Below are 71,507 nucleotides of genomic sequence, written 5' to 3' on the forward strand. Positions count from 1 at the left end.
AGGCAGCGCCGGCCGAGCGCCGAGCCACCGAGCGCCCCGCCCGCGCCGGCAGGGGGCGCTGCGGGCCGGCGCGAGCCGCGTGTGAGGGGAGGGAGGCTCGTCCCGGCCGAGCGGGTCGGGATTGTCCCCGTGTCCCCGCTGTGTCCCCCCCGTGTGTGTCCCCTGTGTCCCCCCTGTGTCCTTCCCGAGTCCCCGTCCTGAGCACTGGGAGCGTCCTCAAGCATGTTATTGTAATTATGGCCAGTTTATGTTGGTATATAGCCCATACAGAGCTAGGCTACGTTGGTACACAGTATAAAGAATACTATGTACCATAGTACCATATGCACATAGTAAAGAAAAAGCATGCGGACTTTGCCCTGAACAACGTAAATTTACGGCGTAAATACATCAAGGAAAGGATGAATAAATGTAAATAGAAGTACAGTTACAGAGGAATCTGTGCATAGAAGTGCCCAACGGGAAGAGACAGATGCCATGCTAAAGCCACAACTTCGCTCAGAAGCATCGCTGCTTTGTGAAAAACGCCAATCACTTGGTTTTAAACTTTAAAAATTTATTAGTAATAAAATGGTTATAAAATAGTAATATAATTAGAGTAATAACAATTTGGACAATTATGATTTAGGACAATACGAGACAATAAAAACAAAGAGTTACGGACAGTCCGGGTACCTCTTTCTGGGCAAAATAAGGCGGAAAAAGGAAACACGTTAACAGAGGATTAACCCTTAAAAGCAATAGCCTGTAGCATATTCATACACCTCATACATGATGCATAAATTCCATTCGAACAGTGGATTCTGTCTGGTCAGTGTCAACTTCTTCCTCTGGATCCTAACAGCGTCTTCAGGGCTGATCGAGGCAGGAAGAAGTTAGTCTCTTCTGATAAGAGAGCAATAAATTATTGTTCTCTGAAAGATTTAGGTGTCCTGTGGCTGCTATCTCAGTGCGAGTCATCTCTTTAAAAAAGGTATCTTATATAGCATAGTTTCTATTTTAACATTGTGTTATAACTTAAAACTGTACTTAACACACTACTTAGGAAAACAAATACAGCATAACTTTCTAGCATAACATTCATTTTTCAATTCATAACATAATATTCATTTTAATATTTGCAAAAAGCCAATCATAAAATACACATTTTTCACAGCTTGAATGAGGCACTAGAAGATGCCAACATTGCAACATCTGAAGATCTAAAGCGTGAGGGGAAACACACAGAAAACTTCACAAAGTGGGATGATGGTGGCTTACACACCGCAGTGACAGGAAACAACCTCCACCACTGAGAGGGAAAGCAGCTGCAGGGTAGCGAGGGGCAGACTGAGAGATGGCATCATTAGATAAAGTAATGATAACGGGTTTAGCTTTGGGGAAAGCTTTTTTATTTTCTGAGCTTTCATTGCAGTAACTTCTGCAATATGGACAAGAGTTGCATTTGAGCAAATAGATACAAAAGATATCTATGACTTACACGTTATCCAGACATGAGCACTCAAAGTGGAACCATGCTGAATTGGCAAGCTGTGTAATTTTGGAGTATATATGATCATTGTTATATATAATAGAGGAGAAAGAGGAGTCTGCACTACTGTATTCACCAAGGTGCTCAGCATGTGCAAACCACACAGCAGCATTTGCAGTGACACATCTGTTGCTTGTGCTCAGAAAACATGCAAGTTTGCAAATATTGTATCAAATCATAGAACCATAGAACATTAAGGGCTGGAAGAGACCATCTAGCCCTAACTCTCCTGCCATGTGCAGCTCCCACTAAAACAGGTTGCTCGAGGTCTTATCCAGCCTGGCCTTGAGCACTGCCAGGAATGGGGCATCTGCAACTTCTCTGGGCAATATGTCCCAGTGCCTCACCAACAACAGAGTAAAGAATTCCTTCTTAATATCTAACCTAGTCCCAAGTGGACTGCTGCCAGCACCATTGCATCTCTAGAAGTACCAATGAATTGCAGGATGAACCATATAAAATGTATTTGCTTTTTTTAAGCTCATGCTGGTTCTGAAGATGAAAACAAATTTTAGGGAATAAGCACATGGGTGCTTTCTCCAAGGCACTCTCCTTGGTTACAGCTCATCTCCTTTAAAATGCTGCAACTCTGATGTTGATTTCAGTGGGAGCTTTATTACATTTGTTTCTCTTGTGGAGAGCATATGCAGATAGTTTTTATTGCACTGAAGCTGTAATTCCACCTCAAAAGAGAGAGCAGATCACTTCAACCCAGACCAGGACCCTGATCCTGCCTACACAAACTGCTCTGCCAGCACCAGAGAGGGGGAGCACAGGGACCCTCCATTCAGTGGAGGGGATACCAAGAAAATGGTGGGGGCACCAGCACCCCTCACACACAGCCCTGGGGCTGGAGGGCACCCCGGGGTGAGCTTGTTTCCTTTCTCCACTTTGCATAAATAATTGATTGGAACACAGATTGACAGAAAGATACCACTTTACAGCTCAGTGCTTAGACCAGTCACCTGGAATGCAAAGAGATATGTCAGAGCAGGAAGGAATTGTACTTCCATCAATCTGTGCTTTCAGAAGAGCTTGATAAAAGCAAACTTCACTACTGCCAGTAGGTATCACATTTCCTCTGGGACCTGCTATTGTAGGCTTGACAAGGAGCTGACAGAGTGTTGTTACAAACCCGTTCACTTGCCCTTTACCCTTTTTTGTGGTTTCACCACAGCCCTATGCAGCCACTCACTCACTGCCCCACCAGCAGGATTGGGGACAGAATCAGGAAGGTAAAAGGTAGAGAGCTCATGGTTTAGACAAAGACAGTTTAGTAGGGAAAGCAAAAACTGATTAAGCAAACAAAAAATTAATTCACTATTTCCCATGGGCAGGTAGATGTTCAGCCATCTCTAGAGAAGCAGGGCCCCATCACGTTTATTGGTTACTTGGGAAGCCAAACACCATCATCCAAACATCCCCCACTTTCTCCTTCTTCCCCCCACTTTATATACTGAGCATGATATTGTTGGGACTATCCCTTTGATCAGCTGGGGTCAGCTGTCCTGGTTATGTCTCCTCCCAGCTTCCCATGTACTCCCAACTCTCCTTGCCAGCATGGCAGTACAAAAAACAGAGAAGGCATTGGCTATGTGTAAGCCCTGTTCAGCAATAACAAAACCATCTCAATGTTATCAACTCTGTGTTCAGCACAAATCCAAAATACAGCCCCACACTAACTACTGTGAAGAAAACTACCCCAGTGTACCACTCAAATTTTCTCCACTGCAACTGAAGGTAGGTAGTAACAAAATGGGCAACTAATGGGGGATTCTCTTACTGTTAAGCCCATCCATGGTGGAAACAAAAGCTACAGACACCTTCACATACACCTACAGAAAACATTCTGGCTTCGTAAATCAGTGTGTTCAGAATTGGAGCTGAGAAAAGGCTGTAAGTGCTTTGGAGATAGTCGAGTAGCACAGAGCATTTGTCTGACCTTCATCCTGATTTTCATTCTTCACAGCTGTACCAACTGTCTTTTTTGCACAACAGCACCCAACAGAAAATCAAAGTATTTGCTGGATCAAAATCCAAACTAATTTTATTGTTTAAATTAGTTCAGCCACACAAGAGAATTAATTATTTCAGGACTATCAGTTTTTATGTTAGCTTTGACTTTGAGTCTGGTACTGCACTGGAGTACCTATAGAATTCTGTTACATTCTTTGCCTTTTTTTTTAATGGAACAGAAATGTATCACTTAGCCAAAAATTGGCAGTTTCTCTATCATTCATTTGAACAGTATCTCCTAATCTCGACAGAGAAGTTTCCCATGGTTACTATGTAGCATATCTACAGCAAATACTGCCTTCAAAAACTTAGCAATGTAATTCATGTATGACTGCTTCTTTTTAAAGAATCACTTATTCTTAGGTTTTTAGCGTCCTTTTCCTTTAGCTTAGGGGTTAGTCCCACTCTATCTTTAATTGTCTTTATCTACAGTGGTATCAGAGTTCTGTGGTCATTACTTTTAATTCTTTCATCCCTTATCAGTGCTACCTTTGCTTTGCATGTCCTTACATTTCACCACTCAAACAAGGTTTTGTCTCTACTTATTCCACTCAAAGATTAGCTTCTCAAATACAATCCTTTTAGAAGCTTACCTGCAGCATAATATCTGTCTAATACATGCTGGCTTATGGATAAATGAGAAGAAATGCTTAAAGAACATTTAAAAAAAAAAAAAATCAGTAAATGTAGCTATCATTAGCTACTTATAGTCCTCACCAGAAATACTGTCTAAAAGAAGGGTTGAAAGTAAAAGCGAGTATCTCTTGCTTTTAAGGGTAAACACATGAATAATTTAGTTATCTCAAAACTATGCTTGCAGGTCCCCTAGAAAATTCTGATCAATTCCAGTTACCCTTGAAATGCCTCTCAAAATCCCCTAGAGCAACCGTAGCTCTGTTCTGTAAGGAAGCTGTGCAGTAATTATGGAATTGAACCTAAGAAAGGTTAGTAGTTTTGGCCTTCAATTAGATTAAGTCAATTTATAGCAAACTGTAGCATACTACACCCTGATAACATCAACAAAGTAATTGAAGAACATTTAAAGAACAGCAGTAGTCTGGGTCAGCTGGTCCAGCAGTAAGAATGCCTTCTACAAGGAGTATTTCTAACAATCATATAGTTGAAGCAAGTTATATGTCAAGAAGAATTTGGATTTGCTGCCTTTAATGTCAGAGATTTCACTGAAAGCTGTGTGATCTGCTCCATTGACCTTATCTATGGAATGATAGAGCTGGTGAAGCTAATCACCAGTTAATTCCTCCACATATAATTTATGTACATAATTTCAGTTATTTTAGACAACGTAGAGAGAACATGAGATCTCCTTATTACACTGCTATTAAGTACATTTAAGTACAAACAGTCCTTCATAAATTAAAATCTGCATACTTTAACTGATTACTGGAGTACCTAATTAATCATCTGAAAACTTCCTTTGAGCTTTAAGAGTAAATGACCTTAAGCATGAGAGGACATACTTTCAGACAAAAAAAATTCCAAAGTAATACCTGAATCAAAATTTTAAAATAAATTACTTGCATCGATATCTCCAGTGCTGTAGATTTGGTATCTAGTGTCCGTGCCTAGACTGGGAAAGTGTTTTGTGAGATACAATGCAAACCTTTGGTTAGCCCCAGCCTCTGCACAAAGAATTTACAATATAAACATGTGTGTTTGCACATGAGGGTCAGTTCACCCTCTGTAATTGCAGCTGCCCAGCTGTGCGTGCCAGGCTGCAGCGCCTGCACATGTCAAGGCCACATTCTGTGTGGTTTGTGCTGAAGCGTCTTGCGTGGTTGCATTGCGTGGGTGGTTGTGCAGTCACAAGTGGGGGCACCAAAGGGGAAATGGAGAGAAAACAGGTAATATCTAACAGTATCAAAGTATGAGAGAAAATCAGAGATGGTAAAGCAAGATTTTCATGTTCTAAAAGAAGGAATTAGAGAAGATGATTAGGATGTGCCTGTCTAAAGCACAATCCTTTCTGAAAAGAGAGGAGGGAGTTGTCCATTTGTACTGATACTAGAATGGCCATACATTTTCAGTTGGCATTACAGAAAATTTCTGCTAACAAACCCCAGACATTCTGCTTTTACCCGTTTTAGGTGATTCCTGCCTTGCAGGCCTAGCTAGTTCATAGTTGACTGCATTTTACAGTCCATAGGTGCAACAGTTTACAGACGACTATTCTGAGTACTCACTCCCTACTGGTCTCACGAGCCACTTTTCAGACCAGCTTTTCTTTTTTAGAGTGCTATTGTGATCTTAGTCTAATGTTTCTTTCTAAGTATACACTTATGCTTAGCTATTTTCTTTCTGAATTTTTGTTTTGTTTTAACAAATGAATGAAAGACATGCCAAAAATGTTCAGCTTTATAGCATGCAAGAATGAAACTCTCTTTCTATGCACACAGTGTATATAATTTAAAAACTGCTGTTTCAGAGTCCTGTGCCTTGCAGTTTGAACAGCAGACAATTTTTACAGTTCAAGCTCCATTCTAATTCTGTTGGATGCTCAGTTATGAGCAGGCTGCTTTAAAAGCTAGATATTCACAGGAAAAGGAAGGGCCAGAACTAACTTACTCCCTACAGGACTAGCAAAGTTCCATTGATTTTTCCGTTCCCTTATTGACTGGATAATCCTTCCCTGCCTCTTTACTTTTAGGTTGTACTGCACAAGACATGGTCTCACATACATTAATTACAGATCTTATATAACTGTTCACATACAAAAGACCTCTGTGTTTAATTCTAGGCTGAGAACAGACTCAGCCATCAGATCTAACCTCTTTACTTCCCCCATCTTTATTCCTTTTTGGAAATTACTTGTAATGTCATTAATAGGAAACTGACATTATACCATACCCTAATCTCTTGTTTTATAGGCAGAACTCTCTGTGGCTCAATTAATGAAAAACATGCCTCCATCAAGTGGATGCCATTGCCTACAATACTTTGAAGGCCAGTTACAGCATCATTAGTGGCATATGTATGTGAAATTATGTAAATTGACCTCCTCCAGGTGGGTTGTTTTTTGTGGGGTGCCTGCCCCAGATTCATCTGATCTGGGCTAGAATCCCTTATCACTCATAAAACTGGCAATGAGTAAAACTCCTCAGTATGTGAATTTCCATTTAACAAAATTTCATTCCTTTCAATCTGTTTCACCGTGCTGGTTCCTCTGGAATGCAAATGTGCCCTGGACAAGCGAAATGCGAGAAATTCCTGAGGGGTTATCACTTGCATCTCTTCTATATTGCCAGCATGGAGGAAGAAAAGGAAACCTACCTTTTTGTGTGGAAGAAAAATCTGCTTTAACTCACCCAGCAGCTGTTTCCAGTGTATGAAGATGACCTTGCCTGGAGTTAGAACACACCTTCTCCACGTACTATGAAAATGGATAAAAATAGTCCCACAAAATTCTTGGCTTAATAAAATTGAGATACTTCTATTTTTCCAGACATGTCTCTGATTGTTTTTGTGAAACTCTACTTTGTAGGATTAAAACACAAAATAATTTTTTTATAAATTTGTAACCTGTATATTAATTCGTTCTTCATAATTGGCCTAAAATCCATTTGCTGACATTCTTGATTCCATGGGACCCTCTGAGGCTCTTTGTTTAGGAAACATTTCTGTAAAGCATTTCAGGACATTTCAACAGATGATTAAGAGATGCACAACATTTTGAAAAACAATGTTATGATTGTTTCCCTTAGAAGCCTCCACTCGAAAGCAAAGTGCTTGATTGGAGGTAACCTTTGCAGCAGACAAATGCCATTTGCTGTCCCTATGAAAAACTGGTCCAAATCCAAATCAAAAAACTCCAGCAAAAAATAATTATAAATTCACATGTACTCAGTGGCAGGCACTTGATAGCATATGGCACTTAAATATGCCAAGGATTCTTTAGAGCATACGCCATCACTTAGCAGTTCCTACTTGCCAAACTCCTTCTGCTTGTGACATCCCTCAGGGATCAAGCTCTTATCCATGCCCTGTGCAAGCCCTGAGCTGGACTTTCGCTGCAATTTTTACTTTCCATAGGCAAGGGACACCCCAACTGCAAGAGCTCAGGTTCTCCATGTCTTTTGTGATAAGACAGCATCTTCCTTTGCATGGTCTGTGCCATCAGGTACATTACAAGGGATACACCGAGAGGTTTATATGCTTTCTTCAGACATTTCCAAACACGCTATAACAAGAGTTTTGCAGGTTCATTCTTCCCATTTTAATGTCGTCTTACTTTTACGTCATTTTCTAAATCTTAGGTTATAAAATTATGTCTTGACCTAAATATGTGTGCTTGTCAAACCTGCGACTTTAGTGAAGAAAGAAAAGGCCCATACACTAGTACTGCTGAAATATTTTGTGAGGCAAGGCTTGTACAAAAATAGCTTATTTTTCTTTGGCTAACTGGTATATTTGGAAAAACCCACCAAACTTTACAATCCTTTATGAGCCATACTTCACATTTGAAATAAAAGCAGCAATCCTGAAAGACATAATTTACAGCAAATTAAGCTTGTGCTTTTTCCAAATTTGCCCAATATATTTAATCAATGTCCTTCTTAGCTACCAAGAAGACAATGTCGGACACAGACTTGGGATTTTGCAGGTTTTGATCTGAAGTGTTTACCTTTGGTTAAAGCACATGCAGTGTAGGATGTCCCTGGGACTTCTCACATGGGCAGATTTGAGTGCTATTGCTCATTCTTTCTGACACAGAAGTGATGGAGTGCTACATCATGCCTTTAGTCCTGCACAGGAATCCCCACCAAAAGCTGGGGACAGTTTGCATAAATACTGCTGGCAGGAAATGGCAACAGTGATTCATCTTCCTAATAGTGTGCTGTGAGGTTGTGCAACTCATGGGCCAGGAGTTGCTATGTCCATTACAGAGATTTTGGAATGTTTATAAATTTTTTTTTTGGGGGGGGTGGGGTGGGGGGGTTCATATTGGTTTTGGGTTTTTTGTTTTGTTTGGGTTTTTTTCTTGTTTTGTTTATTTGGTTTGGTTTGGTTTGGTTTTCATTTTTGGTTTTTTGTTTTTTAATTATTGCATAGCCCACAACTTCCTCCTAAGCTTATGCTCATACAGTCCTGGGACTCTTTGTCTGTTGTGTTGCCATCAGGTCTCCTAAAGTCAATAAATGCCCTCAGGTCATAATTCTATGGAAAAGCAAAGTCATCAGCTCTGGTGTGAAAATTTGTACAGAATTTTTATAGCTATTGCTTTAAATTACCTAGCTGCCAAAAGCAGATATATATGAGAAATTAATGGATATATAACATCATTCTTGATCAAAACATTGTTGCAAATATAATGGAAATGAACTATTAAACCAATAACATTTCCTTTCATTAGTTTGAAAAGACCAAGGATAGAGACATTACACAAAAATGATAAGAGCCAAGAATATTGCACCTTACTATGGTGCCATTACCTTGTAGCTACAGCTGGGAATTCTGTCATCAGCTGACTGACCTAAAATTTACAAAATAAGGAAGGATGCAATCTATGATTCTTACAGGGATTTGCAGACTGACTGCAGTACTCTAGAGGTCTCAAACCAAACCATAGGGTTGGATCTTCTTTTTTTCAGACCTTCCAGAGCAGAAGCAGTTGGTTTTGATGACATTTCAAAGTAAGACAAATTCCTACATAGGATGCTGAGCATTACTGTCTTAGTTGCATGAGAACGATGACCCAAGTCAGTGAAAAGATGGAGTCAAAGAAATATACTACAATTAGTGGTCAGTATGCAGAAAGGATTTACACTTTTGTCTGAATACTTTGATTCTTGTAGGGGAAAAAAGGAAGTCAAAGCCACAAACCCTAGACTGAGATACATTAAAAAACTTCTTTTAATGCACAGTTGCTAAAGCTGCCCACTCACTCATTTTTGCTCAAGTGATCACTATGGCAGAAGTCAGGCAGTATTTTTCTGCACAGCTTGTTAAACATGCCAATTTCACAGGCTGGTTTTGGAAAGGTTTCTGATCTTGTTGCTTGGTTTAGCAGATGCTGGCTTGCAGTTCTGCAGTCACAGTATAGAGGATTAAGGAGACAGAAGGCTCTTCAGGAAGGAATATGGCAATTGTCCAGTGTAAGCCCAGCTGCATTCAAAAGGCATTCCCATCAAGGACTGTTATCCATTTGTCAAATCAACTTGACATTATCTTCTGATTGGAAAAATAACTAGCATAGTCTGCACTTAAGGAATAGGATTACCTGCTTCTCAAAATATTATGGAGAGGATGGAGGCAAGCAGGTAACAGTGCAGTGCAGATCAGTGTGATAAGATAGAAATGTTTCAGGAGCACACTGGTTTTGTATGTTATAAACTACTTGAGTGCAAAGGAAAATTATTGCAACCAAAACCTTATGCCCTTCAAAACTTTACATCTCCAGCTGGCACAGCTAGCAGATATGTCAGAGAAGCACTAATAAGCACAGAGAAAACTCTAGGGGAAATCATTCTGTTCTCCATCTGTCATGGAGTAAATAGGTCTTATTGATTATCTACCACTTGATTTATATTAAATGATTTCAAGCATTTCCCATTTATAATTTTCAAATACAAGAATAAATAAATTTTGATTTATGGGAATTACACAAGAAGAGGTGAATTTTTGTCCAGTCAGCAGCACTCAGCTGTACCACAGATATTAAGAAAACTAATATAATGTTTTTGCTTTAAAATAGTAGCAGCCTAAGTTTTCAGGTTTTGTGTGGTGGTCTGAATAACACAAGAGGAAGAGCAAAAAAGCTTCAGTGTTGGCTGTAGTTGTGTTTTTACTGTTTCTAACACTGGGTCACAGAAGATACAAAGGTTTTACAGCCCCACTATAAAACAGCTCTTTATCTTTTCTCCACTAATTCCGTGGTGTCACATTTAACAAAACTAGGAAACTGAAGATAATATGGATGTTTGCAGATTAGCTGTCAGGTAATAAATAACACTAATTTCACATACCTACAAATGTAAAGGCACCTTATCACTGTTTAAGTTTCTCACTCTTTGTAATGCCTGCCAACATTTTAACCCAGGCAAATTACAGTATTGTTTTTGCTGTTTTTTCACTGGGATAAAATACACAGTCATAATATCCTTTTATCAGATTTCATGGTATAAAAGGGCTTTGGTGCTTAATTCAAGCTGTATGTTGCTGAGGCAATTCCAGAGTTCCTGTTTTGGAAGATGTATTTGTCTTACCTTTTAGTTGCCTTGTCTTTTCAGAGTGCTCTAAGTACCACTTGCCCGAGAAGATGCAGTTGTGACCCTGCCCAGTCAGTGCAATGCTACAGGGCTACAGAGATCCCCAGAGAAATTCCTTTTACCACCAGGAGACTCTACATCAGCCACAGCAAAATTAAGCAACTCCAGGTAAGAAAACCCAGAAAAAGTACTTTTCGTAGTGTACCATAAATGAAAGTTGGACTTCCCAGATGGTGGTGGCATCTAGTGAGGAGAGAATCTTATTCCATGTTCTTATTCAGTTCTAAAAACTGATGAAGTGCTGCCAGATTTGGTTTTATTTTTACTTACTCTTTAAGGATATGTAAATATATTCCTGTAGTGTTTTCATGTTCCTGCAGTCTCCAAGCACTAGTTCATGCTGTCAAAATTATATTCTGTACGAAACTCAAAAAAATAGTATTTTACAACTAGCAGCCAAAGGTTGACTTGTTTTATATGTGGTCAAATAACCATTGACTTTTAGAGTAATTTTTTAACCTGTTAAAAGCATTTTCTATTTTTGATGCAATATAATACTTTTTCACAGGAAAATGAAAGGGCTTATGTCATTAGAATAATTTCCCTAATGAATGAAATTGAAGCTCTTTTTCCCCTCTTGAGCTGCAAGTGTCAGGTACAACTGCTGTTAGAAATGGCAGAGGAAGTAAGTTTGAGTCTAAGGCACAGCATGAGATGTTTCTAAAGGCAAGGCCAGTCCTATCTAATAACCCACATAAATGAGACCACATTCTAACCAAAGCTGCCAGCTATTTGTGCTATTGAAAAATTTTACTCTGGGTTTCTTGAGGCACCAGTGGTTCGCTTTGTTAATGGCATCAGCTTATGCTCATCTTGCACTGCACTCTGGAATGGTGCTTCTTTGTTTTCTACCCTAGAATAATCTTTATTTATAAATCTTTATTTAATAAATTCACCTTGTACAGATAGACACAAGGGAAATATAACCACCTGTATTACACATGATCGCTGTGCATCAATTTGCTACAAATAATAAGAAATATGCAATTCAAATTAGTTACATTTTCTCTTACAAAGAATTTAACTGCTCTGAAATGCATCTTTGATTTCGCCCAGGACTTAGTGAAATAGGCTGGAAGGCAGCTTAGAGCAGCATCTAGAATGCCTGTTTCCCACTGAGAAATAGTGATTGTACAGTTTTCCTCTGAGAAAGTTTACTCTTTTAGCTGCTACTAATATCTCTGGTTTTCTTGTTTTATCTCACACACCCACAAGAGTCAAACATTGGTGTGATTTAGCTATACTTGGGGTAAACAAAAGGTTTGTCAAATGAATTCTGTATTAGGAAATACATTTTCTGTGCAAACTCCTCTGTCCTCCTCCCCATTATTTTCTTTCCAAGATAAGTAAGATGAGCCATTTTCTGTTTCTTAGGCTGGTTGTCCATACCTGTCAGCATCTCCTCTGTTACAGTTCTAGGTTCTGACTAGAGCAAAATACAGGTGTCATAAAGCATTTAAATGTTGGATATAATGAATGAAGTGGTGGAATAAATGTTTTATGACCGATCAAAACAAATGGTGTGTGAAAACATCTGAGAAGAGAGTTTTTTCACATTATAAACGAATTCCACTGGCTATAGGTCTGCCTTACTGCTACTACTGACTTTGCACTGAAAGAAGTCCTTCCACACTATGTCCTCGTAGTTAAGCTGTTTCCAGAGATTATACAGGGTCTTTGGATATATTTTTTTCTTTTTTTCCCCATGCAACAAATTATACTTCTGAGGTCTTGACATCATAAATACCTATGCTTAATTTTACACAGCTGAGCAATTCCACTGGCACATATTATAGTGCTTAGGGAATGTAAAGTACATGTCTGCAAGCACTGAAATAACTCTACAGGATTTTAGGGGTTTGGTGTAGGATTTTTGTTCATTTGGCAGGTTTGATTTGAGTGTTTTTATTTGTTTGGTTTTTAAAATTCCTTTATTTACCTACTCACAGAGAAAATAACATACTTTCCTGAATAAGTTGAATGGAAGCCCAGAATTCCCACAGCTGACCTCCAAGAGACTTTTATATGCAAGCATTCACAAATATTACAGTTCAGCAATTAGGTGCCTCAGAAGAATTTAAAAATATTGTTTCAATTATTCTGCACCTTAATTGCATTGATTATTATTAAAATTGTGAAGAAATAATATTTTAAAAAGAAGATATGTTTATATGCTAAATCCAGTATGTTAAAAAAACCCCAAGAAAAATAGTAAATATTTTTTTTTCACCTGATCAATTTTGTATTTATTCTGACAGGGCTGATCAGCATTAAAAACAGTGTCTGGCATTTTCACTTTTGGTAATTTTACAACCTTGGGTTTGTTATAAAAAGGCTTTATAATAGCAAAACTAGATTAATTTTAGCATCTTTTTTCAATATTTTCTGCTTCCTCCTTGACTTGAAGATCAACTACAACCTTTTTACTCTTAATTAAAAATTTAATATATATCTAACTATATTAATAAGTGCTAAATATCTGCTAAAAGAAAATCATCTACCTTGCTTCCAGCATAGGGAACTGTTTCAAAAATCTGCTTATAACATATTCCAGGTCACAGCAACTCGAAAAGCCAAAAAAAAAATAATTAAACAAGCAAATGCCTTAAAACACTTGTATTAAATAACAGCATATTAGATCAACTTTCAAGAGATCAGTGTTTTAAAATATAAAGCTATAATAGTATCATTTTACAGACAATCCAGTTAGAAAATAAAACACTGCTTCCTAGCAAAAAAAAGATTTGGTCAGCTTTCAAATATGTTTTGATTTGTATTAGAAAGACTGGGTGGTTTATAAAAGCATGGATAAATATTTAAGTCTCAAAACAGTATGGTTACAAAGCTTAGCAATGCATACCAAATAGGTGGAAAATAGAAATTATAATAATCCACATTAAGAAGCCTAACATCATTACAGAATAAATGTCTGTACATTGACCTTCACGTAGCTCTCTGTCTCTCAGTAAGATGAAAATTAAGCCTCTCAGAGACATACAGAAATCAACTGATGTAAAGCAGAAAACATTGCTTTTGTGTTTTCTAGGAGAAAATGTGTTGAATTGTGAAGGTTCATAATTGTTTCAATTTCCATAAGATGGTTTTATAATTACATGTGATTATGTTTTTGTGCTCTTGACCAATGCAGCTCATTCCTATGTATAAGATTACATTCCTAATCATGACCAAAACTGGGCATCAGCAGTTCTGATGTTGCTATATACCTATATATACACACAACACTGCATTATGGAAAAATAAAGTAATATAATTTGGACAACTTTGTTGGTTACTGTTGAAAATATAAGGTTTTTAATGGAGGTATATTCCCTCATTGAATTAATATATAGTTGGTGGAGAAACCTGCTTCAATAGAGGTTCCATATCTATACTTTCTCAGTAATTGCATCAAAATTTGCAATTCAGAAATTGCTTTGCAAGACAGAATCAAGTTAATCAGAAAGATAAACTAAGGATACCGCAGCAAAATGAAATCTGACTCGTCTTTCACAGCTGTGCAGGCTTTAATTTTAAAATTTTAACAGAAGTTAAAATGCAGAGCTGAGATAAAGAGATACAGCCCAAAAATATGCAAGAGTTGGATAAATGAAAGTGTAAGACCTCTTTTAACAGTCACCTTTATGAGCTGATTTCACTTAACAGAAGTATGATAGTCAAATGTATCCAACCAGGACTATGGATCAAAATTACTACCCAGCACCTGTACTGCAAAAGGACTTGGACTGTCCTCCATGCAGATTCCTGACTGGGATGAGGGGTTATGCTGTAGAACAGGCTCTATAGCTTCCTGAGAGCTAAATGTGCTGGGAGCCACCAAGCCCTGGGGGAAATAGCAGGAAGAATCTACTGTCACTTTAGCTTCTCTAAAACTGGTGTGGTATGCCTGAGACCTGTAGGGAGATGGCTTTGGACATGGGAAGGAAAAACAGATGAGGACACTCCTTCCCACCACTCCTGTGCAGAACACTTGCTCATGTTGCCTTTTCGGGGGGATTCCCATATGAATGATTTTTTAAGAGTCAGTCACTGAGGTCAAAGGGAAGCATATCTGCTAATTTCAGAAAACCAATATTTTAGTACCTGGTGTGCTTGGAGAACTCCCTGTCTCACCCTCCTTGCACACTTCTCCTATCTCAGCTTAGAGGGCTCTGCCAGATTCACTCAGGTTTGCTGCTTAACTTGAAACACAAGATGGCAAGCTTTGTAAACAAGAACCTTCCAAAAGAGCAGAAACAAAATGAAACAATTGTGTGCCTCTCGATATTATAGTTATAGTCAACATCTAAATATCATTTACCACTGCAAAGTATCTGTTTATTACTAACTAATAGAAACTAAGTTTCTGTGAAAACACTCTGTTCCACAGAGCTGGTTTTTCAAGCCAGGTTGATCTGACACTTTTGGTTTGGTTGTATTAATATGTGACATTTTTATTTTTAAAGAAAAAGGTAGTGGGGGAGAGAAAATGTTGAATTTTAGTTTTCTGCCAAACAGTACCAAGAGGTAAAGATATCCATGGGTACTCCCTCTGGGGAATACATGCTGCAGTGACAGTACTGTTGATATATGGAAATGGCTGTATCATGAACTCAAAAGTGCTCTAGCAAGCACCATTGAGCATAGCATAGACTTATACCACAAAATTCTGCAAATGTAAAAAAAACTGGCAAACCACAGATACCTATAGTAATACTTCTACTGTTACCATTTATTTTAGTTTCACATTCTAAATATATTGTTTTTCAGCATATACTAGCAATTGTCCAAGCATCCAGAAGGAGTAACCAGTGAGGATATCTATTAATGTACTATCACATTAATTTTTTTTTTCTCTTTAAGTTTACTGACTTCAGGAGAATGTCAGTCCTTGAAGAGCTGGTCCTCTCGTGCAGTGGCACAGAATCAATAGAAAACAACACATTCAAAGCTCTGAGCACCTTGAAGTCCCTGGAACTCTGCAAAAATCAGCTAAAGCAAATACCCACCTTTCTCCCATCTGGCCTTGAAGTTTTAAGACTCGCTGACAACTCCATCAATGCTCTGCATGCATCTGATTTTGCAGGTTTGATGAAACTAAGGGTGCTTGATCTTCGGAACAACTTGATTGCAACTCTGCCTCCGAGTGCATTTTCTTCCCTTTACAATTTACAGAGTCTGATCCTGGATGGCAACAACATGGAATTTGTGTCTGCACCACTTAGGCTTCCTAGGCTGAAATATCTGAGCATGGCTGATAATAAACTTTATTCATTCCCAACCAACTTCTTTGCATCTTTCCAAAGTCTACATTTTCTCAGCTTAAGTGGTAATTTTCTGACAAAAGTGCCTCTAGACCTACCTAAATCCCTGCTGTCACTAAAATTAGAGAAAAACCAACTTAAAATGGTGAGACTTCGAGATGTGAAACAACTAGAAAATCTGTCTGAGTTCCTGCTGTCAGAAAATCAGCTGACATCAATAGATGGTGCCCAGCTTCTTCCTAACTTAACAACACTGGAGCTCTCTAAGAACCAGCTCCACACTGTGCCCCTCAGGCTGCCCGGCAGGCTGCAGAAACTCGACTGCAGCAATAACCTGATCCAAAGGGTGACAGCACAGGACTTTCAAGGACTCCAAGACCTGAAGCACTTGTTTCTCGACAACAATGCTGTCAGCACGTTTGAGGCGGGAGCTCTCCAGCCGTGTGTGCAGCTTTCCAATCTGGCGCTGGAACAGAATCTCCTCAGTTCTATTCCGCTGAGGCAAGTGAATCTCAGGACAGCTGGTTCCAAGGTGTCATCTCTCCTTCCTTGCATTATGAGAACGAGAGCCAAAAATTGGTATTCAAACCCAGTCATGGTAGAAGTCTGTCCATACCATAAACGCACTGCCGTAACCAGCACTAATTAGCACTCCTGTTAGCAGTCTCAGGGTAGAGCTGCTTTCATTACATCTGTGGCCCCCAATGAATCTGCTCATTTTGCATCTCTCCCTGCCAGTGAGACCACTTTATTTAATTAGCACACCAATAAGAAGAATCTGCTAGGAGAATGCAACAGACTTACTACCAAGGTTATACTGCTACTTAGATTTACCTTCCCCCACAAAAGAAAAGTAATTGAGCATTTGATATAAAAGATAGATAGAAATTTTAAAGCTGATATTTCTACCAAGCCACACCAAGTTTATCATTATTAAAATATTAAGATTTTGGGAGCTGAATCTGATCAAAAAGACTGTGCTTTTTCAGTGATATTGGCATTCCCAGATTCATTATATTCACACATTTGAAAGTATTTGGAATGCATATAAAGTCTTCAGCTTCAGGCTATAAGAAAAATTCCAGTCAACAGAGCACAGAAGAAACATCCCTTGGGCACACTGTGTTCATTAATGCTCTGCTTAGAGGATCTCTTACATTCATCTGAGTGTTGGAACTGGCCATTATCAGAGATGGCATATTAAGTCAAATGGAGGCTGCTGTGATATAAAGTGGCAATTTTATTATTAGAAAAGGCTGTGCAAGAAGATGTCATAAAAATAGTGAAGTAATTCCATTACCATCAACTTCATTAACAAAACTGGACTGTTAAACTTTATTTTTATGGCTTGTAGACAGGTTTAACTAGCCTAAATAAATAACACAGTAAAATTTCAATTAATTTAGTATCATGTCCTTTAGCATTTGAATCTATTTGGCAACAGCTTTATAATCAGAAACTGATTTAGTGGTGTATAAATATTTGATTTCAGTCTAGCTCGACAGGAATGTTTAATGCTTTGTAATTACTTTAGTATTGTCTAATCCATCCTATTTTACAACCTTCGTAGTCAAGAGAATTGACAGGAAGGAGTTCTCTACTAGCCTTTAAACAGTACAACTTTTAAGGAGATATTGGGGACCCTTCATTCCAACAGTAAATACAGATTTCCAGGGAGGGCTGTAAACATAAAAGAGGTGAAAAAAATGAGAAGAAATAAAACTTATGCACTTAATTTAATTGTCTGGTGATGACCAGGTACTCATGGATATACAGAAAAATAAATTATTACTTTTGACTTCTCTCTGAGAACTCTGTCAGATGTAAAAGGTTAAAAGATATGACTGATGTGTTAAAGTGAATAGGTCTTAGCAGGTTTTTGGCAGAAATGAGATGAAAGAAAGCTGCTTTCCCTTCTTTTCTGAAAAGAAAATAATCCACAAGTCCAAGTATTTTCAGGACTTTTAGAGAAGACTTGTACTTCATAAGATCCTTCAGGGTGTGGTGAAAATGCAAGGAAGAATCTGATGATGTTCCTTAGAGTGGCAGTAGCACAGAGTGGCTGCCACAGTCAGCTCCCAGGTGAGCACAGCTCCTCTTCCAGCTGCAGGGCACTCGATCATGTACTCAGTGGTATTATTTTCTTTAGATCAACACAGCCTGAAGTCAAACAATATAGCCATAAAGTTTAAGTCTAACATTAGTACAATAAGACTCTTCACAGGTTTAAGGACTTGTTGGTCAGGCTTTAGACTGTAATCAGTCTGGATAAGCGTCTTGGGTGATTTCCCACTGCCTTTGACATCAGTGGCACTAGGGTTTTACTCCAGACTACCCTTCTGACATTACAGTGTCATATTGGGCAGTTGTCTGCAGTTAAGTTTCAAAACTGATTTACTGCAGTCACAAGCATTTAGTAAGGTCAGATTTTGTGAAGTGAATCACCATACCAATATGTGAAATTCTCGTCTCCCCAGGAAAAACAGCACAATACAAAACTGCCCTACTTTTGAAATAGTAACATTGAACTTGTCAGGTTTTCACAAATCTGGAAACCATCTTTCAGCTTAAGAGGTTCAAACTCAGCTTCATAAAAAACAGTGAGCGAGGGTCACCCATAAGTTTACCAACTGTAGTATACCGCTGTTCTATTCTAAATAGATCTTGGTAATATAATTATCATTTCCCTGGGAGGTTCAGTCAAGTTTCCTTAAACTCTGTAACCTTGACTCTTAATTTCATCACCTTGCATACTACCATAGTAAGGTGATTTTTAAGTTCCTTTCAAATTAATTTTATTAAAGATATTCCATGCCTATGCTTTTCTGTTAAGCACTTGTCACTAACTATATCAGAGGGAAATTAAAAGATAATAAATGAGCAAGACTTTTGAAATTAAGGCCTTTTCATATAAATTTGTAATGTATATGAAAATAAGAATTATGCTTACCTGTCCAGTATCAGAGATTATCAGCTTTTTCTCTTCTTCTAAATGTAACCAGTTCTAATTCTCAAAGGTACTATTTTAAAAGCATTTATATTTTCCCTGTTGCTGATTTCTTAAGTTTATCATCAGATGGATTACTGCTGTGATGATTAATGTTAGAGTCTTATGGGAGCAGGAGAACAAAATGGAAAAAAAATATAATTCTTTACAAACTAAGAAATGTTTTTAAACAAATCATATATAAAAGTAATTGAGGGAGCAGTGTCGCCACAATTGTCTAAGCTTTTGATCTTTCGTGGTGCTGTAGTTTGCTCATTGGCATTGAAGAGTACAAAAAGCATTTTTAAACTTGACAATTTAAATTAAACAGCTGATTTTCTTTATAATACAGCACAAGACTGCTGTTCAGTTTAGCTGCATGAACAGTCAGTACAGGTCAGAACTGCAGTAATTTGGGAAAACATTTCAATGCTGTACACAGAGTACACCTGTAACATAAAAACAAAGAACAAACAAACAACCCCAAACCCAATATAAACATCTGTTTTTGCAGAAGATTGCATTGTTTTTAGTGATAGCTTTATTTTAGTACATTAAATGTGTCTGGACAAATACCCACCACCAAATACCACTTACCAGAAACCACTCACCAGTATGATGAATATAACACCTTTCTATTGTTTTATTTTTGCTCAGACTTCCAGAAACCCTTGCTAGGTTGGATCTAAAAGGAAACGACATAGAGGACGTTGGAGAGCAAGAGCTAAAGGACTTGAAACAGCTTCAGGTTTTAAATTTACGGAATAACAAGATATCTCTGTTGGATCGCAAAATCTTGGAGTATTTACCTCGTCTTCGCCATCTGTATTTAGATGGGAACCCTTGGAACTGCACCTGTGACCTTCTCAGAACCAGAAGAGCACTGGTGGCCAAAGGGACGGATGTCCGGGGAGGGCAGTGTGCAGCGCCGGCACAAAGCCGAGGAGAAAGCTGGATGTCTTCCAAGAAGATTCTGCAGCAGTGCGAAGACAATCTGTCTTCCATGGAAAGAGGCAGAGAGGACAGAAAGAAAATGAAACCCGATGAGGCCTCCAGTGTTGGAGTGAACACAGATGATGATTACTACGATTATGAATTAGATTAAAGTCACAGTTTATCTTTAGTGAACCTTAAAGTTGTCTAGAGCTGCCCAGTGCCACCAGTGTCTCTACTGACAAGCAGTCTTCTCGTCTGTCATTAGCTTTTCCTGCTCTAGTTGTACTAAGGCTGTCATTGTGAACTGAATATTGTAAAAAGAAACCAAAATTTGTTTTTCTATACCATTAGTACTATGTAGTTTGAGGGAAGCAAGACATTACTATGTCTTAGAAAAGCAGTCGGTAACTCTGTATACCTTTTTATAGTAGAACATTTCTTACAGTTGCATAAAACCCCCCCAAATAAAATTCTGTAATACCACAAGACACTATTACTAGGAGTCTGGCATTAACACATTTAAACTCATGGGTCTGCAGGCTGACAAGGAGAGTTACACTGATGTGAGCAATTTTTTGGGATTGTTCAGAAATTCTTGCTTTTGAAAAACTGATTCCAGTTTTCCTGAAACATTTCCCTTTTTAATTTATTTTAGACTATTTTAAATTACATAAGACTAAATTAGTTGAGCTGCAGGCAAAATACAGAAGGCTTATCTTCATTACAGCAAGTGAAATAAACAGAAGAATCAGTGTCCTGGTTAATGAGATTTAATAGTAGTTCTGAAGTTAATTAATAGTGAGGAATGAAAACACTGGGGTCAAGTTGACCTGATTCTTTTGCTGTAAACAAAAGAAGGGAGATTCTCAGGAAATATATCCTGGAAAATATTAGGATAAGATGAAGTGAGGTGAAGCTTTTGTAAGAGTTTATTTTGGTATCTGGATAGCTAATTTGCTACAATATAGCTCAAGATACCAGGTGTATACTTTTAGGTTAGATATACTTAACATGCAAGTGTACACACTGCAAGTGTCCTCCTTCACTGGCCAGAACTTTCCAGACTTTTGTGCACATACACACAAAAAAATTACTAAATGCTATGTAATTAATGCATTAACTCTGATATATGTACAAATTTTATCAAGCAGTTCCCAAAGTGCTTGAAAACTAAACAAAAACTGGATTAGCGAGACCACTAAAACCAGTGACTTACAAACAATCACTTGTTAGTTTACGATCTCAGGTGATAACTGATGAGTAATTACATCAGCAAATTACTTTTCAAAGCAAACAGTTTCTATTATTTTTTATCTCCCGTTGGCATTCAGTAACTGAGCAATCACTCATCTCCATGGAGGCTGATTTGTCCGGTGTCAGAGTGCAGCTATTTGGTTATGTCTCCTATGCAAATGTGATTGACACGTGCGTTTCTTAGGTCCCCCAACACATTAAGCGAGGCAATTGGAATAGAGAGATTGGAATCTCTATTCCAATAGAGATTGGAAAATGCAGCTCATTTTTCTTTATGTTCCCTTATCATCAGACCCTGCAGAGGGATCTGCACAGGTTGGATCAATGGGCTAAGGCCAACTACGTGAGACTGAGCAAGGCCAAGAGGCAGGCCCTGCCCTTGGGTGATGACAACCCCCTGCAGCACTGCTGTGGAGCAGAGGGGCTGGAAAGCTGCCCAGCAGAAAGGGACCTGGGGCTGCTGGCTAACAGCTGGCTGGGCAGGAGGCAGTGCATGCCCAGGTGGCCAAGAAGGCTGATGGCATCTGCTCTGTGTGAGCAATAGTGTGGCCACCAGGACCAGGGCAGTGAGTGTCTCTCTGTACAGGGCACTGGTGAGGCTGTGCTGACTTTTGGGCCCCTCACTACAAGAAAGACATTGAGGTGCTAGCGCCTGCCCGGAGAAGGGAAATAAAGCTGGTGAAGGGCCTAGAGGCTGAGTCCTATGAGGAAAAGCTGTGGTTCTTTAGGCTGGAGGAGGCTCCAGGGGGACCTGATTGCTCTCACAACTCCCTGAAAGGAGGAAGTAGCAAGATTGGGGTCAGTCTCAGGAAACAAGTGAAAGGACCAGAGATGGCCTCAAGCTGCACCAGGGAGGTTTAAATGGGTTATTATGAAAAATTTTTTCATGGAAAGCATTGTCAAGCATTGGCACAGACTTCCTAGGGAAGTGGTGGGCTCACCACCCTGGATGCGTTCAAAAGACGTGGATGTGGCACTTAAGAACATGGTTAAACAGAGGACTTGGCAGTACTGGGTTAACAGTGGGAATTGATCTTGCAGGTGTTTTCCAGCCTTAATAATTCTATGGTTCTATGGTCAGTCACACAAATTTTTGGTACCTAAAGATTTAGGTATTTATGAAAGAGCACAAGCCTTCCTTGCAGTGTGACTGTATTATTTTTGCTGGCTAAGCCTGGTCTGTATTAGAGGCCAGGAAAGTAGCTATTTTCTGAGTAAGAGAAATATTTCCATGAAACAAAATTCTTCATTCCGTTTTATAATGGCAGATTCTTTTAACAGAGTGCTTTAAACATCTCCATGCCATCTCTGCCCACCTATCTGTCTGACAGCACCAGGCTGGCACTAGCTCTCACTTCACATTTCACCTGCAGCAGTTTCCATCTTCGGACCCGTGGGTCCTTACAAGCCAAGGCAGCAAGAGCCTGGGAGCCGCGGCCTTAGTGGAACGACTGCAAATCGGGGTGCGGGGTTATTACTGGTTATAGGTTATAGGTTACACTGGCAGCGCGCTCTGAGGGTGAAACCTGCGTTTCAGTAAAGACTCCCCTGAGGCCCAGCTGCTCCTGTGGCGTTGAGACGCTTTCTCCCTCCACCTCTGCTTCACACGCCAGCGTGAACCGGGCGCAGCGGGCGCCAGGAAGAGCAAGGCTGGGAAGGGCAGAGGGAGGGTCTGCAGAAGAGGCAGGGAAGCAGCGGAGAGGCTGGGCAGGGCCCGGCCGGGGGCAGAGCCCGCCTGGGAACAGTGCCCGGCTGGGGGCAGAGCCCGGCTGAGGACAGAGCCCGGCTGGGGGCAGAGCCCGCCTGGGAACAGAGCCCGCCTGGGAACAGAGCCCGGCTGAGGACAGAGCCCGGCTGAGGACAGAGCCCGGCTGGGGACAGCGCCCGGCTGGGGACAGCGCCCGGCTGGGGACAGCGCCCGGCTGGGGGACAGTGCCCGGCTGGGGACAGTGCCCGGCCGGGGACAGCGCCCGGCCGGGGACAGAGCCCGGCTGGGGACAGCGCCCGGCTGGGGACAGCGCCCGGCTATGGGCAGTGCCTGGCTGGGGACAGAGCCCGGCTGGGGACAGTGCCCGGCTGGGGCAGCGCCCGGCTGGGGACAGTGCCCGGCTGGGGACAGAGCACGGCTGGGGACAGAGCACGGCTGGGGCAGCGCCCGGCTGGGGACAGTGCTCGGCTGAGGACAGAGCCCGGCTGAGGGCAGTGCCCGGCTGGGGACAGCGCCCGGCTGGGGACAGAGCCCGGCTGGGGACAGAGCCCGGCTGAGGGCACTCCCGCCCCGGCCCCGCCTTCGCGCCGTCCCTCCCGGCCCCGCCCCCAGGGCCATCGCCGGCAGCGGCCGCCAGGGGGCGCGGCCCAGCCCCGAGCCGTTCCCAGCCCCGCCTCCCGCCCTCGCCCCGCCCTCCCTTATCTCGCGGCCACGTCATTCGCGCTCCGCGGGCGGAAGTGACGCCATCCCGCCCGGCGGCCAACGGGCGTCTCGCGTGTGGCGGGTTGAGAGGTGAAAGATCAGGCGGGGCGGCGGGAAGATGGCGGCGCAGGCGGTTGTCGGGCGGGGGACGCGGGCTCCGTGAGGGGATGGCGCGGCGGGCGGCGCGCAGCGGCTGAGGCACCCCCGCCGCTCCCCCGCGCGCTCCTGTCGGTCGGTCCCATGAGCGGGGCGGGCGGTCTGGCGTGGCGCGCGCTGCACGCGCTGGTGCGCGCCTTGCTCTGCCTGCAGCGCGCGCTGCTCGCGTGCCTGCGCGGCCGCGCGGCCGCCGCCGCCGCCACCTCCTGCGCGCTGCTGGCGCCCGCCGCCCGCGCGCTCGGGTTCCGCCAGGCGCGCGCGGCCTGGCGGCGGCGGGGGGCCGCGCGCGGCGGGGCGGCGCGCGGGCGGCAGCGGTGGCGCGCGGACGGGCGCGGCCTGCGGAAGCTGCCGGTGCACGTGGGGCTGGTGGTGACCGAGGAGGAGCCGAGCTACGCCGACATGGCCAGCCTGGTCGTGTGGTGCATGGCCGTGGGCATCTCCTACGTCAGCGTCTACGACCATAACGGTGAGCGGCGGCCGGGGTGCTCCGAGTGCCAGTCCCGGGCGGTGCCCGCCCGCCCCGGGAGCGCCTCCTGGCGTGGAGCCAGAGGGCCGCGCTGTTCCGGGGTCTTTCCGAGTCCGTCCAGCCTCTGCTGGCTGCTCCCTTCCCATCCGCTGGAGCTGCTTGGCCGCTGCAGAGCTGCTCTCCCCGGGGAGCCTGGGGAATGGCCCAGTTGCCCTTCTGGCCCAGCTCCTGTGTCGGGATGACCCGGTCCTGCCTGCTTTCCAGAGCCTTGGCCACAGCCTCGGGCTGACAGGAGCTGCTGACACCTGAAAGTGTAGGGCAGGGCTGTTAGTAGGGAAGAGCTTTAGGCTACCTGCTCTTGTGAGTGCTGTTTATGAGCTGGGGCTCGACTTCCAAAAGTGAATGAATGAAAGTAGCCTTCTATTTTCAAGTACTCCTGTATGAAGAAACAGGATGGACAAATAGTTAAACGTAAGCATGTATGTCCTGTGTGCTGTCTGTATTGTGAAGTTAAATTACGTGGTCTGCATTTGGTCCTGATTGGCATTTGAGTTAACTCTGAGCCAGTGCTTCTGGAACCTCTGGTGTTTTTTCATATCTGTGTGATTTATCTGTTACTGAGTCTCAGATGTATAACCATTGAACTCTGGCTCTTGCAGGTATGTTGATTCCACGTCACTGACTATCATAAAGATAAGATCAGAGTTTGGATTTCACATTCTGTGAGGAAATTGTGGAACAAATCTGACTTCCTCATACCAGTTCTTCCCTAGTGGGGAGCTAAAACCAGCCATATTCAAGAAACTCTTAGTTGAAGCTTTCTGTCCAGCTGTTGAGAGATGATCTCTAACCTGTACTGGACAAGCTGTCAGCTCAGAAGGGATAACAATACATAACATGGACTGTGTCCTGTTTCTGTCCTGCAGAGGAAAAAAACTTCATCCTGAAGATCCCTGTGCTCTTGCTGTCAGGGATGAGACTGTAGGAGACCAGGGTTTGACTTGTTTTGAGCCACTTCCAATGGCTATTTAGAGGTGTCATGCAGTTTAGGAGAACTGTAGATTTCTGCCAGGTTAGAGGCACAGTTCTCTTCTAGTGCTCTTTCACGAAGTGTCCAGCAGTGCATCCCATGTAAGTAGGGAAAATCTTTTGTTATCAAGTGTGCAAAAGCATCTAAGGTATGCAGGCCTTTCCTTGAGCATAGGTGTTTGTGATTTTTAAAGTTTTTTTGCTTTATTTTAAACCATCACTATTTATAGTTTTGTTTCATGGATGATCCTTCCTATGTGATAAAAGACTCGGAAGACTTGACTTTCACTAAATTACTGTAAGATCATTATGAGAAACTGGACTTAATACCAGTCACTTAGCAGTTTAAACTGGCCATCTGTGCAGGGTTGTGGTGGAACTTTGTTATGTTGTATTTCAGAGGGGGAACGCTTCCTCATTTGGAAGTCAAAGAATGATGTAAAATATTTGTGTAACATCTCAAGCACACAGAGAACAGCACCTTCTGAAAAGTCATTTATATGTTGACAGTTTTTATTCCTAACTTGGAAAGCATTCAACCAGGTGAAATGCTGCAGAGCAAGCAGTACCAAGGAAGAGAGGTTCCCTCATAGCTTGATGAGAGACATTTTTATTGTACAGGATCCTAAACTTCAAACCTCAAATAAGCTATGGACAGCATTGCCTGATAGGTATGTGCTTAGCTCCTTTTTAGATTCCAGCACTGTGCTCCACAAATTATATGTATGAGAACTGAACTGAGGAACAGGTCAAGCTGAGAATCATGTTTCTTGGTCGTCTTGGTTTTCATCTTGCTTACTGTGCAACACTGAGGAGGGAGAAGGCACCAGCCAATGCTCAGTGTTGCTGAGCTCCTGTCTCACAGTAAGGAGCCAGAGCTGTAGCAGTGTTGAAACATCATTTTTTTGAAAACCTACCTACTGCTTCACCAGTGCATGTGTTGCAGTTCAGTCAGATTTAAGATTGACTGTTCGAAGACTGAATATGATGACCAAAATTATAGTTTTGTCCATTGAAGAGCTGGCATAACCTTGCAGAATAGTTGTTATTGCAGGCAGTTCAGAAAAGTGAAAGTCTCGAGTTATTTGCTGCTGTATCCATGTATTTTTTAATTCAGTCTAAAGTTATGTATGTTAATTTTCTGTGTCATTATGTTATTTTTTGTTGTTGGGAATTTTTTCTTTAGTTTGATTGTTTTTGTTGTTCTAAGTGCAGGTTATGTGATGAGTGTGCATTTTAGTTTTTCATTTGAAAGTTGCATGTTAACAGGTTTTGCTGTCACCTCTGAGATCTGACAATATAGCTATTACCTCGTGATTTCAGTATCGAAACATTTTTCAGTAGCTTGTTCTTCTGTTGGTCCTCTGATGCCAGAATATGCTAGTTTAATTGCTAGGCTGCTTTCCAATTTGTTGCAGCAAAATCAAAGAAGGCAGAGCAACGAAAAAGTTCTAAATCTGTGGCTTTTGCCAAACTTGTAGGGGTGATGAGAATAGCCTGCATTGCGCATCCTGTTGCACACAGGTGTTCAGTGGGTTGTCCAGGACAGCAGCTGCAACTGCTCTGTGCACAGCTGAGCTTTTTAGACTGACTTCAGCCTCAGTCATTCATACAGCTCTGGTGTATGCTTACTGCTGGTGATAGCACATATGCTGCCTCTCTTGTGGTGCTAAGCTCCTTAGGGTGCCTTGGTTGAGCATACAGCATTTCCAGATAGACTTCATTAAGTAGGATGTTGCAGCTGTTGCTAAATGCGGTGCTCAGTGGTGGTGGAGTCTGGAACCCTGAGCACTGACACTGATAATAGTGAAGGTGAATGAAGTCAGGTACAACTTGCTCTTATGAGTAGCAGAGGGTGACCCTTAATTACAGTGTGCACTTGTTTCCATCCACTCAGATGGTGAGTGGTGCTTTTGGACTGCTGAGCTGCTTCTAGGGCTTTGTGTTCATACAAGTGTACCAACCATTGATTTGTGAAAGTCTCCACTGGTGCTGGCTGTGGTGGGGAAGGAGAATTCATTGTGAGTGCTCTGGATCGGTGTTAAGATGTGATGAGGTATATGTTAATTTGTTTCTTTTCCTTCATTGCATATATGCAGTACTTTTGATTGCAACAGGAAACTTTGTTTACAAACTTGGTCTTCCGTTGTTGCCTTCTTTGCAAGAAGTAGTGTGTCAGTTTCCTGCAGGAGGATTAAATTCAAAATGTGTCCTTAACTGCCTCTTCCATAGGAGGAAAGGGAAACATGAAATTCTTTACAGAAGTGCTACATAATAGTTTTTTTGTTTATAGTAACGAATTACTGTATTTTTTACAAAATTGCTAAACAGAAGGTTCTCGTGTATTCTTCAATGTTAAAATAAGAAGCTGCATTCCAGCTCACACTGGTTTGTTACAGCAGCTGCCCCAGTAACTCTAAAGGCAACTTGGCTGGAGTTGTGCAGGGCTCAGAACTGAGACTTTCTCTGTTTACTCAGCACGTTTGGAGGCCCAGGGTGGTCTGGCTTTACTGCCCCTGGCATGTAGAACCCTTTCTCTCAATTTTCCTTATTGTGCAGCATGACAAAGCCATAATAAATTTAATGCTACTGTGCATACCTGAATTAAATAATGCAAACTGAATTTTCAGGCTTTTGATAAAGAATTTTTCTGTTGACTTCTGTATTGCCAGTCATTTCTTGGTAGAAATCCAGCCATTCTTGTTGAGACTTTATCTGAGGAAATACTGCAGCTTTGTTGCAGTCAGAAGGCATTGATAATGCTTTCAGGTAATAGCACTTAAAATACCTTCTGTGGAGCAGAAGCCTTTCACTAGTGCTATATACTTTAACTTTCTTTTGGTAGTTGTTTTGCCATTTGGGAGAGCTTGATTGAGTGTTAGTTCTGTGAAGCTTTTATGCTATGGTTTAAGAAAAGTCTAGAGTGTTTTTTGGGAGCTTGCTGAATCTTGGCATTTGGGTACTTTGGATTCCTAGCTAGATGCTTCACTGAGAATTTGGAGTTGTTCATCCTGGGTTTAGCTTTCTAGTGAACTGCTTTGCTTCTGACCACTTTTCTCTTAAAAACTCTTTGGAAGGATAGAGTATGCAAAAAAAAATTACTTAATTAGCCCCAAAGTAGGCTTCTAGTCTCTTCTAAATTTGATCAATCCACTTGTGAGATACCAGTATCACATGGCATCTGCTGTGGGCCTTCACCCACGTGAAAGTTCTCATTCAACAATTTTGTTTTGGTGTCGAGCTGAGAGGAGTTCTCAGACCACTTTTATTAGAAGGGATAACACTAATCTGTGGAAGGTGAGCTCCTTAAAGGAATGGGAAATATGAAAGAGGTATATTTTCTCTGAATTTCTGATGAGCCCCTGTTCTCTTAGTGCAGAATGGCCCCCCAAGAGGAAATGTGGGAGGAGTGGCCACCTATGAAGTTCTTAGTTGTAAGTCAAATTCTTTGGTTAGTGCTGTCTTAAGTGGCCTTAATCTGACTGAAATTGAAGTGACTTTAGCTACATTCAAACTTGGATTACTTTTTTTCCTAGACTCTTGGGATAAAGGAGGTGTTTGTAGCTTTCCATGTCATCTGAGGTCCAGTGTAATGGCCGGGCTTTCCTGTTATCAGCCAGCGTGAGGCAACAGGATGTAGGCAAAAGTTGTTCATGTATTAAAACAGTTTCTTGCTTGTGCATTCTTTGAAGTGGTTTATTATTTGATGTTCTCAAAATGTTAATACCTGATAACAGTTACAACTTCGGATTACTCTTTCCTTGTCAGCACTGGAAAGAAGTTGAGAAAGCAAATAACTGAATTGTTGTGGAGATATGTACTCCGTTTAGGTAAGGTGTTCCCTTGCAAGGAAGAGCTAACTATGATTCTGTGTTTTACCAGATTCTGCTGCTTTAAAAAGCAGGGAAATTAAAAATGTTGAACTTTGAGATGCCATTAAGGCATTAACAGGTGGTGGCTGTGGTAGTCTGGTCAGACAAACAAATGGTTGACATCATTTGGTGTTTCTCTGTGCCAGTTTTGCACTTCCAGTTCAAGATTCTTGTCACTTCTACACATGATGAATTTGCAGCCTCTTAATTACAAACTTCATTTGTCAATAACTAACCCTAAAATATTGCAGCACCATGGTTGCAAGCAAAGGGGCATGGCTTGTAGCTGCTGTAAATCTGAGCAAAAGGTGTGTGCCCTGGAAAAGACCTGTGTAATGGAGGACTACTGCAGGAAGCTAAAACACTTCTGGTTTGCCTCAGCTCTAATAGCAACAAATGACTGACAGCATGCTTGCAGCTTGTGTTGTAAAAACAAGTAGTATCCCTGAAAACAGCTCACAGGTTCTCAGTAGTTAAAATAAACAAACCAGGACAGGGTTTGATGCTCTTTTGAACTGGGAATTTTAGTGCTTAAATACATGTAATTCTTAAACACTTCATTTGCAGGAATATACACATTGCACCAGCTTACAAAGGTTCCAGAGCTCTGACCAAACAAATCTTTCTGGTTTTCAAAACCAGAAAATCTTCTGATGAAAAATAAGTGACAATTTCATATTTGTGTTCCATAGTAGAAACATGAGTAGAGCCACATTTTTTTTTCATTTAACAGCAAACAACTGTTTTATTGCTGAAATTTATTAGACCTTTGTCAAACCATAATTTTTTATAATGTTAAAATTACATTATGGACTAGCTTTAACTTTTTGTGATCAAAGTTGGAGGGTAGCAGTATATCAAGAGTTAAATTTCACTGCCTAGAAACACAATTCTGTTACTGGCCTACTCATGCACTTGTTTGCTATATTTGTCATGTTTAAATTAAGCAACAGCATCTCCCAGAACTAACTTGGGCACATTTACAAAGTTTTAATAAAATGAGCCTTGTAGATAAATGGGCTTTTGAGATACTGTAAGGGAAAGGAGAATATAGCTGAGTCATGACCATGTAAAATTGTTGAAGTTGAGTATGAATTTGGCCTGTGAATATTGCATTTGGCCAGACTACGTTTGCAGTGATGGGCATTCATAAGTCTCTTGTGCACTGACTGAGAGACAGACGTTGAAGGAGTATTCCCAAATGCTGTTGGTTTTTAATTAAGATCTGAGTTAGTCTGAATTTTTACTACCTTCTCCTGTGCTTCAGGATCTTCTCTTCAGGAAAACTGTGTATGTGTCAAGGTTGATGGTTCAGTGGGAATTTAGGTGTGGAGGCCTTTCCAAGGAAGGCTTACTGCAACTACATGGTACAACTACAGTAGCTTCCTATTTGTTAAACTGCTGTTCCAGGAGCCGTCTCCAAGTTTGAACAGCTGAGGGGGTGGGTGAGATAAACGGGCAGAATAGAAGGGTGGTACTCAGATAAAGCTTAAGAACACATTTATTTAGCAAGTCTTCTGTATCTGTTTTGTGTGTTAAGGTCCTTCACTTTGGAGCTGGATCAATTCCAGTATATGGTATCTTTTTACTGAGAAGCAAACACCTTGGTCAGTTCTTCTAATTGTCCTCAAAGTCTTAATATATTTTAGAGCTGGAGTGTGGAGTCTTAATTTATCCTTCCAGTCTTTGGCAGGAATAGGCAAAAACCTTTCACGAGAAAGGGTGTCCTTCGTGTTGGGTGAGAAAGGGGAAGAAGAGCAGCAGCTTATTTCCCAGATTGGGAGCCTTTCCTAATTATGTCACATTTGTCTGGATATTGAACATAGTCTTATTTCTAATATCTAAAAGTGTATGGAAGTCAAGTGACTCCTGAAGGTGAGGCACATGCAGCCTTGTACAGATCTTCCTTGAAGAGGGTGCAGGATTAGCAATTGCACTGGCTGCACTGCTGCTGACCTTGGGAGTAAGGAGGACAATTTGTGCTAACCCCAGCACGAAACAGACCGAGCCAAGCAGAGTTGTATCAAGCAGTTTGATTTGAAGCAGCATTCTCAATTTCTGTTATGTATAAGTATACACTAGAAAGCAGGAGCACAAGAAGCCACAACTTAGTTTAAACTTAGAAGTATTCCAACACTATTTTTCTTTAGGGGTTTGTGCCTTACCACAACTTGCTTTTCTGTAAACATGTGAAATCAGTTATAAGCACCACTAACACTTCTATAATGAAATAGGTTTTGTTTTTTTACACGAAGTATCCATGATGAGCAGAAAAATAGATACTTTGCCACCTATTAAAACCTCTAATGAAGCCTGTAGAAAAGTTCTAATTCATTAGGCCTAAAGGCTAGCATATTAAATAAATGCATTGTATCAGTTCATATTGCAAACTAACTCCTAGTGTGTTGTGGTCTTGATCCAGTGCTTACATACTGTTTGGCCAATGTGGGAACTCTTGTAGCAGTTCCAGATCCTGTAGTCTGGTTGTGGTGCTGAATCCTATGCCTATTCATAAAATTGTATGTCTTACATTGTTTTGCACTGTCTACATTGTAAGATTAGTGTGTGGGCATTTTTAGACTGGTCAATGGAAGTGTTTGACATAAGGTTTCTGAATGAAGTGCAGTAAAGTCTCTGAATATCCTGTGATAAAAGCATTATCCAGTTTCTGAGTGAATATGCCTAGCCATGCTTTTGGATTGTAAATATTTAAACTGTAACATTTAGTTTTTGCTGTGGCATTTAATTAGAAATAGAGTTATGTTTCTCAGAAGCTAGAATTTATTTTAGTACAAGAACCCAAGTATGTTTGAAATAGGCTTTTGTGATTTCCTGTGTTCGAAATGTGTCTGCCTTAAATATATAAGTATAAAAAGGCCTTGGGGACTGCATGAACTCCTTGAAACATACAGCTTGTGAAATTCTCTTATTAGGAAATCCATGGTGTTGGATGGCTTAAGAGTGGATACTTACTGAGACCTGAAATGCTGATGTAGTGGAGACTAGCTTTGTTGGCCTGCAGCCTTAGGGATGTTTTAGCAAGTGGTAGCAGACTTAAGCAGCGTGGGCTTTAAAGAAATTTGGTGTTAATCTGACTTGGTTGTTCTTTGCTGATTATTGCTTTCTCTATTTCTAGCATACTAAGGACAATAAAATGAGTCATAAGCTATCCCTTACACAGTTGCAACTTGCTGCTTAAATCAGGCTGGGTGAAAGAAGAACAGAAGCACATGAGTTGTCTTTCCAAGGTCACTCAAATTAGTCACATGCAGTAGCATTTGCTTTGAGCTCTTACCCACACTTGTGAACTCCAGTCTCAAACCAGTTCTGACTAACTTTTTCTACTTGCTTAGTGTCAGATTTATTTTGTAACATCCTTTATAGGAGTTGGCTGATATGCAACTTTTTTTTTTTTAAGGTATTTTCAAGAGGAATAATTCAAGATTGATGGATGAAATTTTAAAACAGCAGCAAGAACTCTTGGGACTAGATTGCTCCAAGTACTCCGTGGAATTTGCAAATCACGACAAAACTGGTCAAGGTAAGGTCAACTAGCAGAAGGGTTTGGTGTGCCTCTAAATAGCTGTATATCAATCATAAATCTGCTTTTATTTAAACACATTTCTATGTACAGTGACCTTTTTCTTCATATATGTGCTTCCATCTTTCCAAATACACACCTTAAAGTGGGGAGGAGAAAGGGAAAGAGCAAGACTGCTGGTTGTCATGGCAAGGTATAATGCCATCACGAAGGTAAAGGGCACAAGTTAAAAAAATAAATGTGATAATAGCTTTTGCACTAGTTAGATGTGGAAGGCAGGAGTAGGTAGCAGTATCTGCTATAAGAACTCATTTCCTCGTCTGGTGCCTAAGGCAAATGCTAGAAGTCTGTTCAAATACAATAAATCACAGGCATGTACTTGAATCAGGCTTTTGTCTTAGAGAGGTGGGCTGATACAGCTCTTCTAACTACAACTCATAATATTAAAGTAGGTCTTGTACAAAAATACCTAAACAACCCTTACGCTTTAAGATCATCATAGTTCAAAGACTTATGAAAAGTCTGCACAAGTTGTGGTACATTTAGCTGCATTGAAAATGCTGCTTGCAAGTTTTGCCTCCCCTGTGAGAGCTGACTGAATACCAAAATCCTTTATGCCAGCTTTCCAGTACAAAGTATAATACTGTAACATGCACTTGTCTTATGAACAACTTAGCCTAAGATGCTTGCATTTATGTGGAAGAACTTAGGTTTCATGCTATTTTTTTTTCCTTCCTGTGAAGATTGAAATAACCAGCAGAATATGGGGTAGACAGCCTATTAATGTCTTAAACTCCAGCATACTTAGCTATACTTACCGAAGTTGAAATATTTATGTTCACACCAAGCAAACTACTGAAAGACTTCTCAGACTTGCTGATGGGAAGAGTGCGTTTAAATCTCAGGAACCTTTTGTGCTGGAAACTGTGAAAAGCAGAGGTGTTTTCTATTCTGTTTTTAAATTCTTCATTCTTTTTTTGGAGGCTTCACAGTCAGATCAGATGCTTCATGTTTTCAACTGAACAAACTGACATCTCTGCAGTTTATATTATCTGCAGTTTTTCACTTCTAAAGAACAAAATTGCATGTGTTGCAATTTAAGGATACTGTTAAATATTTTTTAATGTAGGACATTTGATGCAAATTTGCAAATCAAGCAATATTAAGGAACAATCATTTTCATTGTGGTGGCTTTGGATGGATGAACTGAGGGGTTTTAGGTGTTCTTATGAATCATGACCGTGGTCCTTTGGTTCTGCAGTTTTAAGAAATGTATATTTACTATCTGGTTCTAACTATCCTAAGTTTGGTATCAGCCTAAAATGTTGACACTTTGGTATTTAACCCACTTGACTTCAAGCCAGTATAATGCGCCATCTCTGGCTTTCAGCTTCTTTGGCAAGTTTACCCCTTAGGTACCTTACTAGTACTGACAATGATGCAAGTCATGTAGTATGAGAAGACTCTTGCCTCTCAATAGTGTAGGATTAAGATAATTACTGTTGTGAAATGTCCTCTTAAGTCACAGACATAATTGCAGGTGAATAGATTAATTCTGAACTATTATCTTGTTCCAAGCTTCAGTGTAGCAATCTTAGATCCTTACTGTAACTCTCGCATCAAGATGCTGTGATCAGATTGAGGGAGGCCCCCAAGGTTAATAATTATGTCACATGAATGTACACAGTAGCTGTCAAAAACGCTTTCCTCTTCTAGGGTAGAAATTAGTTTGTTGTTTTGTTTTTTTTTTTTTTTTTTCAAATTTCCCTGAACCCCTTAAATTTCTATCCAGGCACCTTCCTTCTCAGTGCTTTGCCTGACAGCATAAGAACCAATCCAAATTTCCTGGAAAACTATATTGAAGACTGAATTAAGCCCCTTCTCAAAGTAGTTGTCTTAAGCTTGTGTTTTAGTAATACAGCAAATCCAGAAAACTCTTACCACTTTTCTAAGAGATAGGTGAGGTGTATCTGTGACTAGTTATAATACAGGAATTAAACTACAAGTTGCTTTCAGCTGTACCTGTGACTATCTAAAGCACATGCAAAACAATTATATTTCTGTTGCTTTTAAACTATGTTTTGTGCTTTCAGTTTTAAATTGCCAATCTACATTGAAGGTGCTGTCTCCGGAAGATGGAAAAGCAGACATAGTCAAAGCTGCTCAGAACTTCTGTCAGTTGGTAGCACAGCAGCAAAGAACACATTCAGACCTGGATGTGAATATGTTAGACAACTTATTAAGTAGTAAGTATAATATGGAGGGGAAAGAGTACTCAATTCATAACAGTTTGGTTGCTAGTATATTCATTGCTTGGATTGTATGCATTTTGATGCTTGGTCTATCAGAGTAAGTTATGATTATTGCTTTTAGGCTTCTGCTAAAATTTTCTTTTTTATTGCCTTTTGAGCTGTTTTTTTTAAGCAGAAAATTATTTAGCAGAAATATTAAGGTAACTTGCAGAGTTTTGGCTTTTCAGAGTTTACAGCATCTGTGGTATGTTCTGCAATGAGCTTTCTGAAAAAAGTACTTTTGGGATTGCCTAAAACTAGACTATTCTAATTTAGGTTAGCTTCCTGCAAGTTGCAAGCTGCAAATATGGGTGGGCAGAGTCTTTTCCAGATCTGGTTACAGCGATTAAAGCTGTTCTTGCTGTCTGACTACTACCCTGAATGCAAATGATGGATCTCTTGCTGCTCTATAACCCACAGTAGCTTAGTTGTCTTCATTACTAATTCATGCAGATTACTGACTCTGCACTGTGATGTTTGGCTACATGCAATAGCTATGGAAGGGCAGGACTGCCCTAATATCACATCTGGGAGAAGAAGTTTAGAATTAGCATCCACTTTTCCAGTGGTGCTATGGAGCTATAATGAGTTGCTCAGCTTGCCTAGGTGATCCATGCATGTTAATTGCAGCTGTAATTAGCTTGGTAGGGTTCAGGTTTCAGATTGCACACTTGAACTTGGATGCCTTTGGGCATGTTGTTGTAGTGTTTCCCATTAATGGGACTTTAGAGAGTGATTTCTTCTTTTTCATGTGGGTGATCAGCTGAATTGTTCTGCAGACAGACTTCCATGGCAGTTTGGCCACTTCAGACTGAATTCCATCCCTGTTGTCAGCATCCTCCTATAATGGAACTATTAAATGTATTTAATAAGGCACCTGAAGAAGAACTTAGGACATCTCTTCTGTTATACCCTAAAGGCAATTAAAGGAAATTAATAATCGCTCCTTCAGAACAGTTACTAATTTAATGGAGAACCAGTGACAGTTGTTACCTGTTGGGTGTATTTTGGCCAGTGATATTTAACTGGAGATTTTCAAACTTGTTGGTGATGTTCTGTCTGGATATATTAAAAGTATTACGCCCAATCTTAAAATGAGTGGATTTATTTTTGAAGTATTGCATGCTAGCTCAGCACAGAAAGAGAAATCTAATCTGTCAAAACTATGAACTTTGAAACACACCGCTTCATTGATGTGGCTAATAATTAAGGATAATATCTGTAACTGGTCCTTATTAATTTGTTTACTTAATGTTTGGGACATTGTTGGAAGTGAAGTATTCTTTCATTACTTATTTAGCAGCAGCTTTTTAAACTTTGTTTTACTTCTAGGCAAATTTAGTTTGTGTGCCTTTTGAATGGAACAGTATTAAAAGTATGCATCTGTGCATTACTGATTTGAGAGCATGTTCTGGAAAGCAATACTTGAGTAGTTATATTCTTAGAGTTTGCATTAATGGTGTCTTCTGTAAATCTTTGGGGGTTTACGTTTATGATTTATATACCTGTTAATGTAGTTTTTAAACTTTTTGTTCATGTTTAGGGTGCAGTTATTGAAGCCTAGTCCTAAAATGGTATGATTCTAGATTGTCATGTGGCTTTTCTTGTTCTTAATTCAGTCATGCACTTAATTCTTACAGCTTGAGTTTTCTGCAGTGTAAGAGTACTTTCTTCTAAGCAATGCCTCAGCTAACCAGCTTGTTTTCAGAAAGTAGGTGCCAGCTGCCTTTTAATATTGTCTCTGCTTGCTGTCTGTTTGCCTTCCAGCAAAGAACATGACTGTCAATTTAAGGCTATTCAAGCTGCCCTGTAAGATCTATGTGGAGAAGGGTAGAGTTATCAGCTCTAAAATTCCTTCATGTTCCCCTTGCAGAGCCCCCAACCAGATTGCCATCCTTTGAGTGTGCAAGTCTTTTGGCCTCTTTTGTTTTTTAAAGTTTGCTTCCAAATCCTTGTATCCTGTTTGTGCTAAACTTGACTGCTGTAACTCTAGCAACTCTGAGGGAGCTTTCACATGTAAACTATCTGTAGCACTGCTGTTTAGGTAGAGAAATGGATGCAGAGTGGAAAGCACATACTGTGTTTTTAGTAGGCTGTTGTGACAGTAATACTAGTGTGCATTTTCATTTTCCTTCAGCTAGGAACCAGAAGGAAATGTTAGCATTAACTGGGCTCTCTGAAGGTCTTCTCCTGTTTGAAAAGCCCTTGCAGTGTTGAAGATCTTGCCGCTGTACCAGCTGAGGAGTACTCAGCTACTGAATCAGTTGATGAGTAAAGCTGTCCACTTCCTCCAAAGTCCACACTTCTGAGTATTCACTGCTTCCCTGCAAAGCTCTTGGATACTAACGTGCTAGCTTCTGAACACCAACGTGGCTTTTGCTTTGCAATTTTTTTCTTAACTTTGAGATGAGATTTGGACTGTGGCACAAGACACTCCTATCTAAAACTTTATCCTTCCTTAGAAATGCACATGCTTGGGGAGAATAGCTTCTTTACCTCTGGTAAAAGGTATCATCACTATTGTGGTGATTCAGTGGGGAGGGAGGATGTGAACTTTTTAAAAAAATATCCAGCTTCAGTTTCAAAACCTGGGTGGAGCAAAATCTGGCTTTAGTTTCCTTTTCTGTTACTCCCAAAGTTAAGTTCCTCTACAACTAATGTGAAAACTGTAAAAGGGTCTTGACTGCTTTTCTGTAGTGTTTTTTGGGGTTTTTTTGGGGTTTTTTTTGGGGGTTTTTTTTGGGGTTTTTTTTTGGGGTTTTTTTTTGGGGTTTTTTTTTGGGGTTTTTTTTGGGGGGTTTTTTTGGGGGGGTTTTTTTTGGGGGGGTTTTTTTTGGGGGGTTTTTTTTTGGGGGGTTTTTTTTGGGGGGTTTTTTTTGGGGTTTTTTTTGGGGTTTTTTTTGGGGTTTTTTTTGGGGGTTTTTTTTGGGGGTTTTTTTGGGGTTTTTTTGGGGGGTTTTTTTGGGGGTTTTTTTGGGGGTTTTTTTGGGGGTTTTTTTGGGGTTTTTTTTGGGGTTTTTTTTGGGGTTTTTTTTGGGGTTTTTTTTGGGGTTTTTTTTGGGGTTTTTTGGGGGGTTTTTTGGGGGGTTTTTTGGGGGGTTTTTTGGGGGGTTTTTTTTGGGGTTTTTTTGGGGTTTTTTTTTGGGGTTTTTTTTTGGGGTTTTTTTTTTTTAATTTAAGTAAACAAGGAAAGAATTGAGAAATAACATTGGAGGTTTGGAGCAAGTAGGCTGTATTAAACTTCATCGGCTAAAGGTAGTCATTACCTAGTATAAGCACTCTTGCAGAATTGGTGGATAGTAGAAGGGGTGACAGCAAATTACCTGCAATAATCATGACTAATTGCAGCATTTTAGCAAAATAGGGTTATGACTGCTGGAATACTTTTCAGGTGAGCTAGGTAGGTGCAGGAGGAACAGTTTAGCTTCTTGGGTCCTCTTGGGGTGCTCTGCTGGTTTTCACATGTTGCTCTAATCAACTTGCTAGAATTAGCAGGGAAAGCTGGACTCAGACTGCTCATTCTAAGCCTATTTCCTGTCTGTCAATTTTAGCCTGGAGTAGCTTAGGCACTGCAGAATTATATGGAAGGGAGACAGAGGCAGTGGTGTTTGGTCACTAATTGTCTTCAGCCTCAGAACGTGAGCAGGATACTCTCATGAGGGAAATGACTGGCTGGGGTTTTAAGGTATGGGTAGTAAGAATGTGGGCACTTAGTGGAATTCATCAATATTATCTTGCTCTGCCCTAGAATGGGTCAGGTTGTCCACTTAGTAACACAAAAAGACATACTGTCCTGTTCTTCCTCATTCATCTAACCAGAAAGATGCCAGCTGCAGCAGTGTCTTCGAAATTTTATAGTAAGTTAGTTTTAAAATTTCTGTCTGGCCTCATACTGAGAAAGACATGTCATCTTAACAAGTTGGGTATTTTTTTCCTTCATAGTCTGTGGTACCAAGGTGTTCTTCAGTGAAACTTCCTTAAGCTTTTTTATGTGTCCTTTCACTCTACTTGATTGCAGCTCTCCATAGTTAAGGACTATGGTAGGTAGGGTCAGGGTACAGCATGTTCTGTGCTACTAAAATCGAGTTTGCCAAGACAAAACTAGAACAAGTCAGATGAAACAGCATTGTTAGGGTTTGCTGTTACTCAAAACAATGCAACTGTTCCTGTAATTTCCATAGAAAGTCTTTGAAAACTACCTGACATAAAATTAACGGTCCAGCTGGGCCTGCAGTGGCTGCCTAAGCTTTTGCTCCGTTGGTCATTCAGGTGTTGCAAGACCAGTCTGTCCTCTTGGGCTTTTAATTGTTAACTTGGGACCATCGTTTAAAGCAAAACAAAAAAAAGACATTTAGTGAAAAAGCAGATGCCTTAGGGTTTAGAATTAAAACAAATACTATGATAAATTTAATAAAACCTAATGTAACTTGTTATTACAGGTTCAAATGGATTTCCTGATCCTGATTTAGTCTTGAAGTTTGGTCCTGTGGACAGCACATTAGGATTCCTTCCGTGGCACATCAGACTGACAGAAATCATGTGAGTTCCTTATAAATGTTGTGAAACACACTGGAATGAAAAATATCTACCTAAAAAATTCTTTATGGTGTAACTTAGGGAACTGGCCAAAAGAGGAGATGCAGCTAAACAAGTGTCTGGAGATTGATTTCAGGATATTTTAAAATTATTAAATGAAACCTGTCAAACATTCATTGTTAGTTTTCAGTAATACTGACTAGGCAGCCGCAGGCTTCACGCCTCAGGTTGAAGGAGCAACTTGTGTCACCACCTAGTGTGTGGTCCAGTCCCTTTTCACAGTATTCCTTACATCAGTGTTGATTTTCTGTGGCTTATAGGTTTCTAACAGGGAAACTAAGGATACAAGGGAAATGGAATAATACAAGAAGATCGCACCTATGGATTGCTTTTCAATTTTAGAAGTAACTGAACTGACCAGATTTGCTGAACTTCTTAAATCTGAGAGCATTTATAGCACACCGTGGACACACTGTGCTGCTATATAGCATTTATAGCCTGTGGACACAGTGCTGCTCCAGCTTTTCACTGATTTGAAGGGCTCTGTGTACTCTAATGGGAGGCTTTGGTTTAGAGAGTGACTGCGTGTTTAGGGTGTTCAGTTGTTAGAGCTGAGTGACAATAACCATGTTGAGAACAACTTCATAAGGTGACTGAGGCAGTAGCTTGCTTTTAGTGGTATTCCTGAGTGGCTGCATGAATAGTGTGGTGTTTATAAAAGCTTATTTTAATGTTTCTAACTTGCTTTCTCAGTTCTTTGCCTTCCCACCTAAACATCAGCTATGAAGACTTTTTCTCTGCCCTCCATCACTATGCAGCCTGTGAGCAACGCTGGGGAAAGTGACTTCGGGCTGAGTGCATGGAGTCAAGCTTTCTGTGTGAAGGAACTGATGTCTGTTTACAAGCACCTGCTACCCATAAGTCTGGTTCATAGTCCTTTCTTAATTTATCAAAAAAATTCAATAAAGTGTCTTACCTTTCTAGAGAGTCTGTGTGAATGCGTGAGAATCTATGGGGAGGGGAGTTCACAGATTTCCTGTTTGAAAAAGACAGTTACTAAAAACAAAGCTTTGCCCTCACTTTGACATTCAAGTGTCAAAATGAACATGCAAGAATTAAGGGTTGTGAAATCTACAGGACAGTGTAAATAGGAGTCCATGCCCTGAAGATCCTTAAAACCAAGAAAGAGCTCCCATCTCTGTTTCTTAATTCTTCATGGTCAGGCATTTCAGAGCAATGGTCTACCTTCAGATATATTTACTATGTAATATGTGAATTCTAGAGAAGTTTGGTTTGTTAACTGAAAATAGACACTGCAGCTTGGCTGGGATGACTAAGCCAGCTGTAGGTGTTCTAGAAATACTGAGAAGAGTCCATAAAAAGGGATGGATGCTTCTATGGTAAGTGGATCAGGCAGTCTGTTGCAGTATCCAGCTCTTTTTTTTTTTTTTTTAAGTGGTGGAATGAAGGTATTCCTACAGCCCTGAGTGAATGCAACATCTCAGTCAGTTTTCCACTGGGAATAAGAATAAACAGTACTATGTATTGTTTGTATACCTGTTCTCCCCCTAACATGCTCACTCAAGGTAACAAGCAGGAAAAGGCTCTGGTATCATTTGCTGAAAGATTTGGAAAAGGTCTGAGTCAACTTCATGGCTAAATGTGATTTGCTGCTTGTACTTATGTGCCCAGCAAGGGAGTCTGCTTAAGCCTTTTTTTTATTTTTGTTTGTTCTGAACTGAGTATTAGAAGTTTGAATGGAAGAAAGTGGACAAAGAAGGAAGATGAAATGAAGCTGCCCTACAGTATTTCAGCGCTGAGATAATTAACTAGAGATGCTAAATGGTCTTCATCGTGGAATGGCCTGTTGGAGTTACATTCCTGTTTTGCAGTTAGTTTAAAATTACAAGTTTATGGCTGCATTTGGACAAAGCAATATCTTTAGATCTGTATTACTGGAGTCAAACATTGATACTGCAGCCTTCTGCCCTGCAGGCTGCAGAACTGTTGAATGCTTCATTCTGGAAGTGTTTCTTGTTTCCCCCTCCCCCCACTCTTCAGACTGAGCCTGGCTTGATCTCCTTTGGGATAGCCGTGTCACTAGAAGGGAAAATAACTGTTTTTAAAAGCGAATTGCCAGATTTTAAACGAATGTCTGCCTCATTGTGAAATGATGTATTTTAACTTGTTGCTTGGTGTAATGTTACAGAGCAGATTGTAAAAACTCTTAGCTGTGGTTTTTCATCATCATAAGATTAGATTGCAGTTACAGAAAGACCTGTGGCCACTTTATCTCAGAAAAGAGCAAGAGATATTCAATAAATTAACTAAGGGTTTTGACATAAAATAGCTTTCAATAGGAGCTGGAATATTTTGAGTACACTTTGTCATCTGGTCTCTTTTGTGTACCAGGTCCTGTATTGCAGAGAAGGTGAACAGTTGTGCAATGTTTCCTGGGCCCCCATCATGGATGTGGGCAAATTTTCCCACTGAGTGTTAAGTTCAACATTTTTGTGGGGAGTGGGTAGCCTGTTGAAGGGTATCTGGAGTATTGATGTTCATCTGTAATATGAATTTTGTTTCATTAAAAAGCAAGGTTGTATTTACGTTCCGGAATGTGTTACTGTGTCACTGAAGCAGTTCTGGTGCTGGCAGTAATGGGAAAAGCTTAGTTTAGCCCTCAAAAATAATGTATTTTTTATATTTGTATCAAACTGCCAAAGAATACTTCTCATACCTGAGTTCCCTCAGTCCTCAAACTTCTGCATATCTCAGCTAAAAAGATATGTTTAATATTGGAGACAGATCTCAAGGCCTAGAATTTGTCTACAGAGGGTTGCTTCATAAAACTAAAATGATTAGTTCAGCTGCATTTGATTCAACTTAAATCTCTTCTGATGGCCAGTTTAATTGTGAATTAAGTGTTCCTCCTGGAATTAATGTAGTTGAACTAATCCATGTTATCACTTAGTTGGGATTATTTTACTGTCCCTGTGTGGGCAATCTTCAGTGAGGTGTGCCAAAAGCACTGTGCATATCCACGACTTGATCTCTGAATGTATGTCCTTGCCCTTAGCGCCTCTGCCCAGCTTGTTCTGTGTGAAGGTCTGTGCTATCGCTGTGACATGTTTGGGTACCTGTACATAATGTGTAAAATGAGTTTTTATGATTAGGGAATCGATTTATTGAACTTTATTATCGAAAGCTGAATCTGTAAAACAATAAATCAATAAAAGACTATAATCTTTCTACAGGCTATGGTGATACATGAATACTTTTGGAAGTTCAACTGGGGTACTGTAGCCTGATTCGTGTTACTACATCATTCTGGGGAAGCAGAGAACTTCAAATGTTGTTTTCTTTTGTGCTCTTTAATTACTTTCTGTAGTGTAAGAACTGGGCAAATTTTTCATCTGCCACTTCCAACTTCTTAGATGCTTTTATGAAAGCTTTATAGTAAAGCATTTACTGTAAAAACATTTCTTTGATAGTCCTAAGAACTTGCTAAGCTTGTTCCTGGTTACTAAAAAGCTTGCTTCCTCTCCCTGCTGCTGAGTCAGTCCATGGGCTGTGCTGGGCCTCCTGCCAGCCCTGTTGTGGAGCAGGGTGAAGTGAGGGTGTGGTGTGGAAGAAGCCTCTGCAATCTGAGTGATTTCCATGCTGAGCAAGAAAGAGGAAGTTTGTGTTAAGGTGAGTTTTAAAAATGTACTGGGAATCAAGCTGACCTTGAGCCAGCCTACAACAAAGGCCAGCAGTCTCCCAGGCTGTGTTAGGAGCTGTGTTGCTGGCATATCAGGAGTGATGATTTCTGCAGATCTGGTGAGACATCTGGAGGGCTGCGTTCAGAGCTGGGCTTCCTTGGTACAAGAGAGACACAGATTTAATGAACCTAGGCCACTAAAAGCTGTGATGATAGGAAGTGGACCATCTGTGGTACAAGGAGAGGCTGAGAATTGGAACTGCTCGACTTGGAGGATGCTGAGGAGGGACCTTACCAACACACAAATGCATGATGAAAGAGGGAGTAAACCCAGCCAGGCTCTTCCTGGTGCTACTTAGTGGCAAGCTGAGAGGCAATGGGCATAAATTGAAATACAAGAGGATGTTGAAACATCAGGAAAACCTTTTCCTATGAATGTGGTCAGACAGTGGAGCAGGTTGCCCCTAGAGGCTGTGGAGTCTCCTTCAAAATCAGTATGTGTGCATGGGGATGAGTGTAGGACTAGATCACCTCCAGAGATGCCTTCCAACCTCAGCTGGAGCTGGCTGTACAGCAGTGTTAGGTGTGGTGCTGCTGGGCTCTCCTACCTCAGCTGGTTTTTAATAGTCAGCAGTGGAGGCTTGCTGCAGTTAATTTGCCATTTCAATAGCAAAGGATATTAGAACTTTCTGTATAGTGGAAAATTCTTTAATTGCACCAGTGTGAGACCTCCCCTTCAGAGTAACTGCTTCTCATTAACAAATTATTCATGTTTCTGTATATTTCCTCTTTTTTTCCTCTTTCAGTGGTGCCTGGTAGTTGATCTGGTAAGGGAGTTAGATAAGATTCTGAAATAGTTGCTTTACAGCAGGGAATTTGGGGACGTGGACAATAATCCAGCCATTACAGAAAATAGGCCTACAAAACAGTTCTTGAAATTGTGGGGCTTTTTAGGACTTCTTGTATGCACTAAGCAACTGTACAGCATAGCATGGTGCACTGAGCTGAAGATTGAAGTGAGTAAAAGGTAAAGGTCATTCTTTATAGAAGAGAGCATGCTCTTACACATTTGCACATCTGTAAGTGCTTCCTAAAGTACTTCACAAAAATGACAAGAAAATAGAACCTGCTGGTTTGATTTCCTGTGTATTTCATGAATTCAGCTTTTATGTGAAATCATACCTGCCCTGAATAGTTCCATATGTTTAAGACAATGACATCTTTTTGTCTTTACTGTTGAAATAATGTTTCACTATTATTTGCACTTATTCACTGGTTCTGAGAGACAGGTATAGCTATAAAATCAGAGGGTAGGTGCAGACAGTTTTGGTCTTTGCTGATCCCGAGGTACCAGCTGCCTTGCAGGTAGGCTTTGTCCTGCATTGCTGGACTGTGCTGCCCAGCCAGTGCTTGTGCAGGAGGAGCTCTGGGGGCACAGGGACAGGTGCTCTGCTTCATGCTGGTTTCCATGCTGTCATCTTCCCTGGGGGCACAGCCCCCCTCAGTCATCTGCTTATTGGAAAGATGTTCTCTTTGCTGCTCCCAAGCACTTAATGCCACAACAGCAGCTTCAGCTCAGGGGCGAGGAAGGGACTGGAGAATAAGGCTGAGTTGTCGCCCATCCTGTGCAAAACCTAACCAGTGAAGGTTACTATTTGTCCATTTTTCAGCACACCATGCACTCATGGTGTGTAAACAATGCTAACTGTCTTCTATGAGCTAAGCTACTTTGATAAGCTTGAAATGTTCAAGCAAATGAATCCAAGGCCATGCTTTAAAGCCCACAACTTTTTTTTTCCCTCAGATCTGCCAAATTAAAAGGGAGAGAGACTTGCAAGCCCTTCCTCTGCTGTATGTTTGTCTCTGTTAAATGATGTGAGACCTCCTTGAATTCCATTGAATCACTGCTGAGAGCCTGTAGGATTATTCCCTAATTGCATCCTAAACAACTTTTTTAGATGATAAATAATATCATGTATTATACAGAAGCATGCCTCAACCTAAACTTTGAAGTGCTTCAGAAATTAATGTTTAATGAAACTGTTCGCCTGGAGGTTTTTGCTGTACGATGTAACTGGCTGAACACACACAAGCCAGGGCTCTTTCATCTCCCTGACAAGCCTTGCTGCTTTAATATAGCATATTTTCTCCAACTGTGTGCAGTCAGTCAGTTCTCAGTTTTCTACACATCTCCCTGGCCTTCAAAAATACTACCTTGTCCCCCCCAAAAGCCCACACATAGCAGGAGACCCTAATGGATGGATTATATACAAAACACACATTTGGGGAAATGTTTAATGGAACAAAATATGACTCATAAATTGTTTTGTAATACAGTTCATCGTGGTGAACTCTGCTATGTTATTGTATAGTGGGGGTGCTGGTTGACAGCTGGCTAAACGTGAACCAGCAGTGTGCACAGGGGGCCAAGAAGGTCAGTGCCTTCCTGGCTTGTGTCAAAAACAGTCTGACCAGCAAGACCAGGGGACTGATTGTCACCCTGTACTCAGCACCTCAAATCCTGTGTCCAGTTCTGGGCCCCTCACTACAAGAAGGACATTGAGGTGCTGGAGTGAGTCCAGAGAAAGAAAACAGCAATGCTGAAGGGTGTGGAGCACAAGTCCTGTGAGGAGCAGCTGACAGAGATTGGGTGGTTTAGCCTGGAGAAAAGGAGGCTCCAGGGGCACCTTATGGCTCCCTTCCTGAAAGGAGGTTGTAGCTAGGTGGGGGTTGGCCTCTTCTCCCAGGTAATTGTGATACAACAAGAGGATGTAGCCTCAGGCTGTGCTAGTGGAGATTCAGACTGGACATCCAAAGAAATTTCCTCACAGAAATGGTGGTTAAGCTTTGGAATGGGCTGCCCAGGGAGATGATGGAGTCACCATCCCTGGAGGTGTTTCAGAAATGATCGAATGTTGCCCTTAATGCTGTGGTCTAGTTGACAAGGTGGTGATCAGTCAAAGGTTGAACTTGATCTCAGAGGTCATTTCCAGCCTCAGTGATTCTGTGAACATTAGAAGCCCAGTAGCTACAAACAGAAACAAAACATTTGTCTTACAACTTGGCTGCAGGTGTTTGCTGTGATTTTAATGAAAAATTTCTCTCTGAGTCAGCTATCAAAGTTAAAAGCTTCCCATTAGGCTTTATGTTCTATAATTCTGCAAAAGTTGCCACTTTGTTGGTAGGGTGCCTAGTATGTTTTTGCAAGCACAAAGGTGTCTGAAAATGGAATTTCTGAAGGGCTCTCTCTAAATCTGTCAGTCCAAGGATGTTTTTGTTAAATTGATATAATGAGTCATTCTGCAATTTGCAATATTTTAAGTTGACATCCAAATAAAATCTCTTTTTAGAGTGACAGAGGAGTCACGCAGTTGGAATTGGAACCATAGGAGAAGATACTGGCATTATGAAAATAACAATGTCTTACAGAATTAAATGCTATGCTGGTCCTGATTCTTGCTAGTACAGTGATACTGAAAGAAAACAGTAAAATGGTGATGAGAATTACAGAATAGCAGGAAAATTTTGCTCAGAAGGAAGGTGGTTGGAGATCATCTAGTCCTCCAACTTGGGTTTTGGTTTTTCGTGGTTTTTTCCTAGTATTTAATCCCTGCTAAGTCTCTTGCAGAGCTGGGCTGCTGTAATTCAGTGCCCTGAACTGGCAGCTTTAAGTTGTGAAGGAAACTCGGGAAGGTTTCAGAAAGGAGTCCAAGCATTTTGCCTTAGACATTGTCAGATTACATACTTAAGGGTTGCAGAGGAAACATCAGGGCTTGGGAAGCTGCCCTGGAGAAGGCCTTGGCAGTCTCATTCCAACAGAAGAAGCTCCTGGTCCTCTCTATCTTTTAGAGCAGAATCTTGGATTTCCACAGACTCAACTTGCAGATTTTATGCGTGGCTTATATATTTTAAAGTACTTTGAACTGATCAAAACATCTGTAATCTCTTTCATGCAGCAACTGAGAGCCCTTGCAGCCTGTCTCAGAAGCTCCCTGGCAAACCCTGTGTCAGCTCTGGGGTGGGCTTAGCTCACTGCCCATCCCATTGCTTCAACACCAGGGATGGTGGCACCAGACCTGCAGGACTGGCAATGTCCAGCAGTGGCAAGACCATCTCCAAGCCCTTGGCTTCATTACTGAAGCCCTGCTCAGTCTGATGAGCCTCTCTGTGCAAGGATATTCAGGAGGCATAAACAGCAAGTCTGATGATGATCACTATCTTGCAATTATCTCCGTGTAGCTGCTTCTGACCACATTTTATTTAGCTGGCTGCCTACAACAATCTCTGCTCTGCAAGCCTGCAGACGCCTCCAGCTCAGAGCAATTCCTCTGAATGTTGTGTTGTCTCAGTGCCCAGGAGGGAACTGGGCAGAGCCTGCCTGTTATACCTCAGGGGGAAGGCAGAGGTGAGGGCAGTGCCTGCCAGAGCATCAGCAAGGAGCCCTCCATGGCAGTGCCTTGTGGCCCAGCCACAGCTCCCTTCCCCAAAGCCACCTGTCACCTTTTACCCACCCTTGCAAATCCCTGCTTTTCCTGTGTGGGCAGAAAGCCTCCACTGGTCCCACATGTCCCTTCTGCTCTCACATGACTCAAACCTTATCTGCTTGACAAGACAACTTGTTGAAGAGCAGCCTCTTTCCTTGGAGGCTCCCTGATCCTGCAGGATCCCCTCGTGCAGGCACAGACACGGGAGGAAGCTCCTCTCCAGGCAACAGGTTCCCTCCCAGCAGCAGCCTCTCATACTGCAGCTGCAGCTCTTGTGAGTAAGCCTTTCAAGTTCTCCCAATTAAGAAGTCTATCCTCATTAAGAAGCTTTTTTTTTTTTCATTTTATCAAAATAAATTAAAAGCTGACTTACTTTGAATGTGTGTGTTTTTATTCATCGTGAATCTTTAAAATATGTGAAACGTGTGGGAGGTGACAGCAATGCTGGAAGATGAGTTTTTGGTGGATGTCTTTCTTTTCAATTGAAAGAGAAAAGAAAATTAAATTTCAATTTATGCATCATCTCCAGTATGAATTTAGAAGTGCATAGGAATGGGAGTAAAAAGATAAAACTTATTACACTGACACCAGCTCAGCTGCATTGCACACATTGTCTATGTGCAAAATGAGCTCATTAATACCACAACAGTTGTGCAATATAATGAGTTTAATACTGCTGAGTTTTATTGCTTCCTGCTCTCCCTCATTTTACTGGTAGTGGCATTTAAATCCTGATGCACTGAGATTGTGTTTGCCCAATTTATCCTGTGTTTTTATTGTGACCAGGTCAAATTAATCCATTTTTCTTGCAGTAGAAGCAAGACCTGTGATTGTTACTGTGGTTGAGACTGCTTACAGGGTGTTTTGCCTTCACAAGGCACGTACAGAGATGGGAACAAAGGCTGCAGCTGTTTGCATTGCACACAGGCTAGGGCAGCAGGTGAGGAAGGTTGTGGAGACCTGCAGGTACAAGAGACAGCAGCTCTCTGCACCAGAGTTTTGCATGTACATTTGGGAACCTCTGCCACACCTCTGCTGACACAGAGGTGTGCAGACCTACTGACCACAAACCTGAAATAAGCTTGCTCCTAATTTCTTCTCCTTTTCAGGTTTGTAAAATGCTGGTTTTCTAGGGGACCATGAAGGTGGAAGTCTCTTTGAACACCAAGCTCCTCGGAGCTGTTAGGTTGTCCTATGTATGGGCTAAAAATAAATTGGATTAGAAACATGAAATCACATAATCATTAAGGTTGGCAAAGAGCTTCAAGATTGTCAAGTGCAGCCTTTGACCAAACACTACCATGCCTACTAAACCACAGCACTAAGTCCAGTCATTTCTTTCATGTTTCCAGGGATTGTGATTCTGCCACTAATTCCCTGGGCAACCTGTTCCAACTCTTGACACTTTCTGTGAAAAAATTCCTCCTGATGTTGGACCTGAACCTCTCTGCTGCAGCTTGAGGCCATTTCCTCTTGTCCTGTCACTAACTGTCTGGTAGAAGAGGCTGAACCACACCTTGCTACAATGTCCTTTCAGGGATTTTTAGAGAGCTATAAAGCCTCTTCTGAGCCTCCTTTTCTCCAGGCTAAACCCCAGCCAGCTTCCTCAAATGCTCCTCATACAATTTTTACTCTAGACCCTTTACCAGCTTCATTGTCCCACTTTGGACACTCCAGAACCAAAAGTGCTTCTTTTCTTCTTGAAGTGAGAGGCTAGATAATCAGTAAAACACCTTCTAGAGCCTTGCTGAAGGGAATTGTAGAAATCTGTGGACAGCTGAGCTGCAATCCCAGTCATAAAGCAGAATTTAGTGCCATAAAGCAGCTTTCAGCTCTTAAGGCACTCTACCCCACTTCCCAGCCCTTGCTATTTGCCCTGCTGTGCTGTAAACCTGCGAGGTCAGAGTTGTATGTGAGGATAGCAACACAAGAAAGGAGCTATCAGCTTTGAAAAATAGCTGCAAGCTTTTAGAAAGCTCCCTGTACATGATGTTTGTAGCCCTTGGCAATCCACCAATACGTTACTGTGATAGTTGTGTTAAACTGCAGAAAGATAACTATAGGAAAAATGAGAACATACAAATCTCAGGATCACTTGCATTTGTATAATAAAATTAACTCTTTCTCATAGTGTTCAGTTCTGAGGATGTGCCATATTTCAAAATGTTCATAGCTCCCAAATCCCGGACAGGCTGCTTTAAGCCACTGATTTATTTCAGGCCTTTCTTTACATAATATCATGAGTTGATTTTGTTATATAGCATCTTATAAAGCACTGGAAATTGCTTTATGTTTTGGAGATTTCAGGAGATTTTTTTTTTCTTCCCTCTGCAGTATGCAGATAAAACAGGTTTTGGGAAGGTGTAAATGCTATTTAGGCAAAGCTCTCCCACTTCAAACACTCTGCCAAAATCTGTCTGAGCCATCACAATCCTTATGGCTCACTCTGGTATTGTTTTTGGTGTGTAGGTCAGGTTTACCCATCTTTTCCAGTTTTGAAGGAGCTTGCCAATGTAGCTATGCCCATTCTAATCACAATTCCAAATCATTGTGTTGTAGGTTCCTGTTGCTTTCAACAACAGCCTCCTGCACCTTTAGGCACCTAAACTTGCTGCACATCTGATCCCAAAGCCTGGGAGAATGAATAGGAATGTGTCTGCTTGTGACAAAACTCAATAGTTGTTTGCATTTTTCACCATCTGAAGAACGGGTATCAGTGCCTGTAAGGGTATTATATCTATTTTTATTGGAGAAATGTGAAAAAGAGTTGTCAGGCTTTTGAGGTGGAATCACATTTCCTCACACTACATCCACTACCAGGGCAACATAAACTGCTTCATGGCCTCTGGCTGCCACCTTCCCCCATGGAGTCTCTCAAAGCACACCGTGTGCCTGGGGAGTAACCAGCCCTGTACTCCTGGAAGTATCAGCGCTGCCACCTGTCACTTTGTGTCCAGAGTGTCTGCACTGAGCAGAAGTGCAACCCTGGCTGCGAGCCCAAGGCTTAATGCAGACACAGGCACAGCAAATCGTTGTGCTTCCGTGTGTCATGGGAGCATCAAACATATTTCTATCACCTAGGGACAGCACCTGGTGTGAATTACAATGCAGTAGCTCTAGGGTGAGAGTCAGTGGTCCAGAAAGACTAGGCAGATGGTAGATGTGCCCAAATTCTACTGGGACAAAGTAGCCAGAAGATAAAATAAGGGCATGTTTGGAAAACTTGTGTGGGTAGACCCAGTCTTACTGTATCCCAAAGGATCAGCTCTTTCTTTGACCCAAGGAGAACATCTCCTCTTCAAGTCCTCAGCATTTTTCTGTCCAATGTGGAAAAAACAATTTCACCTTCAATTTTTGTTTTGTAAGCAACTAACAACTAGAAAATATAGGTCACCAGGACTTTTAGAATAAGACATCCACCACCAGATAGCATCAGCTTTGACATTAAATCAGTGAATGGGAGACATAACCTACTCTTACTCATTTTTATTAAGGTTGTAAAAGAGATGGCTCAGGTAACTCAAATCTCCATGGCCAGAAAATATTATCTGACAACAGGCCCACAAGCGACTGATCATAACATTATTTTGACCTTAAATTGTTCACAGTCTTATTCTTCAGGGCATTGTGTCAGCTTATCTTGATCATTACACCTCTTGAATCGGGAATCAATTAAATGTCATCTGATCTCTCCAATCTGTAGTGCACAGTTTATTTTTATGCAGGAAATTAATACTGCAGCATGATCATCCTGCACCTTCAATTTTCACTGTATACAAATACTGAATAAATACTGCTGCTTTGGCATGTTTAGAACAATGCTTTCCAAAAATATATGTCTATTTTCAGCCTAGTTCTTGAGGTGAAAAAAAGGTTGTACTTTTATTGAAGCAGAACTACAATATTCCTAAATAGTGTGATAACATATTCTTATTAATATAGTTGATTATCTATCTAAGAAGGAAATGTCTAAAGAGTCAACTGTTGTGCAATTAGGGTTTTTTAGAAAATTATTTTTAATTGTTTTGGTATGTTAGAATACATCATATGTTAAGAAAAACTCCAGCTTTTTAAGAACAAGACATTTGTGTAGAAAGAAGTGCTAATGTTGAAGTGTTAATGTGAGCATAGAGGGCACCAGCACTGCTCTAAAAAGAGGAAATTCTAGGAAGGCAGTTGAAAACAAATTAAGCCATAATATGCTGAGAAAATTAAGTTCTTTGGTTTAAATCTGTACCATTTTAAGGCACAAAATTCTGCAGATTTCAGAAAAAAAAAAGACGCATAAACCAGAAGGTACAAATGTTCAGATATGAAACTTTTGTTATCTGATTTTGGGGAAGAAGCAACCAGCTGCAGAGCATCCACTGCTGCTCCAGAGGGAGCAGGATCTCTGCAAAGGTGACTGTGAAGGTTATGGTATTGTCAGACTGAAAGCAGCAAAGTGGAAAGCAGGAAAAGGAAAGAATAATATCATATTGATTCCAGATCATGTTTGGGGACTTTTTCATATATCTTTTTAGCAAAAGACCCGTGATGAAAGTCTGGGGCTGTCCTGTGGGAACATAACATTACATGTGTGGGTTTAATTCAATCATCTCCAGGCTTTTGCAGTCAAGCTCCACCGTTCTAGGGGATAGTGTCCAGTCCCCAGACTATTAAAAAGTGAATCTGGCTTCCTCTTCCTTTCATCCTTAAAGCCTCTTTTGTTGTTTGCAGGCTGATAGAAGAAAGTCACTTGCAAAGGAATGGAACAAATTTCTTAACATCAGAAAGAAGGGCAACAGGAGGGCATCTTATGCTGCAGAATCTGCAAACATGCAAAAAAATGAAAGTTAGTGATACTTAAAAGGGAAAAAAGAAGGAGTAGGTTCAAAGCAAATTGCTCAGTAACACTGTTTTTTTTACCAACAAACAATTGTGAGTGGGAATGGGTATAGCAAGGTGTTAAGTTTAGAGATAAGACAGAAATTTAAATTACAAAAGAATAAAAATTTTCTGGCTGGCTGAGAGAAGCTGCAGATCTAATACATCCCATCCCCACTCCCATAAATAAATAAAATGAAAAAAAAAACCCTTAAAGGTAAGTTTTTTCCATGACAAGAACATAATACTGTTTTTTATGTTTTGCACAATGCTGAGTTGGCATAAAAAAAATCCCTTGCTTGCAAGAAATGAACTGCCAAGACCCATTCATGCTCTCAGGGACCCAGCCTGAAATAAATATGAGATTTTAAGAAGCACTGAGCTTCTTCTTCCAGAAACTCAGGTCTTTTGGGACAGTAAACATTACTGACCATTTTTGAAAAATTTGTGTGGAGCCTTGGCTCTCCTTAACTCAATGCCTTCCTTTGCACTGCCCAGAGCAGCATCAAACCTGAAACCACAAGCATCAGAGTGCTTTGGGCAATTTTCCTCATCCAAGGAGCTGCCAGCTTTGGGTCCTGCTGCTACAGGTCCTGTGGTTTAGTACTCATCCAAGATCCCCCTATTATGCAGTTTTGGTCAACAAAGGGTTGCAATAGTAAAATATAGGGGAGGAAAAAAGATTTCCCAGTGTAGCAGGTTTTAAAGCTATGGAGAATGTGCTGGGTCTGTAAGGAGTCTTGGGAAATGTCTGACATTCCTGGGTTCAGCACTAGAATTTCTAACATTATAAATCAACACTGATAAAATCAAAGGGCTGCTGTGGGTATAAAGGAGAATGGAGATTGTTGTCTGGTGTATCCCTATTGTATACAGTGTTAGAAAGTCTCAGATAGTTGTCCTGCAAAAAAAAAAAGGAAGCTGTGAAAACTGGCCATGTGCTCCCACTTCATATTGGAAGAAAACCCTAGTCCAAAGTGGTGTTCAGCTCTCAAAAACATGTTTTGGAAAATAACCCTACTGGCACCCAGACGCCAGTAGAAGATGTCCTTTCTTTTTGCAGTCGTGTCTTGTCCTCTGGCTGGGCATGCAGACTGTGTGTGGCCACAGCACAGCAGTTTCCTAGTCCCGTTTTTGCCTTGACTCACACTGAGTTTTGAGAGAGGCAATTCTGTTGACCTTGCTGTGCCTCAGCTCAGCCATTCAGGGACTTGGTCTTCCTTACCTGTGGAATTTAAAACCTGCTTTCAACTTCTGAACAAAATTTCCAAGAAATGCAAAGAAAGTGCCTCTAGCTCGGGTGTTGAATACAAGCAGAGGCTGGAGGGTACCATATTCTGTCACACAGGTCTTCCCATGTCACCTGCTGCAGGCCATTGCCTGTCAGCATATTGAGTGACTTTGGGCTTGACCCAGCAGTGCCATTCTCAGGTTCTTATTGGAGCAAACCTAGAAATCTCCTGAAGCATATTAAACATTTGGCTCACATGTTCTTCCCCTCAAGGGCACAAAAGCGTCTCAAGTTGTAGCCTGAAGAGTAGGTGACATCCTGAAGGCCTTTTGGGTATTTTATTCAATTAGGAAAATGTATTCCCAGTGATTAAACGTTTGGGAAATGCCTTCTTTTCAAGATGTTTGTTGAGAGCACACTGCATTTACAACATGAGCTGGAAACTCTTCAGTCATTTGTTATTTTAACCATAGGGACAGAAGTTGAAGTTTGCACCACAAGAGATGGGTGTCAGCTGGATAACAGCTGGGTCATTTGGAGTGAGCTGATACACACTGGCTCCTTCAACAACTGCTTCCCAGGTGTACAGATATGTTCTTGAATTTTTGTGGAATTTTTCTGTGGTATTTTTCATATAAAAAGTAATATTTAGTCTGGCTGGTATCTGGGCTCCACTGGAAAAAAAAATCCATTTTATTTTTATTTGAAATTATGTTCAGAAATTTATCAGCATCTCTTGAACTGAGGCAACAGAGATAGGAAACTTAAAAAAAAAACAAAACCAAATGCACAACAGAGGAAACCTTGAACATTATTTATGAAAGAGCAGAGACAAAATTAATATCCATATACTTTATACACTTGATTACATTGTGTTTCTTATGCTGTGTAATTTTGCCTCTAAGCTCCCTCTGTCACCTTTCCTTCCATCTGCATTAAGAAAGAACTTAGTATAAATGTTTCTAGGATGTACAGCTCTGACATATGTTCAAGTGATAAATATTTGCAGGCAGGGTAATTTTCAAACCTGGTGTCATTTTGTTGATTTAGGATTTTTCTGTACTTGTATTTTTGTACAAACACATAACTCTGGGAAATAAATTTGTCTTAATCAAAGAAAAAGTAATTAAAAGGATTGTAGCTGAAACCGCTGATGTTGCTTCTGAATGTCACAAAAAATGGGATTTCAAGTGAGGCATGATGCTTTTCAAGTAGATTTAGGATATACAAAATGGATTGGAAATTTTCTCTGTTTGAAAATATATATGCGCTGGAAAGCATGGACACTAATTTACTGCAAAAACTAGTAAATCAGAAAGGAGAAAAATATAGATAAAGCAAACAAAGATAGAGATTGAAAAAGATGAGTAGTCAAAAGGGAAACTGCCTTTGAGAAACATCACTCTGAAGTCAGGAAGACAACTTGTACACAGCTGAAAGAAACACGTGTTAGGGGGTGGCATCACTGCTGCACTGCACCTCCCAGGGCACTTCCAGGCCAGCAAAGCCACAAACAGTGCAAAAAGGAACTTTCTTTTATGTTGCAGTTTTTTCACTTTTTTCTTAAACTTATTAAAAAAGAAAAAGTCATGAGAGATATATTTGTGGTCTTCTAAAATAATGAATTCCTGTCTAAATGTCTTATTTTTATTGTTCCTGACCCTCCAGACTTCTGAGTCAGGGTTAAGCAAGAGTGTTTACAACAGCTAAGATGTGGGTGAAGAAATTCTACCTAAGCCACTGGCTGAAACTTCACAAGGACTTTATTCATCAGACAAACTTAATTTTCCCTGTCTTGTAAGGGCCTAAATCTTTCAATAAATTCCTGTCAAAATTTGCTGTCAAATTATGACAGCATTTGCAAAGACTCACTTCCTTTTTCTCTTTTCCTTCCCTTCTTTGAGAGGAAGATCTTGTGGCATTTTCAATGCAGAGATTATTTGTCAGAAAGGGTTAATTCTTTTGCAGGCATCCAGCACTTGTTCAGTACAAGATTTTTGCATCCATGCAGTCAATGAACTCTTCACAAAAGCCTCTCCTCATTTTAGCCTTCAGACATAATTCCAGATATTTCTCTTTTAGAACAGAATATTTCTTCTTTCTAGGCAATACTAGAGCATTTTCTAGTATTAGCACTCTGTATCAGAAGAGCTTTTGTTGCCCCAGGCTGGTGAGAGGAGTTATCTTCTACATAATATTGTAATGGTGTTGTTGAGAGTAAAAATTACTGAATTGATCTGAAGCTGATGGTAAACTGAAATTTTATTGTTGTGGACATTCAGGCAGTGAAAGAACTGCTTTGTTTTGTTTTGGTTCCTTTTTTAAATTTTTTTTCTCCCCGGAATTAGATGAAGGACACAGAACATTTGAAGATGACACTGCAGTTGCTATTCAGCTACTGACACCTCTCCACTCCTTTCCACTGAATGAAGAGTGGTCTCTGAAATTTAAGTTACAGATTAGAAGTGGGCCATGGAGGAAACACAGACAGAGATGTACGTGATAGGACCAGAGGCAACAGTCACAAGATGCAGTAAGGGACTTTCCACCCACATATCAGGGAAATGGGAAAACAGAAGTCTCAATGAGTGGGTCACATGCTGGAAACAGGGCCCAGGGTGCAGTCTCTGCAACCCTGAAGAATTGTTACACTTCACTAAGTAATGCCCCAGGCAACCTTGGGATCCCTACCTAACTTTGGAGCTGACTCTGGTTTGAATAACAAATTGGATTACATGACACCCACAATAACCTAAATTTTTATTTGATTTAGTGGAATTTTGGATACATATTTCTTTTAATGGCATTGTTTCCCTGCTGATCCCACCCATCTCCTATGAAAATCAAGTATTTAAAATAAAAATTTTTCCTCTCCTAAATGGCCTTAACCAGCCCTGTTTATCCTTTTAAGGACATAACCTCTCTCCACTTAAGGATGCCCATATCATATTCAGCTTTCACCTTGTTCTTCTGGGCAATAACCATCTCTTTTTGATGTGCCTTTTTCAAGTTTTGGTGCCTCTGTGCGCTACTACAGCAATGAAAATGCATTTCTCCAGGCATGCCCCAAGGGGAGGACTGAGTTTGCTCCTGAAGAGCACAAGAAGTTTTCAGCAAATCTCCTGGTTATTTTTGTTCCCCATCAGTTCTTGTGCTCCCTGCACTGCTGCTGTTGTTTTCCCATGCAGTACTTCAGCCGTGGAGTTCACGTGGGGCAAAGGACCCCAAATACTCAGTGCCATGGGGCAAAAATGCTCAGAAGCCTGAGATTCCCTGGGGGCTGGCTCCACACCTTGGCCCTCAATGCACCAGCAGGACAGTCCTGCTTCAGCATCCCTTTCTGGGACAGAATCAGCGAAAACTATTTTAACAACAAACTGGCATCAAAGCATGTTCAGGATCCCCATCCTTCCCCTTGGTACAGCAGTCCTTGAGGGAGCAAAAGCTCCTGCCAGCCTGAATTGCTGGTCTGTGTGGTATTTCAGGGCAGGTTGGAGGGAGGCTGCATTCATTTTGGCCTGGTAGAAGCAGGCCAGAAGAAACAAAGAGAAATTCTTACAAGTGATGGTGTGGCTTTGAAATCAGCACAAAAAGCCAGGTTGCTAAGTAAGGGAGATCAAGGTGAGAGCATAATGGCAAGTGTTGATTCAGCCTCTCCTGTAACAAAGAGAAACAGCCTGTCACTGCCAGCCAGGAGTGCTTAAATCACCCGTACCTCAAGGAAGCCAAAACCCAGAAAGCATCCAGGAGGCTGAGAAGCACCACTAAAGGCACTTATGTGTGCTCACATTTGGTTTGGTGAAACCTGCTCATGTTCAAAGTGAGCTCAATGTGTATGCGAGGCCACTGCCACCCAGCCATGACACAGCTGCTAATGCCAAAATAATCACAATGAATTTTGCACTTTGACATCTGTTGGGTTCCAAGACACCTGCCTTGGAACTGTACCCTTATTTTCCAAATGTCCTGCAAAAACTTTGGTTCTCCTTCTAGACAGCAGGAAAAGGAGGTGCAAGGGGAGTGTTTGCCTTGGCTGGGAGCCCGGGCACATCTGCCCTGCAGTGCTCTGCTGGCCACTGCCCCAAACCCGCCCAGCTTTCACGGGAACCAGCTCGGAAAAACAAGTCTGTCCCACATTTTCCAGAAGATGGAGCTCAAGAGTCTCCCATGTGAAATGGTAAAAGGTTGTCTGTGTCTGGGGAATACGGGAAGATAGACATTGCTCCTGGGGAACTACCTGAATAATAATTTTGTAGCAAAAGGCTTAAAATATCTTGTGAGGAAAGGAAGTACACTCCCTCCTCCTGCTCCCCAAGAGTGTGTCTAGAAATGATACAGAAACTGTGAATTTTAATCTATGGTAAAAGATAAATGAAAAAGCAATAGTTTATTTGTGAAAGAAACAAAGTAGGAACTAGACATTTTCTGAAGTAATTTTATGCCCTACACCATCTCCCCCCACAACCTTTAATATCCTTACTTACCAGAAACTGCATTCCCTGGGGAAAAAAAAACACAAGAAAACAAGGGGGAGATTCTTATTTTCTTGCGATTAAGCCCATCACTGACAGTAGATTTCCAGTATGGATTAAAACATTTTCCAAGTGCTGCAAGAGGAATGACAGACAAGGCAGATTGAACCACCTCCTCAGGAGAGAACCATGCACATACAAGAGGTCAGCAGGAATTTTCAGAGATTAACAACTAAAACCATCTGCACTCTGGAAAAAATCAAACCCGTACCATATATTGTGTGGGAAATCCATGCAGTAAACCCAAAATCCCTGGGGGCCCTATTAGTCAGACCACAAGATAGCCAGGAGAAAACAGTTGAAATGAAAATTATTAGCAGCTTGCTCTCTTCAGGTCCACCTTAGAGCAGTCTAGTATAGCTTTTGAAAGAAAAATATGAGGTAATTCTCTGTTAAGCTCTTTAGGCACTGATAACAACTTCCTCCAAATCCAGGTGGATTTTTATATCCGGTCTCAGCCACCCAGTTCCATGCTTAGGCATACACGCTCCAAGTCTAACTGAGATGATGTTGATGTAAAGTAGTAAATGTTTATTTTTATGCTACTGTTACGGTATCCATGTTCTATTCTATAATATATAAAGAAACATTTCTAGAACTTAACTTTCAAAAAGTATTGATTTAAATAGATCTGAGTAAAGCCGAACTAGTAAAAGTTGGAGTGAATTCTGCTCCTGTAGAATATCTGAAGGCAAGATATTGAGAAGTTTGAAATCTCACAATTTCTATTTTGTGACTGTGAAAAATTCTATCTATATATCTATCAATCCATAATGCCCAATAGGCTTCTTTTACTGCCTGGGTTTAGGAAATTCCCAGACTTATTAAGGCCTGTTTCCTTCCCACTGCTAGACTGAGAGAACGTAGAAGTCTCTGGCAGGTCAGGTCTCAGGGGTTTCTTTCCTCCAATTCATTCCTCCTTTGGGTTTTCCCATTATAGAAGACCCAGTGCACCTGCCTGTTTCCCTCTTGGAGGAAATGTGAGTGCACATTGCCAGGTCACGCCCAGCCTTTCATCCACCAGTATCCCCAGGGTTAACCAAGAGCATAACTCAGGCACAGCTCAGTCCCACTGTATCATGGGCCTCTCTTTTCAGCAATATCACCTCTATAAATTTGATCAAAATTCCTCCCAGGTGAGCTTTGTGAGAATATCTTTGGACTCTTAAGACAGAGCTTTGCACAGAAGGAGCTGTGAATGAATGAATGAAACAGACATCAGCCATTTCTTTCCAAGCAGGAGTGCAGACACTGCTGCTGCAGCAAAGAAATATAGAAATATCCAGGACTAGGGCAGTGAATTGTCCTCTGGAAATGCTCTTTGCTCAAGGCTGCACACAAGGAAAGTCCCAAGTACTAACTGAGACAACCAGCCTTTAGATACTCACTGTTGGTTAGCAGAGGCCTTTCTTTTTTGGTCAGAAGTATCCTTTTCCATGTTTCAAGAACAATTTTTATGATGCGCATTTATTATTGGACCTTTTATAGGCATGTATTTGATGTAAAGTCAGCTAAAGACAAATCAGTTTACTTATTTTAGTAACAAATGGTTATTACTTGACTTTGCTACTAACCTTTTTATTTCAAAACTGGTGTTGAAATTCAAGATTTTCAATAAACTTCTTAAATTTGCTGCTGGAGGCCAATTAGTGTGAGTTTATGCAGAGATCAGTGCAGAAGTAGATTATTCCTGAGATACTGAATAAGCAGTGCACTTTCAGGAACACCTAGTAAAGATGATAAACGAGGCTGAAAGCAGAGAGACATCTGACCATGATTTTGCCTGCTGAAAAGGGGTGCAGAAGGGGAAAAAAGTAAAACAAAAGTACAATAAAATGAGATTTAATGAATTCCTCTTTTGTAACTTAATGATAAAATGGACAAGACATATGCATCAATTATCAAAGAAAAAATTAAGCATCGCACTACACTGAATCAGACACTGACAACTTGGAAAGCAAATTAGGTGAAGAAAACTTTGCTTTTGTCTGGCTGGAAAAAGATTTATGTCAAATATTTATTAAAGCACAGAGTCAGCATCCTGCCCTAGTTGTGTGGAACTGAACCTCCCTCCACTCCCTAAACCTGCAGAGATAAATGTATTCCTGAGATTTGAAAACAAAGGTTAAAGCAGATTCTGCCAGAGAATTGGCCATTTTCACCTAGTGCTAGTAGAGAGGTACAGAATGAACAAATTTTTCCCTGTAACCCACAGGTTTTTTTGGAGACCAGCCACTGAAGTGTTAATTACATGCCAAAAAAAGTTGGCAGATTAGACCCATGGAGGCAACTGTGTTTAAGTGGGTAAAGATAAAACAAGATTTACTGCTCTGTGATAGCTTGTGCCTTGCAGGAACTTGCAGCTGACCATGCTTTTCACACAGCTAAGGAAAGTCACTCCTGCTCTTTCAGCATATTTCTTTTGTTTCATTTTATATTTCATTTGTTTCATTTATTTTGTTTCATTTTTTCCTCCTTTTTTTGCCTTTTTGTTTTTACAGTAAAATTTATGTGATTTGCTCTATGGCACCCAGATTGAAAATCTGTGATACAGCCACACAGATAGATTGATTCTTAACACCAGATATAAGAAGCCTTAAGATGGACACATGCAGTAACTCTGCCTGCCTGTTGAAGACCACAAACTCTTCACTTATATGATGTGCTGGGGCACATGGGGGTCACAAGAGCAATATCTTGGGCTAACTGTCTCTGAAACTACTTCAAATTTCCTGTTACTGTGTTCAACATGACAGATAGCTTCTCTCCTTTTCAAAATGATGACCTATTTTTCTACTGTCACTGCAGAATACATTATCATAAACTACAGTTTTCAAATGTATTGCTCTGGACCCTAGAATCATTATTTATAAGAATTATAAGGTTGTCTATGTGTTTTATTTTTAGCATTAAACATGACTGAAGCTTAGAACGAGCTATTTTCCATTCTTACCTTATTTTGTAGGCCAGAAGTGCTGTGTGTGGGTGCAAAATACAAAAGGTTTCACAGTTTTCAAAATTATAGCACTTTCCAAACTATTTCCAGTGTTAGGCTTTGAAATAAAGTAGAACACCACTTCACATGCATTTATTTTCTTTCCTAAAATACAAAATTAAAATAATATCTACTTGCAGGGTGAAATAGCTGTGGACTAGGTCTTTAGGTTGGAAAAGACCTGAATACTACAGCAAACCAGTAATTCCATACTGTACAACAAAATGTTTTCAAAACAGTCTTTGAAAGAAGTGTGGCATTATAGCTATGCGTCTTCATATTCTTGAAGTATCCAAGCAGCCTCACCTCTGTCTTTTTGGCAAGGTCAAGCTCTTTTTCTCCCCTTCAGGTATGTTTGCCTGTCAGTTGGATACATGTTCTTCCCTTGCAGAGAAAGAGTGCTCCCACTGAATGACCTCTAGACTGGGGAAAACTTGGCTTGGAATTTGTCCTCATTTGCTGGCAACTAATACAAAAAGAAAGCCTGAAGGATGTGCCTTGTTCTTTACTTGGGAGAAAGTGGAGAAGGAAAGAAGGAAATATCTAACTCCAATATCTAACTTTGTTTGTCCAAGGGGTGCTCTTAGAAAAAAATCCTCTCCTCTAGTTCAGCCTTTTGAAGCAGTGAGTCAAAGGTGTCTGGTAGGCTTCCTCTGCAGCCAAAGAGAGATTTACACTGATGGGATGCGGCATCTTCTGGAAGTCCCTGAATCTCCACGCACACCATGTCTGGAGAACGAGCCCACTAACTACAGGGAGCTAAGACAATGTCTTCCTCTGCCCTCAAGGTAAGTGAGGCTTGTCTGTAAAGGAACAGCAATAAACAAATACTGTTTCTGCAAGTGAATAAATGAAAGAAGTGTTTTGAGATCAATTCTCTGGAGACAGAATTAGAAAAAGTTCATACCAAGTGCTTCATGGTCACTGACAGGTACTTTTGTTCTTGGTTGCTGATCAATATTGCCACCAGGTCAGAAAAAGGCAACATGTCACTGATAGTCTTGGGCTATTGCTCACTTCACTTTTTTCACTGAGCACTCCCACAAATCTGTTTTCTGTTTGTTTTACCTGAAATCTGGGGCTACAAAGACATCCCAGATTTACTCTGGATTTGTGAACCATGCCGCTCTTAAGTATCTACAATTTGACACAGAGGCCATGAAGACTTTTCATATCACATTTAACAAAGTTCCTCCCCGAGGAACTGTAAAATTTAAAAAAGTGTTCCCAAAAACTATGGGTTTATAAACCAAACAGTCCTTCAAATGGAACCTGTACACTGCAACACCTTAATGTATCTTTATCCTCGTTCATACTCCTGTCCTACCATGCAAAATTACATTTCTAATTGTTCTTCTGTGTGCCACACTTTGACAGCATGTTTTGCTGGTAGCAGACTTTAGCTTAAGTTAAGAGTTGAAGAGTAGTAAAATATCTGGAACCCACAGACATTCTGCATTTATAAAATTTCAGAAACATTTCACATTTGTCTCTATTGTACAAATGCTTGAGTAAACACAATATATCTGTGCTAAGAAGAGTTCATATACTCCAGAACACAATCTGACATTTACTCCCATTTATTTTGAAATGCAAATGAATCCAGTTTATTCAGGATTCTTTTGCAGCTTACCGTCTTATTAGTGATCATGCTGATAACTTGAATTTCTGAAATGTTGTTGCTAAGCAATGCAACTTCAGGCATGTAATGAGGCTTTCCAGTGGCTACTTGAAGATGAAGAAAATTATCTCAGCTTCACAGGTTGTTTGATCATCAACCACATTATAATGGTTGGATGATAAATAGGTTTTCAGCTTGCCCTCATTCTCCTGCAAATAATTTATTTTTGTATGGTAACTGAAGATCATACAGTATCAAGAAGAAAGTTGTATATTTTGGGATGCAAAGGCAGAACCAAAGAACTTGTGTAGTTCCTTTGTATAACTTTCTATAAAAAGAAAATTCCTTCCTGCAGCTCATTACTTCAGGGAACAGTAGAGGAAAATTAGGATGCAAAGTTGTCCCAGCAGGATCCCTCCCCACACAAGGTGATGCTGCCCCTTTACCCCTTGCAGAGCAGATCTCCTGTTGGTGGGACCTGACTGAGGAGACCCTCCAGATGTGACAGGAGCAGGCAGCTGTGCTGGGCTGCGTGCTGGCGCAAGTCTTCTTGCACAGATTTTGTTCTTGGGAAGCCAAAACCAGGACAGGTGGAATTCCTCTGACGTGGCCCAGCCTGGAGCTCCCTGGTGCATCCAGGCAGAGCTCCTGCTCCAGGCACCCCGTAATGCTGCAGTATCAGCTGCAGTCTGGCTCTTCTTGAATCATCTTTACATTATTTTCCTTCATCGCTGCAAAGCCCACTCACTTAAGCCTACTGTCAAGAATCTGACATTCCCCTTTTTCTATGTGATGACCCTGGAGTTCTTCCCTTTTTTTTGCCCTCCATTGTAGACATTATAACACCTGCAGCTGAAGTACACGGGAACCCTGTCTTGAACAGCTAACCTACCCTTGTGGGTGCTGCTTGGGGGAAAGAATGTCCCCCCTGACCTTCATCTCCCAGTGCCTCAACCCTCCACCCACCCAAAGAGGCAGCATCTACAAGTGCAACCAAACCAGCATTTGGAATATTCAGAAGCAGTAACAAGGCTAAAGAAAAGGCCAGGGGAAAATAGACAAATCTTTATTCAGAACTGGTTTGAAAAGTCTGCCATAGACAAGGCCTGGGGCTACAAACTGGATAAAAAAATGAAATGAAATAAAATATAGACCTCCTGATAAAGAAGTGCCTTACCTTCTCCCATACACTTCAAACTGCAGCAGACCAAGTGAGAAAGGTTGTGCGACATTGCACCACAAGAGTCATGCAAGTGGATTGAATTCAAATTGTAGAAATAACTGTCACTTTGACTCTTCAGAGCCTCATTTTTGCAGATTAACATTTTTGAAGTAGGTGGGTGTTTTGTAGATGCCCGTGGTATGGGTGTACAGGGCTTTTCTTGAGGAATCTTGCTAGGATAAAGGTGGCTCCTTCTACTGAAAGCTGATTTTGCAAAATTACAGAGCAGTCTTACATTGAAAAATTAAAAGTGTAATGTAAGATGATGTAATTTCTTGCCCTGAAGGATTTATTTTTATATACTTTTTCCCCTGAATGTGCTCACAGTGAGGCAGTAGTTTTAGAGTAGTCACCCACCCAGCCAAGACACATTTTTCTGTGGGTGAAGGAGTGACATTTTTCTGTCCTCATGAAGACAAATTTTTGGCTGTTTAACAATTAAAACCTTAAGGATTTAATCCTTAAGGAAAAGAGAACATTTTAATGGTTGTGGGTTTGAGCATCTTTGATTTCATTTCTGGCCAAAAAACCACTAAATCCGTACTTACAGTGTGTAGACACGAACCTAATCTGAACATCAGATTAATTTCCTTACCTGTGGGCAAGCAAGCCTTAAAACTCATGCAGCCAAACATTTGTGTTATATTCAGTGCACTGTTCTTGTCACTGCTAAATGTTTGTGCTCCAGGAGAGATTTCTGTTCATTTTGCTCCTGCGTGTTCTATAGATGCCACTGACAGTCAGTAGGTGCACTGTTGGCTGCATCTCATTATAGTCACAGCCAGCTATGTTGAATCATATAAAGAAGGAAAAGCATGTGGGGAAAGGTGAGATGATGGGAAGATTTTTTACTTTTAAGGAAGGAGGAGAAATTGGAAATTTAAAAAACCAGACACCTAAGGCTTAATTCAGAGCTGGCCGTGCAGCAGCACAGGATATTCTCATGCACATAAACCTGCCATGAAAGCACATATCCCTCCTTTCCTGAGCTGAGAAAGCCAAGTGAAGGCACAGGCTCTGAGCTTCTGTGGAGAATGTCACCCCGGGTAGGCAGCACACCTCGTATTTCAGCCCTGCAGCACCAGCACTAGGCAAGGAGCTCAGCGACTTTGATCCTCATAATGATTTTTGTCTTATCGCTGCTGCTTGCTGGTGCAGCAGCAGTCAGGTTTTATTGGTTTGTGCACTTCCCTTCCTCAGTGGCACACACGGTCTGCGGCTATCTGAGAAGGGGATTTATTTTCTGTATCTGTGATAAAATGTTTTCAGTTAAGTCATTAATCTTCTAGACTGACATTTAACCCTATACAGGCCTAGGATTCCAGCAGCTGGAATCCTCTGCATGAAAAGCCTGGCTAATTGATATCCTCCATTTCCAGTCAATTAGGAGGAATACATTTACTAACACAGAAATAACGCTGTCAAAAAAAAAAAAAAAAAGATACAACAACTAACATTCAATGAGAATAATCTGATAATGTAATCAAAGATTCTCTCTAGTGTGGCAGTTAAAATTAAACATTGTGAACAGTGCATAATGTTCCCATCTCTTACAAGTTCATAAATACTTTAACCCTTAGCAGCCTGGATAATTCCAGCATGTTAAGCTTGTTGGACATGGTTGAGCCACACACACAAATATGTATATACACACACACAGACAGGAAAAAGCAATGCATTTTAAAAATAAAAATCTCCTTTTATACTGTTTAACACTTTTACATTTCTTTACATTTTTCCATTGCTTTCTATCCTGTTTTACTGTTGTTTTTTACTTTCACTACCAGCACCTCTGTGTGCTGCTCTGCTCAGAAAACCCAGCCCGTGCTTAGGGAGCTCTGGCAGGCAGCAGTGAAGGAGATGGGCCAGGGAAGGCAATTGGGTGGTAGGAGGATGTTGGACCCCAAGCTGGATGCTACCCTGGGGCCAGCTACAGGGTTAATGGGGAATGGAATATGCAGAGAAATGTAGGAGAGGAGCCTGAGGAAAGAAAAGGATCCATAGGAGCCCCAGGGAGTGAGCTTAGTGATCTGTGTCCTGATCCTCCTGGGCCACACAAATGATTCCTCTGCGCCATATGGGAGGGAGCGACTTAAGTGGTTCAGGCAGGTCTTGCTGGGGGCTCCTCATTCATGAGGAAGCTGATCAAAGGAGTCAGGCAAACAGCTTCTAAACTTGGGGTGAACAAGAGGATTTGCATTGCCTGTGCCACCTTCAAGGTCACTGATTTCATTACGAGGTCAAGCTCATGACAATGATCAGTCCTCGCTGTGTGAATGACAAAGGCTGGATGGGAGAAAGTTTAGCTTCTGGTCCTCTTGTGAATGGACAGAAATGCTTTTTAGCCATTGTAATTCAAGAATCCTCAGTCAAGAAGGAGACGGTGCCTCTAGAAACAAGATTAACAGCTAGTGAGCTTCACAAGAGGGCTTGAGGATTGATTAATGCACTGGGACTGCTCAATAGCATAAAAGTGCTACATATCACCTTACCCAAGGAGCTGCCAATGCTGCATAAGATTAGAACATGAGCCCATGATCCTCAGATATACAGTCTTTCTTGAAGTATTACATGCTAGACCTTGTAATAGAGTGATTGCAGATGAAGATGTATGAAGGGCTAGTGACCCAAGTAAGGAAAGTAAAGCCTTCAACATTTAAGCACAGAAAACCTTCAGCTAAGGAATAGTATTATATGTTTGTATGTGTGCATTTCCTTTTGCATAAGTAATTGATAGCTCATTAACAACCCATTAGAGTGAAAACTCCTGGGATAAAGAGCATGCTTGCTGTTTGTATTTGAAATCCTAACACAAATAGAAGGAAAGCAGTTTTGGAGTCTGACATAGTTGACTGTGTAGCAGGATCTTTTTCTGGCTTTCAGCTGCTATGATCAGCTGACCTCAGGGAGACAGGCAGTTTCCATCCTGACCAGAGGAGCTCTACTAGGCCTGTAACTTTTGTGCAGTAGGATTTTTAATGGTTTGCAGTATAATGTCCTTCCCACAGTCCAAGGGTTCTAATCTTCACAATGGTATAAAATGGCCAAATGGTTTTCTTCTGGCTGAAAACCTAAGAGCTGGTAGAAGGAAAATAAATTCCCAGCCAGAGACATTCAATATTTCAAGTACAAACATGAAGGGGAACCACCAGCCCTGTTGTACAAGGCTTGGAGAGGGTTAGGGGCTAAGGAAACAGCAGCCTGGGCTCAGAGTGCCTAGTGATAATCTTGTCAGCAGGAGGGTGCTCAAGGCTGACAGAAAGAAAATGCTGCTCAGAGATCAACCTCTCCTTGGCAGGTGGCTCTATCCACAGGTCAGTGCTAAGCAGTGTATAGAATTCTTTACCAACATTTGTCCCAAGGGCTGAGCAAGGCTGCTGCCTGTCAATGGAATGGCTACTCCCCTCTTGCCAAGGGTTAGGCACAGTCACCAAGGAAATGGAAGCTTTAGGTCCACGTTACACCATGCACCATCCATTTCACCCAACAACTGCAACATGAGCTTTGAAACAAGGCAGGGTGAAGGAAACAAACTCAGCTTCCCCTCTGCACCCTCCCAATGTCCAAATGATGGACTGTCACTATCCCCACTCTTCTCCTCTTCACCCAGCTCTAGGCATCTTGTCCATGAACGAGTGCAGAAAATGTGAGTGCTTTTACAAATGAAGCTCTCAAAAGACACTGGGATAAATATGATACATTTTCCAAAAGAATTAATTCTATGCAGTTATACATCTGACCACCCAAGCTATCTCATTTGAAAAACATTGATAAATGAACTAGAAAACAATGCTGATCCAGGGTCAAAAGCGATTTCTTGCTCTTATGTTTATTTCACAGCAGATCAGGGAATTAGGGAAAAAACGATGGAAGAAAAAACAGAAGTGCGTACCTTGAAATATGTCAGACAGAAGTTTTGTTTTTAGTGTCTTGCAATAAAAAAGATCACCATGTCTTCCACTTTTCTAGCATGTAAATAGTTTTCAGATTTTAGCATAAATAAATTTTGCATAAATGGAATATTTTATTTGGCACTGAATATGTAAGACAGACAAGACATTTAAAAATTATGGGAAAATTATTCATTTCCTCTGACAATTTCTAAAATCAAAGGCATGTATTTTGGAATAATACATACTAACCAGGAAAATAATTTTTAAAAAGTCTTTCACAAATGTTACCAAATTAAATATAGTCTTCAATGCTGTTTCTGAAATGCATATTTTCTTATCAGAGGCTCCCTGTGTTCAATTTATTCTGTTGTGCTCCTTTTACATCATGGCAATGACAATGAAATAGTCAATGACTAGAAAATACACATTTATGCAGGAGAAATAAGTGCATCAACACTTTCTTCTGAGTCTTTAAATGCTCTTTATCAATGTATTTAGCAGACAAAAGCAACATCTCATTCATAACACAGGAAACTTAACAAAAGGCAAGCAGATATCATTGCTACTTGATCCTGTAAAATGTTCAAATGGAAACAACGAGTTGCAGGTGAAGTAAGGAAAATAATCTTCATCTTAGAAAGAAAGAGAAAGCTATTTTTGACAACTGGGCCAAACCTAGTGATACATTTATTTTGTGAGGAACTGTGACAGGGCAGGATGGAAAAGGTCAGTGTGGGGATTGCCTGCAATCATGGAACAGCAGCATTGTCTGGGGAGGGCTGAGCTCGGCGGAGCACCACAGGCGAGGCCACAGAGCCCAGCCAGCCATGGGCTCCAAGCTCAGCCTGCACCATCCTGCAGGTGTGTTACAGACCCAAGGGCAGGAGGGGCTCCTCTCCCCCAAACACAGATATTTCTTTTGGAACTGTGAAAGACAAATACAGAATTATTAATGATAAAGCTTGCAGACTGTGGGGAAAGTGTGAGAGCATCTCCCCTGGAAGGCAAACTAGCCCTGGAGACTTCTAGCAAAACAGATGTGGCTGCTTTGCAGCTGTGTACTGGTTCTGAAGAGGCAAGGAACACAGATTTTAAATCTCACCCCTTTCCAGCATAACAGCTATTTTTTTTTCCCTTGAAGATTTCTTTCTGTTATACTGAGCACTTTTCTCAGTTCAAAGTTTCAGTACAGATTTCGTATTAAGCTTCATCTAAGATCATCACCAGCAAAAGCATTTGCTGAGTGCCTGGAATTAGTCAGAAATTCCCCTTTCATCATGAGTGATTCCACATCCATCCATTATTCAACCATGTTCTCAGATCAGTTTTAACCCCAGAGAGAAGCCAGATGAGACAGACCACCACTCTGATCAAGCCTGAAAATTCTGGTAGTCTTTCTAGCAGTGTTAATACTCTACAAATCACACAGGCTGTTTTTTTTTTTTTTTATTTTAAGGTGTTTAGGCACCTAACTTACGCTGTGATAAATTTAAAGGTCTTTGAACAAATTCTTATGCAAGAAACTCATATTAGGGAAAGAATGCTTGTCCTTCTCACTTAAAATTAAATAAAAGATCTAAAGTCTGCTAATGAGCAGTGATATTCTTGAGTGCCAATTTAAATGGAAAAAATTGCTTTCATTATGCAGATTTTGATGCCGGCCGTGTCATGACACTACTTTCTCCGGAGGATTAATTTAAGTCCAGTAAAGCAGAAAAGAATCCCCTTGAAAATGATGAAGTGAACAAGAAGTGAAATTGATTTATGCAAAGTAAGAATGTCCTGAAAGACTTGTAGATTATGCAAATGATTAAAAAATAAAAGACAAGGAATAAAGTAATTTGAAATTTGGAGGGGAAAATTCAAATTACATTATACAAGAAATAGTAGCTCTTCAGTTAAAGGTCTTTTTATTTGATTTTGTAAATGGAATAAGTTAATAATAACTTTAAAAGAAATTAAGAATGCAATGCATATTAAAATGAGCCCCAGTCTTGCCTGGGACTAGACCTTTGCCAACTCCTGTGACAGAAATATTGAATAAGAACACCCATGTGCGGTTATTTTTAAATAGCATCGCTGGCTGCTGGCAGCTGGGATTGCAGTGCTTTGGAGAGTACAGCAAGAGGAATTTGATTAGTATCTCGTACAAGGTGCAAGTTCAGGCTCATTAGCCAGTGGTGATGAAAGCATTAACGTCCTTCAAGGAGTGCCTTTACTCTGAACACATTTGCTCATTAGGAGGATGAAGGTCTCCTTTTTCACAATGCATCTGAGCTGTGAAAGAGTTTAAGGAAACTCTTTGCTTTATCAGGAGCTTTGCCTCCTCATGCTGAAAACCAAAGGGATGTCCCAGGGCACCATCATCAGGGGTGGGACTGAATTCTCTTGGCAGTGCCTCTCATAGGGCAGCTGCCTGCACCCGAGATGTCAGCGAGGTTTTCACTCAGGTACAGAGAGAGGAGCTGGAACTTCCAGTTACTTGAGATGCACTCAGTAAAAATGTCACATGTAGAAAAAGAAGACTCATTGCTATGAGCCAAAGAGTGGTTTAGGTGACCAGTTTGCAGAGAATTGTCCACATTAGCCCTGGGCATATGAGTTGCAGACCTTTTACCTGGCACAGAATCATTGCCACTTTAATCCAGCCACAGATACAGTAGATCTTATTTTCCTGTGGATCAAGCCAGCATTTAAAGCCAACAGGAATGGCAACCTCCTATTTCATCCTGAATGGCAGCCTTCTACTGCATCCAGTCACAGAGCTAGAAGAAATGAGGGAACTAATTTGAAAGTGGACCCTTCAAATACTCTCAGAGACAATCAGGAGTGTCTGATCTGTAGCAACAGAAATGCCACCAGTAATTGCACACATTTGAAAGAAACTTTTGCCCCAAGACACTTGCCATCTTTGACGTAGGATCAAGGCTGGACAGCAAAACAGACAATTGATTGCTCATGGGACATGTCCTTGTTCCCGTCCTCATTCTCCTTCAAATAAGGGGATTTGCTTCCAGACCCACTTGAGCTGACTAACCTTTTCCTCCTTGTCTTCCAGAAAAGAATTTGAAAGTTAACAGAAGTGTGGCCATAGAAAAGGCTCTTCTTTAATTATTAGTCTCACCAAATTTAGCAGAACTATTGTGTTAGTTTTCTGCACATGGCGGAGTAGTTATACACATGGAAGACATGCAAAACAAAGGAATTGTTCCATGTCCTTTCAAAGCTGCTTAAAATTTCTTCCCACTCTGCAGCCTATTATTGTTCTGAGAAATGCGACACACTGACACCCCTTACATGAATACTTGTGCACAGCTTTGTTAGCCTGGTACAAGTATTTCTACAAAAACACTGACTTGTAAAAGAGGGTCAAAATACAGACACATCTGCCCAGT

General features: G+C 40.9%; 2 protein-coding genes and 2 long non-coding RNA genes across 4 annotated transcripts; 2 read left to right on the top strand and 2 right to left on the bottom strand.

Moving 5' to 3' along the window:
* The first annotated feature begins 10,343 nt into the window (after positions 1-10,343).
* Positions 10,344-20,483, top strand: LOC135296555 (nephrocan-like). The gene is made up of 3 exons (XM_064413004.1): positions 10,344-10,938; positions 15,691-16,592; positions 19,735-20,483. Exons 1-3 carry the CDS (start codon positions 10,753-10,755, stop codon positions 20,180-20,182), a joined length of 1,536 nt encoding a protein of 511 aa, XP_064269074.1. The 5' UTR covers positions 10,344-10,752; the 3' UTR covers positions 20,183-20,483.
* Positions 13,090-19,675, bottom strand: LOC135296557 (uncharacterized). The gene is made up of 3 exons (XR_010358627.1): positions 19,042-19,675; positions 15,837-18,251; positions 13,090-15,066 (listed from the first exon to the last, which is right to left on the bottom strand). It is a non-coding gene; the product is annotated as an uncharacterized LOC135296557 (long non-coding RNA).
* LOC135296556 (uncharacterized) lies at positions 19,689-23,010 on the bottom strand. Its single transcript, XR_010358626.1, has 3 exons — positions 22,584-23,010; positions 19,887-20,071; positions 19,689-19,762 (listed from the first exon to the last, which is right to left on the bottom strand). It is a non-coding gene; the product is annotated as an uncharacterized LOC135296556 (long non-coding RNA).
* A 763-nt stretch (positions 23,011-23,773) lies between these two features.
* NUS1 (NUS1 dehydrodolichyl diphosphate synthase subunit) lies at positions 23,774-40,555 on the top strand. The gene is made up of 5 exons (XM_064413005.1): positions 23,774-24,299; positions 32,619-32,741; positions 34,835-34,987; positions 39,472-39,571; positions 40,322-40,555. The coding sequence occupies exons 1-5, from the start codon at positions 23,918-23,920 to the stop codon at positions 40,410-40,412; spliced, it is 849 nt and encodes a 282-aa protein (XP_064269075.1). The 5' UTR covers positions 23,774-23,917; the 3' UTR covers positions 40,413-40,555.
* Positions 40,556-71,507: the final 30,952 nt, after the last annotated feature.

The sequence above is a fragment of the Passer domesticus genome, chromosome 3 (genome assembly GCF_036417665.1).
Source record: "Passer domesticus isolate bPasDom1 chromosome 3, bPasDom1.hap1, whole genome shotgun sequence".
Classification (NCBI taxonomy): Eukaryota; Metazoa; Chordata; class Aves; order Passeriformes; family Passeridae; genus Passer; species Passer domesticus.

What these genes read in the sequence shown, in the direction of transcription:
- NUS1 (XM_064413005.1), top strand. Translation starts at nt 23,918, where the DNA reads ATGAGCGGGGCGGGCGGTCTGGCGTGGCGCGCGCTGCACGCGCTGGTG. An exon ending in TCACGACAAAACTGGTCAAG is followed by an intron (nt 32,742 to 34,834) that starts GTAAGGTCAACT and finishes TTGTGCTTTCAG; the next exon opens with TTTTAAATTGCCAATCTACA. An exon ending in ATCAGACTGACAGAAATCAT is followed by an intron (nt 39,572 to 40,321) that starts GTGAGTTCCTTA and finishes TTGCTTTCTCAG; the next exon opens with TTCTTTGCCTTCCCACCTAA.
- LOC135296555 (XM_064413004.1), top strand. Translation starts at nt 10,753, where the DNA reads ATGTATTTGTCTTACCTTTTAGTTGCCTTGTCTTTTCAGAGTGCTCTA. An exon ending in GCAAAATTAAGCAACTCCAG is followed by an intron (nt 10,939 to 15,690) that starts GTAAGAAAACCC and finishes TTTCTCTTTAAG; the next exon opens with TTTACTGACTTCAGGAGAAT. An exon ending in CTCAGTTCTATTCCGCTGAG is followed by an intron (nt 16,593 to 19,734) that starts GCAAGTGAATCT and finishes ATTTTTGCTCAG; the next exon opens with ACTTCCAGAAACCCTTGCTA.